At 42.4% G+C, this 71,481-nt stretch overlaps 2 protein-coding genes and 2 long non-coding RNA genes across 5 annotated transcripts; 2 read left to right on the top strand and 2 right to left on the bottom strand.

The window, feature by feature from the left end:
- Positions 1–25,099: 25,099 nt before the first annotated feature.
- SNAPC1 (small nuclear RNA activating complex polypeptide 1) lies at positions 25,100–32,709 on the bottom strand. The gene is made up of 10 exons (XM_088539605.1): positions 32,570–32,709; positions 32,213–32,372; positions 31,211–31,351; positions 30,666–30,770; positions 30,161–30,319; positions 29,613–29,687; positions 28,926–28,988; positions 28,115–28,256; positions 26,787–26,867; positions 25,100–25,176 (listed from the first exon to the last, which is right to left on the bottom strand). Exons 1-10 carry the CDS (start codon positions 32,695–32,697, stop codon positions 25,145–25,147), a joined length of 1,086 nt encoding a protein of 361 aa, XP_088395731.1. The 5' UTR covers positions 32,698–32,709; the 3' UTR covers positions 25,100–25,144.
- Positions 32,710–33,181: 472 nt separating this feature from the next.
- LOC148595911 (uncharacterized) lies at positions 33,182–45,850 on the top strand. The gene is made up of 2 exons (XR_015914387.1): positions 33,182–33,323; positions 44,938–45,850. It is a non-coding gene; the product is annotated as an uncharacterized LOC148595911 (long non-coding RNA).
- HIF1A (hypoxia inducible factor 1 subunit alpha) lies at positions 39,360–67,724 on the bottom strand. Of its 2 annotated transcripts, XM_088539504.1 has the most exons (15): positions 67,558–67,724; positions 53,575–53,765; positions 52,551–52,696; positions 52,368–52,452; positions 50,020–50,132; positions 49,121–49,323; positions 47,806–47,912; positions 47,475–47,622; positions 46,466–46,686; positions 46,009–46,289; positions 45,355–45,477; positions 44,706–45,100; positions 43,736–43,844; positions 40,910–41,036; positions 39,360–40,743 (listed from the first exon to the last, which is right to left on the bottom strand). In XM_088539504.1, the coding sequence occupies exons 1-15, from the start codon at positions 67,590–67,592 to the stop codon at positions 40,592–40,594; spliced, it is 2,436 nt and encodes an 811-aa protein (XP_088395630.1). In that variant the 5' UTR covers positions 67,593–67,724; the 3' UTR covers positions 39,360–40,591. The 2 variants fall into 2 exon arrangements, 1 of the variants encoding a protein (XP_088395630.1); XR_015914370.1 differs by lacking the exon at positions 43,736–43,844 and having other exon boundaries at positions 40,629–40,743; positions 67,558–67,722.
- Positions 55,395–63,366, top strand: LOC148595910 (uncharacterized). Its single transcript, XR_015914388.1, has 2 exons — positions 55,395–55,571; positions 63,202–63,366. It is a non-coding gene; the product is annotated as an uncharacterized LOC148595910 (long non-coding RNA).
- Positions 67,725–71,481: the final 3,757 nt, after the last annotated feature.

Genomic DNA, 71,481 nt, shown 5'->3' with positions numbered 1-71,481 from the left:
CTCACGCTCTTCCCTTCCTTTCCTATCCTCTCCTTTATTAATATCGGGCTTCTCTCTGGTGCCTCTTTAGTTTAATGCTCCGTTTGCTGGCTGGATGACAGGTCTCCAGAAAGCCTGTCCTCCTGCTGCCAGCGCAATTCCGCTTAATCTTACATGGAGACAGGGCATCACGTACAGAACTTTTTCTCCTTGTCCCTTACAGAGGGGAAAAAAAAAAAAAGAGAGAGAGAGAGTTTGAAATAATTTAACCTGAAACTATTTGCATGTAAATCAGTTTTTTCAGGTGCTATGAAGGGTGTGGGGACCCTGTCAGACATCAGGGTAGAATCAAAAGGGGGCAAGCGCAAACACCTCCCGTGAAGCAACGAACCCTCAGCCCATGTTTCTTTCCTGGGATGAAGCGTCCTGGAGAGAGTCTCTGCTGTACGAGCTACCCATTTATTTCCATTCTCAGTAACACTATCATGTGTAAGGTAGAAGAAGAACCTGTTGCTTCTTTTACTCAAACTCTTTCTCAAAATCCCATGTATGCAAGCCCTGCAAATAAAATCAACACCTGAGTAGATGCGGCTGGGTGTAAATCCAACTGGGAAGTGGTTTCCCTACTGAATTTGATGTGAGAATGAGTTACAGAATCAAAGCAGCACCAGGCAAGGTAGAGAGCCATAAGACTAAAAAGCACCCAAATGTTATCATCAATATAACTTCGGGGATACAGTGATATCAGAGGCACAACCGAGGGTTAAAAGCTGCTGAGAACAGAGGAGCATCTCAAGCTAAGCAGAAACCTGTCCAAAACATTTTAGTTCAACCAGCCCTTCCCATCAGGTTTTCTCCCAACAAATAGCACTGGCTTCACACAGAAAAAAGATCTTTTGGCTCCAGAGCTGATACTCCTTGTTACAAATAGGTTATTTGCACTTCTCTGAAAAAGTCTTCAGACCATGATGTTCTTTTGATCACAGTGAAGAGGTTTTCCAGGGAAGCTGAAGGCACAGGATGCTGGGGCAGGAGATCCCACAGCTCTCCAGGTGAGCTGCAACATCAAGTTGACAGATCTATCTCATACTTGAGAACAGAGAGAGCAATTAGAATGCAAACCTGGCATTTCCCTTCCCCTGCACTCCGTAAAACGGACTGCTAAATTAGAAAAGAGGCTTCAGCTTCGAGATTAGCAAATAAACTACAGCTGCCGTTTACTAACACAGACATGCAACTGGTCTTGGAACATCTGCAGCAAGCACAAGTTTTGCAAGAATTTCCTTTTCTACTTTCTGCTTCGACATTCCCAGTGCGCTAGTATAACTCACCGCGACTGTTCTTACAGAAGTGTTACACCCTTTCTAAAATAAAACCGGGCTCTGCGACAGATCCAGAACAGCAAAATGCATCAAAGCAATTAGCAGCTCTGCTGCTTTTATGGTTCGGGTTGGAATTCTGATCTAACAAGGAAAGCGGGTTGTGCGGCGAGGAAACGCGGTGGCTCTGCATAAGGGCTCCATCTGCCGGTACCAGATCTCTGTGCTCTGCTCAATATATAGTAAACTGAAACAAAACCTATACAGCCATCAATTACATTTTTTCTTCTTGCAGTCTATGAATTTCAATAAATCCACCATCTGTTCATCTTCTGTGTGGGAGTTCAGTCATCTTCTTGGCAGCAATATTATTCTAGAGCAATTACCTGTGTCTTTATCACCTATCATTGTGCTTCATCATCTTTTCATCATGTGTAAAAACCAACCACTTTATTACTACAATTTCTGTAGGCAGCCCGGGCCTGCTCGTTACCATGGAGATGATCTGTCAAAAGAAGTCTACATTTAAAGAAGTAAAAGCTGGGAAAAGGAGGAGGAGAGAAGCACAAAAAGCCTGAAGTGAACTTGTTTCTCTAAGTTAGAATTTGAACACAAAAGACACATCTTGGGCAGCAACACCAAGATGCCACTAACTACCTAGTTGGAAATCCATCAGCCTGCCAATACGGAGGATGAGTCGATGCCTCATAAGCACTACGGCGTGCTCAGAGGTCACGGACCCACCTTTAGTGCCTCAGCTGAGGCTCACGATCTGCTCTTGGGAAGGACGATTCCTTGTTACTATAAATCAAAAGAAAAAAAAAATAGGAGGAGGGAGGAGAGACTGCAAAGACAGGCGGGCAGCAGCAGTTTCCCACTCCCTGGTGCTCACTAGGGAATGTTAAGTCAACTGCACTGTAGTTTATGCCCACTCCAGAAGGCCTCTTCAGATTCATCTCTTCCCCAGCTGCATTCTGCTTAACTTCCTTTCCTTTCACCCCTCCTGTGGATTCCCGTCTAGCTCTGCTCCTTTGCTCCTTTCTTCACAGTCCGCATGCAGTTCCCCTTCCCCATCCATGAAACACATACACCCTTGCAGGCATTTTATGCGTATCCTTCCAAATTCCCATGTATTTTCAAGGCAGCTGCTAGTTCCAGCCATTTATAGCCACTTGCTTCCCCACCACCCACGTACATCCCTCCTTCCACAAACTCCCATTCTCCTCTTAAAAATTGTTTCACCTCCTCCACCTTCCAGCTCCCATCCTTCCAGGCCGTAATTGCTCTCGTGTTACTGCAGGAAAAACGTTAGCAAGGTACAAAGGACTTGCTGATGCTCTGCATTTCTAGGGTGCGTCATTAGCAGCCTTGAGCTGAAACCTGCCGAGCTGCAAACTGCTTCGGTTCAATTCGCCCTGGTATCTCTGGAAGAAATAAGTAATCTCAGAGCTATCCAATTTGTTTAATATCAAGCACACATACACGGAGTTTTAATGATGTGGGCTGACATGCTGACTTGCAAGAGTGCAGAAAACTGGCCACTTATGGATAGTAAAACTGATTTATCGTCTTCACAACAGATCATATAACCATATTTGGGGAGGTAGGGTACATTTCCTAAAAGTTCTCTAGACTTTTAAGCACCTTATTCTCTGTCAGTCTACCTGGAGACACAAGTAGTCAATTTTCAGACATGCTGAGTGCTCATATGTTCCACAGATCCCTGCCTGCAAAGTACCTTAGGAAACCAGGTCCAAAGGACATCAATATTAGACACCACAATTAAGACAGGAGTCTGGGAATCTGGGGCTAAGCAACTAGGCCAGGGTATTCAAAAAGAAGGTAACAGCAGCAGAAATTATAAATAGGTTCAGCATGGAGAAATTCCAGTGCTTAACTTCCAGAGTAGAAAAGGAAGGGACATAAAAAGCAGAACTAGAAAAATGATCACGTTCTCATGTCAAACCTAATGCTCCACAAAGTTCATTATGGAGCAACAGTTTTTCCCAACTGTCCCCTTGGTAGAACAGCCATTGAGGACAGTGTGAGGTGGATCAGACAACGCAACAGCTTCAGATGCTGAGGAAATGGCACCCATATCTCCTCCTTTATCTGAAAAAACGTGGGCCCCAGTTCCCTGCCTCTTCGGTGGCCTGCACAGTCAGGCTGTGCCTTAAGCTTCCACACAGTGCTCTGCCTTCTGCAAGACACCGAGCTGGAGACAGCCCGGGGAAAGACACCTCTGTGCTCTTGGGATGCTGCACAGACTGCATGCAGATGGCTACGTGCCCAGGCTGAAAAATATCCTCCCCTGTCCTGGGCCGACTCCAGCCACTGCTTGGTAGACGCATGGTGGAAACTTCTGCTTCCTGCATCCCGGCGGAGCCGGCGCCGGCTCCGTGCCCAGGAGGCTCCCGGAGCAGCTGGCCCCGCAGGAGGGTCGCGTGTTGCTGAGGCTGCTCTGCCTGGGGCAGCAACGCAGCGGGACATCTCCAGCACCGACACAGGGACAAGGAGGTTCTCCTCCATCGCCCCCGTTCTCCCGACCCCTCAGCTTTTCCCAGCTTGCTCTTTCTGCTTTGCTTCGCTTTGAGCAGACGTTGCCTGTCCCTGATGCTTGCTTGCACAGCACTGCTCCCTGTCTAGGGCTCTTCCAAGGCTTGCAGGAGAGGGAGAAGGAAAAGCACTGTGGGGCTTGAGGTTTGCCTGGCCTGTCTGCCCACGGCTTGCTAAAGACAGGAGGAGAGAGCAGAAGGGGACAGGCAAGCAAGAAGAAAAACGCAGCACACACTAGAGGATTTCTTCCAAATGCACACAAGCCAAATCCACATATACACTCCATAAAACAGCCAAGCATCCTCAGGGAAGGGGGACCGCTAAGTCACCTGCCAGGAGGCAGCGTCTGCTCAGCCCTTGGCAGCATCCCCTGTCTGTCGCTTTCCTAAGTGCCAACATAACCTTCCAGCTTCCATCACCTTCAGATCCCCACGTGGGACGGGAGCGCAGACGAGCTGGAGCTGCTGCTTTCGGGTGACACCTGCAAGGCCGTGTCCTCCACAGACCTGCGTTCCCACCCCTGGCGAGGACGAGCCGGGACCGGCAGGGATGGCACATGGCGAGCCGCGGCTGGACACAGAAAGAGCCAAGGCTCATGCACAGTGTCACTACTGCCCAATTTCAATCCACCAGGGGCAACTGCTCAGGGTCTGGCTATCTAAGCTGCACTTCAGGGTGTGCAAATTACTCCAAGGCGCAACCCAGCGTCACTGACCGCAGCCTGAGGAGGGCAATGGGAACGGCTCAGAAAGAGGAGCATCACCAAGGAGGGAGAAAGGCATATTTAATTACTTCAAGGCATCATCAGCTCTTTGTTCAGAAATGCTTTTTGAGAAATAACCGAGCAAAAAGTGATCTTGCATCTCTCATGGTTTTGCGTGTGTAAACAAGTGAGCACAGCTAATCCAGTCATAACGGAGAGACCCAGAGGATGCACAAGAGCACACAGACCGTCGTGAGCAGCCTGTAGCCACAACGCCACAGCTCCTTGCAGGCTCTGCATTTCTTTGGAGGTCTGCGATGGCTGGATGTGCACACTGAACACACACAACTTGGCAAGTTGATGCTTGCAGTACAGGGGCACTTTAAAGCTGTCGACCAAGACGGTGCCACCACGGGACTATAGAGACGCTCTATAAAACAGCCCGTGTCCTGCCGAGCTCACGGGGAAGAGAGAAACACATGTACAGGCAGGAGAAGCAACTGGCTCCAGGTCATATATCGGGTTAGTGGCAGGGATAGAAGCAGGACCTAATCCCCCAAATGCCCATCTAGGGGATTAGGTTAATGAAGAAGCATCATTAACACTTTTCACTCTCCCCTGTAAACCTTGAAAGCCTTATATTGCCATACATAAAGCAATGCATGTTTCTGTGATCAAAGCGGTGTTAATTACTTCAGTTCACAGCATGTTTCTCTCCTCAGTTTAGCAGTAGCCTTGGCTTATTCTATAAGAGCTTAACAATAAAAATATTCCTGGATTCACCCTAGGGCAGCGGTTTCCTGGCCGTGCTGGTGTTCAGTCAGCACCACCCACACCAGCCTGCCTGGACCCCATCCAAAGGCAGCTCGTGGCTCTAGAAAGAGCCAAACAGACACCAGCAGCTCTGACATCGGGCACGGGAAAGTATGGGAGCTTCCCCAGAGCTCTTTGGGGGAAAAAAATGGAAGATTTTAGCAGAACGTATCCTCGCTGCTGTGACATCATTTTAGGAATGCGCATTTCCCCCCCTCCATATGTATTATTGACTTACTGGTTGTCCCACAGGCTTTTTATGTTTTTTTCATTAAATAGCAATTAAAGCAAGCAGCCAAACTGGAATCAGAGCTGTGTGGCGATAAGACAGAAAGCCTTGAGGAAACCGCCTTCCCTGCCTCGGCGTAGGTACAAGGAAGGAGGAAAGAGGCACTAGATCTACATGATGGTATTTTACCTTGTGTCTGCAGGTAGCAGTATGCAGGTATGATGCAAATCCCTGAATATCATCGACAATTCCCTTCAGGTGCTTTCCTGGCCTTGCTGCTTTCAAATATTCCAAGGACAGAGTAAAACCTCATGCTGCCGTTTCCTGGTATCCCTACACGAAGCCACAGATTATGCCAGGGACCTGCTCCAGCCCCCTCACATAAAGATAAGTGCAAAACCTCCAGCTTTCAGCCCCCTGCAGCCTTCATTTGCTTTACAGGCCTAGGGGCTCCTGTCCCTCTGCCACTCAGCTCCCGCATCCTTGATCTCTTAAATGGTCCTTTTTACTTCTGCTTTAAAATACAAAAGTCAAGTTGAGTTTGTCAGATTGCAGGTTGCAAGTCCTGAGGAAATACAGAGTATTTATCCTCCCCAGGGAGCTGTAGATCTAGCAATGAAAGGCAGCTAACATTTTCTTGAGTAATAGAATAATAATAATATAAAAATACTTTTAGCACAAAGTATTGCAGTTGTTTCTCATCTTCCAGCCCTGGAGGAACTAAATTCCTTCATATGAAAAGAAAGCAGGAAGTGAAAGGATTGCACAAGAACTAATGAGCTCCAAAGTGACTGCACTTGCAAAAAGTTTGGGAAACTTGTGTAAAGTGAACACAATGCTCTGGGGACAGGAATGGGGCAAAACGCCCTTCTTAGCAGAAGGTTTCTGCTGCAGCACTGCTCTAACAAGGCATCCCCAAGCATCCATCTGTGCTGGGTAACTCCCCAAAACCCAAGGGTCAAGAAACCCTTATGCTGGTAAGCACACCAAGCAAGTAAAAACAGAATTTGGCTCCCACTTCATTTCCATGTACACACAAAAGAATAAAATCTCCATTTAGTCTCAGGTCCTAGACATCAGTACAAAAAAAAAGATGGTAAAAAGTAAACAAACAATGAAAATAATTCTACAAATGAAAGTCATTATTAAATTCCATTACGCAGAAGAACATGGACTCTATTAAATTTATTGCCTTGTTTCAGGACTTGGGAAGGGTCTCCTCATTTCCTGAGCCTCTTGAGTATTTAGCCTGTCCCCTGTGAGCTAAGCTTTCCAGAGTCTTTTTAATGTTATGTTCTAAGCGATTCTGCAATGTAAATCATCGATTTTTTATCTCCTCCTTCCAATCAATGCAAAGATATTTATGCTGAACACATAAAAGCCCTTGAAGCTTTTCCTTTATCTTTATAAAAGCTATAGGAAAACCAATTACCCCCTGCGTGGCGTTGGCTTTTGGTAGTTGACATCATGGCATTATCCGTTACCCTTTGCATGTGCCGTTTACAGGAAAGGAGCACGACCTTGCTTCCTTGAAGTCCACATACATGCAACTTTGTGGAGCAGCATCTCTCCCCACTCTCCAGCGATGGTCCTCATACGCACTCCTGGCCCACGGACCAGCACGGTCCTTCCATCTCTTCCTGCCCATACGCCGTGGGCTAGAAGAGCCTGTATTTAAACTCCAGGGCAGGCCCAAACCATACAAGCTCCTTTCCTTTAATCACCTAGAGCACACGGTGAAGCCTTCTGCCTTGGCCGCCCAAGTTTCCTTCCCTTGGATCATGTTTGGACCCAAGTGCAATCAGGATTCAAAGGAGAAAAGCAGGGAGCACACACGGATGGGCCCCGTGCAGTGCAGGTAGAGGGGCTGCGCCAGCACCCCGGCCTCCTGCCTGGGCAGGATCTCCACACACTCATCGCGTCTCCACGCGCTGCCCATTGCCACTCGCCCACCAGCCCCGTCTTGCGCTTTCCTCTGCTGGCAGCAGCACCTCACACGCTCCCGACAAAGCACCCAGCCTTGTTTCCCACTCCAGCACCCAAAAAACACGCAGGGCGGCGGGTCTGGGAGGAGGCCGAGCTCCCTGGAGAGGCCTTGCGCACGACGCGGCCTCCTCAGCCTCGGCATCACGCTCTGCTCTCCGTCCCCGCCTCAGCAGGACTCGACGCATTTTTGCACGAACGAGGTACAAAAATGTTTCATTCAGCGTTAAACAGGCAGCACCATTCAAGGAAGAACATACTGAACAAGAACCTGATGGGCTTATCCTTTCGTTTGCTGGAGATTGCTCAGATTACATCTGTCATAAACATACTTCAACAGAGGGAGAATAAGAAAAATAAAAATCAAATCAAATGAAATCACTGTCTCTGCTGGTTGCAAGACAGAAAACCATAAAAAACAGTAACATTCGTGTAAGCATCAGAGTCCAGCTTCATCCTACTTGATTCTCCAAGGTCCCAGATGAGTGAGGTGGAATAATCTGTCACTAGCAGAACAACTCATTTTGGGGGGTATCCAGTAGCTATAAGCTCCAAGCACTGCAGCACAGATTTATTCATTCACAGGCAAAGTATTCAAATTGAAATGATTTTTAATTTCCTGAGCCTTTTAGAGGTAGTTTTTGGTTTGGGTCATAAAGAACCCAGCCAAGGTCACTGTGTGGGAGCAGATCTGCCCCCGTTAATGGGAGATCAAATCACTTGGGGGGAAAAATAATCACCCCCAGCTCAATGGGTTTAAAAACTGATAAATTGATCTTTGACTCTCAGACTGTAGGAAAAAACAACTTTTTTCCCCCTCTGGTATTCATTGGTTTCTGAGCACCTGGAACATAAAGCAGCCTGGGAATAATGTGAGAATGCCAAGCAGATACTAAGGGTAGCAGTGGGAGGAGAGGTTTGCTGCACACGCAGGAGAAAAGCTGAACACAAAATCTTGCAGCAGAGCAGCTCAGTAGCATTATGCACTTTTGTTATCTTTCTTCCTCAAAAAATCAAAGCAGACTTAAAAAATAAGAGCATTAAATTAAGCTGATTTCATACCCTGTAATCTAAATCAAATAAAATAGCACATGTGGCTTAATTTTAAACCATAGAGAAATAACAATCTCCATTCATAAGGGGAATGCACAGAATGATGCCAAATCCTTGTGGGTTCATTGCTTTGAAGTCACACCTTGATTAATTAGAAAATGTAGAGGGAAATTAATTGGTACAAACAAATTGGGATCTCTATGCAATAGCTACACAGTATTCATCACACAGATTCAAAAAGACTCTTTCTGAGCTGTCTCACACTTGATCACACCACATTTCAGCACAAGAACAGGGCAGCCTGACAGCCAGGCTGATAACTCATCTGACCTAGCGAACAAACCCATGGCAACTGCCAGCCCTGATAAGTGCTCCACACTTTTTAGGGCAGGAATCAGACAGATACAGATCTGTTTTAACGCAGCAGGTGCCCTCGACTTCAGCCTCAGGAAGGCTTAGAATCCAAAGGAGGTAAATCTAATAGGAAAGGGCCACTGGGCTGGGAGCAGGCAACAGACATCATCTCAGGAGAATAAAATAGAAGACAGCAGTGTAGACACTCCTAGAGAAGGCTTGCACACATAAAAGCAACCAAGCTCCTGAGCCAGGCGTGCGACAAGAACCTAGTTTTGTCAAGCACAACTATCTGGGGTCACTTTTGCCCCTACAGAGCTCCATGCTGCTGTGAGGCTGCTTCCAGTGTCCAGATCAGGTTATTCAAGGATTTGCTCTGGAAATATAAGCAAAGGTACCTTCAGAGTGGCCTGTGCAGCACCAAGGATGCCTTGGTGCCGCCGTGCAGCTCCGCTGGCAGCCTGCGGGACGCATCCTGCAGTGCTCCTCTGCCATCCACAGCTCTCCTCCCTCCATCTCCTCCTGCCCTTTGCACGGACAGGCTACGCTGTACTTAGAAAACAAACACACACTTATCTCAAAAGTATCAGAGAGCATTAAACCACTTTGCGCAGAGACATATGCTGTGCAATTTGCATAACGTATATAAGGTAGTAGCTGTATTTCATGGTATTAATTGAAGTCCTTAAGACAGACAAAAAAACGTATCGTCACGGGCTATCCGCTGTTTAAAGCTGAGTTCATACACAAGGATTTTTGCATGGGCCCAACTACTTGGGATGATTTCTTTTTCCTTGCTGTGAAAAGAAGTTGATTTGAATTCAAAAGAAGCACTGCTACTGTGAAAATTAATAGGAATCCGTCATCCGCTGCCTTCCCCGAGCACCCGCAGCTTGGAGTTCAGTACTGAGACTTCAGCACCTACCGGGACTGTGCCGGGAATGTGCAGGAAGCCCTAAGCCCATGCAGGAGGGCAACACTGCCTTCACACACTGACCCATCCCATTTGGATGCAGCCTTTGGATGCAGCAGCATTAGCTGCAGCTGTGTGTGCATGGCCCACCTGACATTAATTCCAAACCTTCCAGCGCAGGGAAGTTGCACTCTCAGCTGTGCTTTGTTGACAGTGTGATTTAGCAGTAGATCTCCACACATGGAACACACACAGCTCCTCCAGGCAGAGGATATGCAGAGAGCAGGAGAAAAGCAGGGTGGAAACCAACAGATCACACAAGAATCCTACAAGTGTTTTTTAAGAAATTAAGTCTTCTTTAAAACTAGAAGAGCGAGTTACAGTTTAATGTTCCAAGCACCCCAAAAAAATAAAAAATAAAATAAAAAATAAAAAATCCTTTTGGTACAGAGATTTTAATTAATCAAAATTTCCTGCAAAACAACAAAATACTATGTCATTCTGAATTATTTGGGCCTATTTTTTAAAAAGCCCAGAGCCCCTCACACGGCGAGGATGCCGCACTGCCCTCTCTGCCAGTTTAGTCTTTCCATACAGGGAAAGGGACCCTTGCAAAGCCAAGGGGAGGACTGTCCATGGCCATGGACCAGAGCAGATAATTAACCTGATGGCTCAAAACTCAGACTCCTCAAGCAATTCTCAGTATTATTTTGGGCAATGTCTCCCACCCTGCCCTATTTAAGAGAGTCCCCCTAAAATAGGATGTGATATAGGTATGATATAATAGGGTTGTTAAAACAAAGGAGTTTCAACATCATTCTTTATTTTAGAAATAAAAAGGCAAACTAGGTAAAATCGTATTTATTTTTCTCATTTGCTCCCTTCCCAAAATGAGCCTGGGAGGAAAGCAGAGACCGAGACATGAAATGGTTTCTGTACCCCAGAGCAAAGCCTCAGAACCTCAAACCACCACAGTCTTTTTCCAAACAGAATCCAGTGCCAGGAGGCCAAAACATCCCCTTAACCCCACGAAACCTCTTCCACTGACAGCACATCCTAGTGGCCACGAGGCCACTTCCAGCTGGGCAGTCACCAGGTGCCTTCAGCTCTAAAGGTAGCGGAATCGTCCTGCCGGCTCCATGGGCCCTACAGGATAAATCTCCATGAGCTGCAACGGGAGCTCAGGTGCTTTAATCTCGCCCTGAATCTCACCTTGATTCTCAGATCCATCCCCAAAACATACACGTTCTCTAGGGAGCTAAGCTGCACCTTGCTTAAAACGGTACATATGCTAAAATAGCGTAAACCAGAGTGAGTTCTACATCTGGACATGGCAAACATATATATTTTACCATTAAAAAAACACCTATCTCCAATATATATTCCTTTTGCTAATTCTGTACTGTCCTCTCAAGGCTTTATTACTGCTTATGGAATGTTTTTAGGAACTACTGAGCACTGCTGGGAACGCTGAGATACTGTTACCTCAGTCCAAGACAAAGCTGGAAAGCTTTTAAGTTGCCCAAATGTACATCACACTGAATCACACCCAATTAGCCTAATCAAGTATTTCTCTAATGAAAACATACTTCTCTGTGCTGGCAGTTTCTGACTCAACCACTACTCATTCAATGTTAAGGGAAAACCATTAGAAAAACCATCTGTTCTCTTTAAATAGAGAAGCTATTTTTACCTTCCTGATGAGCCCAAGTAATTATGAAACAAGCAGAGTGGGTTTCAACACCAAGAGAAGAAAGGCAGAGGGTGGCACAGTGGCTGCCTTGTGATCACCACGTTACAGACATGTTCCCAGGCTTGCGTGTTCCAGGGCTTGCCCCGAGCCCGCTCGGCATCGCACCACGCGGGCTCCAGCGCCACAGGTTCCACTAAACGCATCGGCACGTATTGGCAGCGAGTGCCAAGAGCATCCCAAAGCTAAGGCATCGAAAGGATCGATTCCTAAAGGGAACCGGAGGCAAAACCCTGCTCATTTCCCACGTCAGGTGCAAAATTCCACACGTTAAACCCCCAAACTCATCCGTGGGTTGGCACCTAACCCTAGGGGCTCCGGCACTCTCTGCATTAACGCTTGCTCCCAGCAGCATTAATGCACCAGCCGCACACCTCAGAGCGACCCTTCCTGCAACCCGCCATGCAGAGACATTTCCCTGTGTTTCCTGACGAGCTTTTCTGTTACCAAAGAGATGGACAAGACAAGCAAGCGCAAAGCACCTTCTGCCCAGCAGTTTAGTGGCTAAAGCTACGAGACAGGAGAGCCCTGAGCAGAAGTCCTTGGTTTGCATGGAAGGAGCCGAACGCCCAGCACCATATTCCTGCATCCCGAAGGGTTTTCCTGGAGAAGAGCAGCTCTCTGGAGCTGTCTCTGGAGTAAAGGGCTGCTGCAAAATGCTGTGAGCATTTTGTGCCTCTCATCTAACTAAAGAGAAACCTTAACCAACATTTATGTTGAAGCACAACAGAACGCCCAGCCTCATTTCATAGCATGGTTCCCTGCACAGTTTATTACTCACAGGATGAGGGACAACTACAATCAGAGGGTCAAAAGTATAGAACTTTTAAAGACGTTTTGAAAACAGAAAAACTAATTAACTTGTAACTACACTGAGCTTCATGGAGCATATACATTTGTTTAAAAGATTGTTAAATGCAGTTGTCAACTTCAACTAAAATGTCTTCATTGAACAACAATAGGTATTTTACCTAAACATGTCAACCTGAAGCAAAAGATGAGGTGAGAAACTCAGCTGTTACAACAAATAACTTTATAGTCTTAGTGCCTATGAAATATATATATGTGTATATATATATATATCTCCATCCTCTTGCCTTTTATCTCCTCCTCTGAGAAGCAACTCGCAAGACTTCAACTGCTGCAAAACAAGAAAGAGGACAAAAATCTGCCACACATTAAACATTTTGTGCATGCAGAACAAGACAGACAACAAAACCCTCCCACACATTAAACATTTTGTATGTGATTTTTATGGTGATTGCATTACTCTTTGGTATCGACTCGAGGTTTTTGAGCGCAAGGCAAAACCACAACATGTTATGCAAAATGGACTTCAAAAAGCAAAGCTTCTCCGGGATTTTTTCAACAGAAGTTTTTGATAGAAAATGATGACTCCAAAGATCCACAAGGAAACAAGAAGGGTGTAGGAAGATCAACTGTAAAGTGTTTCAATGCCCCCTGTTTGATAAAATGTTTTAGTCTCATTTTAGACAGTACAAAGGAGTCCAGAACTCCAACCTCAGTGCATGCACTGCACACTCATCTGAGCACGTAACGCGCACTCATCGATTCACAGCAAGGGCCATGAGCAGCTGCACGGGGTTAGTTCACTGCCAACTCTAGAGTGGAGAGACACGACACGAACCAAGCGACCTGAGGGGAACCCACCACGGATCCACTAAAGCCAGCGGGTCTCCAAGACACAGGTGCTAAGGAAGGAGTCGCATCACACCCACAGCCAACACTCAGGCACCACAGCACAAGAGATGTCATCTTAATTATGCTCATGATTCAGAGCAATGAAGATGATTAAGGGACTGCAGCATCTATTGTATGAGGAAAGACTAAGCAAACAGGCCTGTTTAGCCTGGAGAAGACTGAGAGGGGATCTGATCAGTATGTACAAATACCTGAGAGGAGAATGTAAAGAGGATGAGGCCAAACTCTTCCCCATGGTGGCCAGTGACAGGACAAGGGGTAATGGGTACAAGTTGAAACCCAGGCAGTTCCACCTCCACATGAGGAAGAACTTCTTCCCTGTGAGGGTGCCAGAGCCCTGGCACAGGCTGCCCAGAGAGGCTGTGGAGGCCCCTTCTCTGGAGATCTTCCAACCCACCTGGATGCCACCCTGTGCCCCGTGCTCTGGGTGTCCCTGCTGGAGCAGGGGTTGGACTAGATGATCTCTAGAGGTCCCTTCCAACCTCAACCACTCTGGGATTCTTAACTAGACCATTAAAACGCAGGTCCCCGTTTCTTAGGAAAACACAGGCCTGGGAAGCTCCAGAAGACTCTGCATGAGGAGCTGCACTCCCACCCATCCTGCACAACACAAAGAGCACATGGTGCAAAACCCCCCTGGATGCAGCAAGCTCCTCTCTCAGTCCGCTGTGTGACAGCAGGACACGGCCCCATTCCTGCTTCCCAGGAGAGGACACGGAGCCGCTGCCTTCCCCTGCTCCCAGCGGGACCAGCCAGCCCGGCCGGGCCAAGGCACCTCTGTGTGGGGCACAACAGCCCGAGGAGGATGTGTGCCCACCCGGGAACCAGGGCTGCGCGTGAATTCTGCCCCTTTGGCAGCTCAAAGAGCCAGGGAGCTGCCCCTCCTCCTAGGGCTGCACTTGTCCGCGGGGCTGGTGGCCTCCAACAGCTCCTGGGATTCACTCCCTGCCTTGGCTCTCACAGAACAAAAATAAATACGGAGAGAGAGAAAAACCTATTACAAGTTGTTTGCTGCAGATGACAATCACAAGCTCCTTTGAAGCTTTTCAAAGAGTGGCTCGATTGCTTCTCTCGTGATCGCTTACCAGCGGGAATTAGCAGTGTGCAGATGCCCTCTACCTGCAGAAGCCCCTGGCTGGAAGTGACTTGAAGAGTGATTCTATGGGAGCTAACGACTACAAAAAGTGTCACATTAAAGAGCAATAAATTCTCTCCTCTTTCAATTAAAGCCAGACACTATAAAAGGCTGAGGAGATCCACATGAAAATTACTCTGTTTTGGTTCAGTCACCAAACATAATACATTTCTGTATTCATTGCATAAGCATTTGGTTTTCAGGAGAAGGTGATGCAAGACATTTGAATTTTTTCTTTTTTAATTTGTGTATTAAATTATCTGGATATGAATGTGTATTATATTATCTGGATATGAAAGTTTACTTTCTGGTAGAAGGCTACTTCTACCCCATTGTCTTAAACATTTGGGCCCCAAAAGCTGTCCAATAATATCTGGCTTAAATATAATGCATTTCATGACAGAGTACTACAGAATCAGCATTACAGAGGGAAAGAACTGCAGGGAGGGGAAACAAGATGCCCACATCTCCGAACAGGTCAACAGGAGAACAAGGCCTATTGCCCTGACACGCTCTGCATGGAACCAAGAGAAGTCAAAAAGCATTTGCAAAATACAGTGGTCAGAGCGGTGAAAGCCACTCTGGGGAATTCTGCATGTGTTGACTCAGGTGCCATAGAAAACAGACAGACACGGCCCTGTTCCACCGTCATCCTCCTCCAGCGCAGCCTGGACCCCTGCACTCCCCTTACATGGAGTTTTCACAAAGGAGTGCCAAGCAATTTATTCCTATCAGAAATGGGAAGAATGAAGAGACTGAAGAAATGAAGGTTAATGAAGAGATGCCTCCAGCTGTTGCATGCAGTGCAGCTGATCCCCATAAGGAGTGAGTCTGAGCTTCCTGTGTGGAGAGGGGCTCTGCGATACTCTCCCCACACCCCTTCCTCAGCCAACACTCCATCCTTCTTGAACTGCCTATTGACTGACACTAATCAACCACTTTCTTCTTGGAAATCTTGTCCTCTCTTGGCTTATGCAAAGCTCCTTTCAGTTTGACACAACCCTCCCCATTTCCCTGAGTTTCTGTGGGGACCAACTCCATCTTTATTTTTGCTTTTTCACCTGATTTAAAATCTCAGTCTCTGTTTTTCATTCATGACTCGTAACTCTGCCTTCAGTCTGGGCTTAGCCTTTCTGTCCACAGTAGGGCTTGTCTTCCCAATATTCTTGCTGTACATCGTGTCACTGAGCTCAAACTCCAAAATGTCTAAAAACACAGCTCAATCTTGAGCCTCTCTCACACCAGCACAATGCTACATACCACTTGGGCCAAAATCTGATCATATCCTTGCCTTAAAAGTTACTCTCACACCCAGAAAGCATCAAGCTCTGGTACAACATCTCTTTGTACGTCTGTGCTCTTTATAATTCACCCATATTCCACTCAAGATAGTTTAAATGCTCCTCTCAGTCTTCTGTTTTGGTTACCAGAAGCTGCTCTTCTCTGGACTTTGCAGAAGTTGCCTTGCCCTCCTCATGGCCATGCAGACAGCTGCTAGGAAGCTTTCAAACCATTGGGTCAACTACATTCTGCAATCAGCCACACTGTGCTCAGGTGGCATTAAACCTGGTGGGATGAACCTCAGCAAAAAAGAACACTGCAAAGCAACTGGGGGTTTTCGGGTCAATATTTTGTCTAGAAGTTCTGATGAAGAGCTTGCTTGGCAAATTGTGTCAAACGTCAAAAGAAATCATTAGCTTCAGACCTAAGAATGTGAGAACAGCCAGTCAGGAGCAACCTGCTTTGCCTTGCACTCACGGACGTTGCAATCTGTGCATGTTTTCCTTGGGTACATGGTCGCGTGCCTGCAATTCCAGGGAGCTGTCAGCTCTGCCAGGCTCTGGAGAAACAGCCCAGGGTCAGAGATCTCATGAGGTTCACAACGCTTCATCTTTGTGAACAATCTTTTAACACCCTGTCTGTGAAAGATAAAACATGGGCAGGCACTTGCCAGAGAAAGAAGGGGGAGTAAAATCTCCACTCTCGGGACCTATGAAAGGACTCTCTGAGCTTTCATGTGACAGCACCAGATATTATCTTTGGAGATGTAGGTGGCCATGGCAAAGGGACAAATGCCACAGAAACCCGAAGGACTCCAAGGCCATGTGCCCACAGTGCCCTGAGCCTCTCCGTTCCTGCGCCAGGGCTGGGGGCAGAGGTCCCAGCCCAAGTGAAGATGAAGGGGCAGCCAAGAGAGCAAGGGCAAGAAAGCCACAGAGCCTTGGGCCACATCCCTTCCCCTCCAGCGACACAGAAGTCACCTTTGAGCACTGCCCACGGAGGGAGCAGGTGAGTGAGCAGCCGGCATCACCAACAAACTGGCCCCGAGGTGCTGCAAGTGCAGAGGCTGTTACCCAAGTCAAGGCAGATTTACTGGACAATTGGTAACCGCAGTGATTTCCAAAGGAAAATAATGATTACGCAGATGCTTTCAGCTTCATCATCTTTGTTGTTCCCAGGCATCTCCTGCGTAAATACGAGACACCCGCAATTGTAACCAACTGTCTATCCATCATTTAACCCTTCTCTACTCTTACCCTGAAAAAGGCCTAAAATAGCACACCTAACAATATCCACAGCTGATTAAAACAAGTCTAACTGGGTTTGTTTACAGCCAGTGCAAGCACAAACACATCAGATAAATACTTTATAACTATATCCTTCTCCAAGTGGGAACTCATCTCCTGAAAGCAACCATGTGGAACAGCCAGTGCAAAGTCTGTGTGCCTGAGCAGCCAACCACAGCAAAGCAGTTTGTAGGGTTTTTCCACCCCCGACAGATTAGCCTCAAGGCCTTGCTGAATCATTAATTGATGAAGCCCCCTCAGTGCACTAGAGCCATCCGCATCGATCACACAAATGCAAAACGACCACGAGGTCTCCTAAACCACCACTTCAGCTCACGGATCATGGCACCAGCCTGTCTGGGGCACAGAAAGGGCTGCTCTTGAGAACAACGCTGCCTTAGGTACCTTAGGTGCTCTTAGGTACCCTCCCCTGCTGGCTGTGACAACCCCTGTTCACACAGGAGGCATCTCCACAGGCTTCGCAGCATCGTGGGAGGACTTCACAGGCCAGACGGTCCCCGCTTGTTCTCCACGTGCGCCAGAGCCAGAGGAGCCTTCCTGAAAGTTGCACACGTTAAACGTTACAGATGGGTCCCCAGGGCCAGATTCTATCTCTTGTGCCCAAGGATTCCGCTTGGGATCCTCACAGCCCTGCAAGGGCACCCCCGTCCATCAGCCAAGTCGCTCCCTACCCCCTCCTAGGACACATAAAATTCGCATCTCAGTGAAAAATAACGCTCAAAACACACTCTCGTCAGAGGCAGCCTCCTTGGAGCATGCCCTGCACTTCAGCGATTACCATAACAGGAAGGAAATACATGTTAAATGTTCGCTGATTTATTTTGCAAGCCATTCTTAAGTCTAAGTAATTTTCCTTGAATGTTTTCTCAAGGGGACATGGTGTACGCACAGATACAAGCTCTTTATAACATTAACCGCGTTTTGAGTAGTTAGAAAAGGACACACAATTGCAATCAATATTTTCCACAGGGCAGGCATTTTGCAAGATCCACTTTCCGCGCAGCTGGATGCGGTGCAGGTCCGTTATTAGCACGAACATAAACAGCACTATGTCAAAACAAAGCAAAAGCCGTAACACAATAAAAACCAAAGTGTCTAACAGCTCTGGTTAGATACTCCAAATTGCTGTTGTCAGTTTATTCACTTATTTTTTGAAGAAGCATCTACCAGTTTTGTCTCTATTTTCTAAGCATATTAACAAAGATCTTAATAGCCAAGAGAAGGAGATCATCTTGCTCCAGGGCACTAAACCAGACAGACATCCCCTTCCCAGGATCTTCCCTAAAAGCAACAGTTCACTCAGGATTTAGTTACCCTATTCGGAATCTTATTACTGCAGTAACTACTGCCACTTTACTGCACCACAATACTCATGCACATGAAGCGATACCAAAACATAGGTATAGACTGCTTAATTAAAAGCAGCAGCCTTTTTATATAGTAGTATTTAAAGACTACTCTGAAGAGTCCCATAAGTTCCCCTCTGACTACTCTTTTCCACATATCCTCTTGGAAAAAATTCATTTTAAAAAGGTGCAGAGCATATTTAATACCATGAGGATCATTAGGAGTGCATGCAAATGATCCACAGACTTCTGTTCTCATTAGCACTGATCTGAGCTCTGTCCAAGCTGCTCTCATTTCAAATTGGGTTGAGGCCAAAGCTACCGGAGACCAATTTTCCCTCACTTCTGATCCGTGAGCCAGCAGGAACAATGAATTATTTAACAATCAAAATCAGAGCAGACAGCTCTAACACGCACCTCCAGTCACCTCGGATCATCACCACCAACTGTTCTGGCAGGCCAGAACCGCAGAGGAATGAAGTCAACCTGGCAAATCCTTCCCTGCTCTGGGAACAGCTCTGATGTGAGACAGAGGCGATGCCACCTGAGCTACCGGGGCGACCCTGCTCATCCCCAAGGTCCCCAGGGCAGCCAGTTCTGCCTTTGCTGCTCCTGCTCCACGCAAGTACAAGCAGGGCTGGCATCTGCTAAGGTGCCTGTTGGATACAAAGCTAAGCAGAACAAATCAGATTTGCCACTGGAACTAACACGACAGCCTAAAACTGAACAGAATTCAATATACATGCATCACCTTAACAACTGCAAGGAGCGCCAGCTTATTTATTCTAGTATTAGGCTTTGCAGATCCTTTTTTACTTCAAATCTTACTTCTCAATCCAAACCTGTTGTCATTTTCAGCCAATTGAGAATAGATGTGCTTATCAAAATTAGCCACAAAGCACTGAAGAACATCAGAAACACAAAGCAGGAACACGAAGGAACATAATGCAGCGTAGCACAAACGTTTCCAACATTCTGGAGCCAGGCTCAGCTCAAAGCAGGTCGGGAAACACGGCTCACCGCGGAGCTCGGGCAGCAGGGCTGTCTCAGGGTGAGCCTCACCCCTGGTGTAGGTTATGCTCCCGAGGAACCAATTCACAGCACCATAAGTTACTGCAGTAACTTGCTGTTTGCTGCTATCGATCTCCTTGCACTAATAAAAAGAGTGGGGGAAAAAAAAATAACAACATGAGTATGTTAAAATACTAGAAGAATGAAAAATGCCAAATGAGCACTAGGACACACACCACGCACACACACCGCACAAGAAAAACACTGAAAGAGAATTTAAGTTTCCTTTATAACTGGTATTATTTTAGTGGCTGTCCTGTGTTGTCTCCACAATCTTTCACTACATCTTCTCTTCGGACTACAAGCAGGAAAAGCCCTACCTCTCTCTACATGGAAGATAACAGAACTCTCAAGCTAAACATAATTCTTAAATTCAAGGTGAAAAAAATAATAGGCTTCTCTAGAATAATCAACGTTTGACCTATAGAGCCTTCATCTTCCTCCAGATCACACAAGAAGGTTTAAGTAATCGGGTGGTTTCTCAAACTTGACCCCCACACACAGGACAAAACGGTTCACCTCAGCGTTTGTTTTGTGAGACAAGAAGTCACACTGGGCTACATAAAGGAGAAGAAAAACCTCCCTTCATTTATAAATTACAAGATACTCTTCTTCCACTGACTAACTCAGCCTAAAGCCTGAGTCTAAAGAGCCTGATCTTATCGCCAGGGAAAAAGCTGCAATAAACAACTGAGCGCTCCTGGAAGAATTTGGAGGGAAAGGTGGCAGTTAAGGAACAAAGCTGTAACTTTTGGGTCAGAAGGAGGTCTATTTTAATATTTTAGAATTACCTATTACATATTTGTGCAGCACAAAGTGTAGCAGCCAACTTACTTTTGTACATTTTTGAATTAAACTGCAAAATGTTATTAAAAAATGATAATTATGTATTTGGCACCATCGCTGCCTTTGGATCTCAGCTCTGAGGATCCAGTGAAAGGACCTGAAAGGACAGGTAAAGTTGTACAAATAGTATAAATGAATCAAGGCAATTTCTAGTTCTCCAAACCATGCAGAAAAGTAGGGTGACTTTGTGGGCCATTTCAATACAGATCTTGCCCAGGATCATCCTTCCTTAGGGACAGACTCTTGAAAGCAAACAAGGAAAAAAGCAAACACAAGTGAACATCACTAAGTGACAAAAGGGACAAATTAGATTCTTCATTGAATTCAAACTTTTTGAAGATCCTAAATTTTTGCTCCGGACCACTTTGAAGTTGTTATATGTTATTAAGGGCTCGCATGATGATTTTTGCCCAGACAGGCGCAAGGGTATGGAAAAGCCTACTGAGAAATCCTCACCAAGTATTGACACCTGTGCAAGAAGAGAGGAGGAAAACCCTGGGATCCTGAGCACAGCAGGATCAGCTCAGGTTTTAACTCACTGGTGCTGGGACCTGAATCAAAAAAGAGAAACACCTGCCCTCCATACACCTGTACCACGGCTGCGGCCAAGCCTTGAATCAGGGCACTATGTGTCACCCGGCAGCAACGTCACCAAAACGACCAGAACAGCAACGATGACCGTTGGCATCACAGTGTGCTCAGCCCTTCCGACAGCTTGAGTGTCACGGAGTCAAAAGTTTGCGGACGCACAGTGAGAAGCAGGATTCGTCCCTCGCAATGCCATAATTACCTGTTCTTTGTTTGCATCTTGAAAACAAGCTCCATTATTGTTATTCTCCCTAAAATCAGTATTAGCGTGTACACCAATGCCCATCTCTTCCATCGCAGCAGGATGCACAAGGCACACCGAGCAAGCGCGTTTTATAACACCCGGGCGACGCTGAGCGGGATCAGGAGAGGGGCACCTGGGGATCAGAGCGGGATCAGGAGAGGGGCACCTGGGGATGAGGAAGGGGCACCTCGGAATCAGAGCAGGATCAGGAGAAGGTGCACCTGGGGATCAGGGTGGGATCAGGAAGGGGCACCTGGGGATCAGAGCGGGATCAGGACAGGGGCACCTGGGGATCAGGAAGGGGCACCTGGGGATCAGAGCAGGATCAGGAAGGGGCACCTCGGGACCGCGCGCACTACCTGCCCGCAGAGGCAGTCCCAGCCCCGGGCCTGCCCCGCGGTTCCGAAGCGGAACCTCGCACGCAGGGGAGCGCTGCCCCACACACACCTGCGCGGCGCGGCCCCACGCGGCTCCGCTCCCGCCGCGGCCCACAGCGACCACCCCGGCCCAGCGGCCGCCCGCGATGGCGGGGCCGGCCCGGGCGCAGGTGCCGCCGCCCGCCCGCACTCACCGCCCGTGCCCGTGGCGGCGCCGGCCGCGCTGCCCGGCCCGATGGCGGCGGGAAGGAGCGGAGCGGCGCGCGGCCTCTCATGGCGCCTCCCCGCGCCCGGCCCCCGTCCCCCCGGCCCTCCCCGGCCACCCGCCGCGTCGCCCACCGCACCTGAGCCGCCCAGATGCTCCTGAAACGCGGCCGGCAGCGCCAGCGCCTCCATCCCGCCTTCACCAGAGGCCTCCCACTCCGCGGTGCCGCTTCCACGTCCCACGGGACTTTCTCCGCCTGGAAGCTGTCACCAGCACGCCGGGATGGGGGCTCTTGCATCCCTGTTGGACATGGAGCGGGGTCGTGCAGGCGGAGGAGGCTGCGCACAGCCTGCAGTCCCGCCCGGAATTAAAGGCCACGTCGGTCTGTAGCACAGCACAAAGCTCCTTGAGGAGGAACCTTGAGCCCCCCCTATCCTGCCTGACCTTCCGGGGCCAGGAGCACATTTCCATGACTAAAGGAGAGGGAGGCTGGGGTCACATAGAGGTATTTTCTCTTTGTGTACATTTCTGCTGCAGGACCCCAGACAAGCTGGCCAAGAAGAGGATGGAGTTTTAGCACCTTCCCCTACACCTGCGGCTGTGAAACTGTTGAAGCCTCAGATGGAAGGCCCAGAGGTTTTGTACAGATGCAGGAGGGAAGGGCTCAGCCAACAGGCCTCACCCACTGCCGAAATGCAAGAGTTAGCTGAAGGAGTGAGGAGGCCACAGCCATACAGGGACCCTTCATAGCACAGATTCATCCACACTAGCATGGAATTTACCTACAACTAACACCTAGAGCAAGGGCGATAACAAAATGCTCCCCCCAGCGCTGAGTGGAGTGATGATTTTCCTCTCGAGACAACAATATATAGTGTGGGATTCAGCTTCTGGCTTAGCAGTAGCTCACCTGCTAACACACATTGTGTGAGATGGAAAAAAGGTGATGGCAGCAGCCTCATCACTTGGCCCCAGCTATGACCATTCATAAAATAGCGCTTAACAGACAAGTTGGAGGAGGAGAGGGTGTAGAGCAGCAAGTGCCCAAGAGCCTGTGGCTGCCCTGGCTTAGGAGCAGCACTGCCCACAAGCGCTAAACCATCAATCTCCTCCCCATTGCAATGGGGACCACAACTTATTACCTGTAACAAGCATAGAAACTGTCACTCCTTTTCTTCTTCCACCCTCCTTGCTCCAGAAGCTGCTGTCCATTTGCTCATAGCCTCAAAGTTCAGGCAAACAGCCAATTTAGATCAGACAGAAATAACAGTAAAAAGCTGATTTGCTTGCTTACCTTTTTTCCTCCCCTCAGACTACATCGTTCTTGTAACCCAAAGTTTCAGTGCAGGGTTTCAGGACCTGTTAATCACCCCTATCACTTGTAGGCCACAAAAGAAGTAAACATTTAATTTGGCCTTTTTTTTTTCCCCCCCCTCCTTCAATGACCATTGATGCTCCACCTATGCTGGCAGTCCCTAGGAATTCCACAAAACTCTGGAGAGCTGAGCTGCCCACGGCTGCAGCAAGCTTTGTACGACACAAATGGACAATGCCAGAAGTAGCATTAAGGAGCTGCATCATCTGGACAACATTATTACTACTGCATGCGTAATAAGATACAAATTGTTTGTACAGGGCACTGTTATGTGAAGCATTTAAATATAGGACTAGAAGGAACTTCCAGGTGTGCTCTAGTCCATGTCCTTTTTCCAAGGCAGAACCACGTTTACCACAGAAAACTGTGACTATTTTTAAGCCTTTCCTTGAACTCATACAGTAATTCTTGTGTTAATTATTTGTCCTATCTCCATAGCAGTTAATCACCATTTGTATAAATTCAAAAGCAATAGAACATTACGGCAGGAAAAAAAAAAAAGATAAGGAAAAAATCATACAGACACTTGATAGTTAACCACATTATTAATACTATCCAGATTTTCTTCTGTATAGAGGTAGTATTTCTTTTTTCTGGGGTAATTACATCTGGTCTATTAATGACTCTTGGATTAGATTGTTGAGACTCCCATTATATAAACAATAAATTTCTGGCTTTATAGTAAGGTGCATTTCCTCTTTGGCCATGAAGAAGATTGATTGTAACACTAGGGCTTAACAACTAGGGTTTTCCCAATGTTTAATCTAATTTGGTTTGTCATTTAAGCATACTCTTCCTTACCTTATGCAAGGAATTTCACTCCATCCAGATCTTTCATATTCACAGCCTTTTTTAAGTTTTCACTTGGCATTTCTTCCTCTAGATAACAGCAATTCAATTTTTAGTCTTTCTTGTCAGCCATACTACAAAACTAATTCACTCAATCTAGTCCCCTTTTATATTCAAAGCCTCTCATATTTCTATTTTACACCTCTAGATGAGGACACCTCAGTTGCTTTGGCCTTTCTTGAAAGGTCCTACTTCTTACCATTCTGATCAACTAGAAAAGATACCAATGAGAATATTTTATCAACATTCTTCCTGAATTATGAAGGTTCCAAGAAGCTATTTAAGTCTGACTATATCTGAGAAGCTAATAAAGACTGACAAGGAGGAATTAGAATGTCTAATTCCAATGCTTGCTAACAATGCATGCTAAAATACGCCAGCTTATGATTCCCAGTCCATTTGCTTCTTCTGACACTGTTGCCTAGCAATCCTGCATCTGTGAAATGTTCCATATTGATCTTCATGTTTATTTACACGCCCAGGTCTCCCCCATCACCTTTTGCAATCTGTAAAGATTGGGGTCATCTGCAGAATAAATACATGTTATACTTCTTCATTCAAATATACAGTGATATCAGACCAAAAAAAGCAGTATACAGTAAAAAGACTCATCACAGAGTCAATCTTCATTTCCCATGCCTGTGAGATTAACAGTGATAAATATTGCTAAATATATGCACACCATGAAAGGGAGCAAGTAAATTATGAAAAAAATTTATTGCACTAGTCTTAAGACAGTTACCACAATTTTATGGTTAAATTCCAACTTGTTTTATATCAGTAAGTATTTTGTGAGCAGTTATTCTACCAGAGCTTTGCTTACAAAAACCATTGCAAGTCAAGCCAAGTTCTAAATGATTACTCATATTGTACAAGCTCCATAAAAGGAATAACCATCTTCTGTTCTTTTCCATCTCAAACAGGGGCAGAGCAACTTTGTGTCCCACAAGAAGCACAGCTTGTCCTCAAAATAGTGTGCGCTTTTACCGCTAGACAGCTAAAATACAGCAGTCATTATCAGTATTCCAGTGTCACCTGTAGTCCTGGTCCCAGACATATCTTTTGCACACAATCATAGGCATCCAAAACAAGTACTGTGTCATTTCATCTCTAAAATTCACATTAGTGCTTCTCCAACTGGATCCTCTAACGCCTTTTTTTGCTCTTGGGAAGTACTTCTGAAAGGAAATAAAAAGATTTTTCTGACAAGGCTTTCAATCCATTTTGCCTCATTGGAATGATTAAAATAGAACAACCTCTATTCAGTATAGAAAATGAACTAGATGAGCTCTTGAGAGCCCCTCCTAACCCCTCTCCACATAACTTTTAATATAAAAAATATTTCCAGATTCTATAGCATATAGTTTCATTCAAAATAGCAATAAAATTCCATGAATATAAAATACTACACTTCAAAGCTTATTTAAATAAGCATCTTTCTGCTTCCCATGAACTCCTTTAAGATTTTACTGTGAATTTCACAATGCAATACTCACAAACACTTGACACCCACAGAGATGGACTATGAGTACTCTAATTGCTTCAGAACTTGCTGGGGTAGTTATTCAGGGAAATAGAGAATATCCTTGATTTAAAGAGGAACTGGTTTTGTCCACAGTAACTTAAAGGAAGTGTAAGCAATTCAAGTACAATATTAAATGCACCATTATGCTTTCAATCTGAGCATCTAAAACTCAAAAACATTCTGTCTATACTGTCTATAGTGACTAGGGTGTTCTCTTTTTAATCCTATAAGATGCTCTTGCGCTTTTGAAAAGAGCAAAGAAACATGCCATCTCACTACAAAGCTATTTTAATATTTCTATCTAAATATATGAAGCATCTTCTTTTACATGCAATTTGGGATAGTTTTAAAAGATGTATTTCTCGGATTTTATAGCATTAAAGCTATAAAGCTATACTTAAACTTTTGGTCTCTTTCAAGTAACCTAATAAAATACTACTCTTTCAAGCTAAGAACCAGTCTCTGGTCTATCAAAGCAGCTTTCTACTACACAAGCCAGCTACATCAGCCAGACTAGCTAGAAACTGGCAGTGGAAGCCATGCCTTTATCTGGCCAGCTCCTGTTCAGGGAGTACCAGGGCAGAAGGTGGCACGGCTGCAAAACAGAGCCCCCCCGGAACACTGCTGAAGGAGGTATCTCGAGATGGAAGAGGTACAGTGTTCCAGGGTGTTCTGTTCTCAGTGTATGTTCTCCTCAAATAACATGGAAACATCTCTAGCTTGGGAGCTGCAGATCAATTCAAGCTCATCTGACATCTCGCTTTTTACTAAACGCATTGTTGGCCTTCACAGAGTAACTCCATCAGCAGCTCTAAGAAGCCTAATTGCAGCTACTTACAAATAATGACTATAGTATTTGGAATCACTTATGTTACTGAATAGCATCTTCAGTAAGTGGGAGATGAACTGAAAGCAACTTTCCCTCATGTTGTATACTGGAACTCTTCAAAATAGATGTACATTACACAAGATTAAGTCTCACTTGAAGTGGATCAGTTTCATTGTGGACATACTACAGTGAAGTCTGTGTGGAAAAAGTCCATGACTTGCAGTACAGTGTCATCACATGCGTGCTCAAAAAAAAGCATGAGGGTAAAGCTTCCTTTTTCCATGTGATTCTATATGGAGAACAATGCACAGGCTAAACACAAACCTCATCTTTGCAAATCATGGTCTAAACTATCAATGTTCATTGCAGAAACATGCAGAAGAATAGTGAGTTATTAAAAACAGCTCTCCAGTTGGTTAGAATTTCAGCTGTACCTTCATCTGAGGTGTCTTCTTCTGTGATTACTGGCATCCCAACATGCCTAGTAACAGTTTCCTTCACTGTCTGCATGTCACCTGCAGATAGATTTATAGGGAGAAAATAAACAAACACCCCCCACAAAAAGCAAAACAAAACACTAACATCAACTTTTGCTTCTACATGAAAAATTTCCATGTTACAATTCTGCAGTCTTTTTCTGACTGCATTAAACAAGGAACTTCATTGAGCACATACAGAGCCATCCTGGTGCTTTTTCTATATTGATACATACATATATATCTACCAATCTGTTCTCTTATATCCAGATAACCTGGAACTGTATAGAGCACAAGCAGTTAATAGTGTTTTCTTCCAGGGTATATTTTCAAAAAGGGAAAAAAAAAAAAACAAACAAACAAACAAAAAAAAAAACCACAAAAGGCACAAATAGTGGAATTAGAACCCCATATCTGTTTTAAAATTTTTGCTTCTTAAAATTGCCTTTATTTTATTCCTAGCTAAAATGATAGAGTATTTCTCAGGAGAAAGAGTAAAATTACAGAACAAAGACAGAAACAGTGAGCCACAGAACTATGAAAACTTTTGCCAAGAAGGACAAAGGTAAGTCTAGCTTCAAACTAATTAAAAGTTTGAACAATTAGAATATAATAATTGCAGGATTAAAAAAACAATTAGAAGAGAATTTTAAAGCTGCATCAATTGTCAGCACCAGACAGGTTTCAATTCACTCGGAAGTGAAGGTTTCAATAACAAAACAAATAATGAGTGTCAGATGTAAAGAGAACGACTGAAGCAATAGCATAGCTCCCCATCCTGTAAAGCATTAAGACACATGTTATTTGCTCTTCAAAAATATTAACGGGTATTCCTTCAAGGGCCCAGTAGGAAGGGGGCACAAGACAGAGGTTTTAATGTACCTTGGTGGAATGCAAAGTAACTACAAAATTGCCAACCTGCTTCTATTTTTATGAAGATCAACCAGAAGAAACAGATGCATATCTTAATCACCACTAAGTGTTTTGTATGGCAACATGCACAATTCAAACACTGCCAGCAAAGTAGCTAACAGTTCCTTTTCCAAGGAAAAAAATGAAAAATTATGTATGAGATTTCAGATTTACTATAAACTGCATGCACTCTCTCAAAGTGTGAACAACAGTCAGGCAAGTTCAGTTGTGACAGGGGCATCAGAATTTATTTTTATTATTATTATTTTTTTTTTTTTAAATTTTCTACCTCCAAAGACAAACACCAAAATTCAACCAAGCAGCAGACAAACTTTTGGAGTATCTTCAGATTCACCAAAGTAATAAAAACATACCTTGGCTTCCTGCAGAATTTTTACTCCTTGCCATCTGTGGTCTTTTACTACTTTTTTTACTTCTGCTTTGAGATTTCCCATAATCTGATCCTGAGTCAGAAGATTCTAGTTTCACTTGACGGTGTCTTCTGGATTTGGAGGCCTAAAATCCACGGAAATTTATATGTGATAAAGAAAAGCTAAACTGCTACAGTCATGTATTACCCCCATTTTCCAGGCTGGACTGCTCTACATCTCAAAGCTGTTTCACTTACATTTCACTTATATATCCAAATGAGACTTTAACAACTAAAAAAAAAAAATGTAACATTTACCATAGGTTCGACAATTCATTACTAGTATTTCCAAACTAGCAGTTATTGAAACAATGTTCTCAAGATCTGCCAAGGGACTTTAAGCCTCTGAAGTGTCTTCAGAGCTTTCAATATCTGAGCTCCAAGGTCAATGGGATGTAATAGATCAAACACTTCAAGTTTTTTTCTGATTTTTTTTTTTTATTCCATCTACTTAGAAAAAGCGTGCATTGACATAAAAAATAACTTGTGAACAAAAACTCCTCAAGCAGGGACAATTTCAGACTTAAAACAAAAAATCTGCTTATTCATACTTAATTGCATTGTTTCCATAAACCTAACAAAAATACAAAAGCTTTTTGTTTTCCCAGTGTGTTCAGCAGGATAACTAGGGCATTTAAAAGTTGAATTAGAGTGCAGTTTAGCTCCTTTTTTTGATCAATTGTTTATGTTAAGCTGGTACTTACAGCTCATTTTAAAAATAAACCACATCCCTATAATCTAACCTCATACCTTACCTCAACAACTGCAGAATAGGATCTGTACTTGATTTTAGCCAATGCATTTGCTCTTTCAGAACCCTATAAAGAAGCGAAGAAATCTGTAAGGAATAATAATAACTACATTCTGTAACAATACTAAAGGACAATATCATATTAGGAAAATAGTTGAACAACATCTCACTAGAGTTGTAATTTTGTAAGAAGTGCTGCAGAATTCATGCTTAGTTTAAAGAAAAGTAGTAGTCTAAAGTTGATAAAGGCAAAAATTTTGATGGCCTTTATCAGTAAAGAAAGAAACTGAAATCTGAAATTTCACTCCCTGCTTAAATTCAAGGCCGAAATAAGCAGGTATTTAAACAGCAGGCAGAACCTTAGACAGTTTTATGGCGTAACTAGTGAATATTGCACTTAGTTGAAACTGCAGGAGAAACCATAAAGTTTGGCCAAGATGACACAGCTACATCCCCTCCTTACCTTAAAGAACCATGGTTTAGTATAAGCATCTAAAAGCTTCACTAAGCTCACTACTAAAAGTAATGAATATTAACATGAGAACAGCCCAATTAAAAAAATAGAAATAGAAACAAAACCCCAACCCAACTCCACTATTACTATAATTTGCTTTGATAATTTCTCAACTTCAGGACTTGATAATAACAAATTTGGTCTGTAAAGTGTGGTCAACTGCACAATTTTTCTTACTTCTGATGCTAGAGAGGTCCCTTCTTCCACTCTGTTTAGTATTTCATCAGCCTCTTTAGCATCTAAGAATAATTTCTAGGGAAAAAGAAAAAAAAAATCAATTTAAAAATATCTACCATACACAAAGCAAGAGAAAGCCAAGAACTATGCAGAGAAAAAACCAAATAAGTTAACCACATACCTCTGTCTTCCTCACACCCCTTATGTTACAATAACATTGGCTTTATTGACCGCAAAATTAGTGCAACAGAGGTTGCACTAATGCTTAATGCACTCATTTTATTACCCTTAAGCCACTTCTACCAGGCTTACATTTGACTATATATTTAGCTTATTAGAGAGACAGCATCACATCCCAATCCCCAGAAGTCCAGTGTTTTACTTATTCCATGTCTTAGTCATTGCCAGGGTTTTTTTGTTTGTTTGTTTTTACACTTAGGTCTAAGATCTACAAAGCACACTTGGATGTCATGAAGCTAAATCAGCTAGCTCTTAAATGTTAATTTAAAGCATTACATTGCCACAGCATAATGGTCAGTATAACCTACCATTCTTTTTTGCTGCCATTCCTGATGTTCCAAAGTTATATCTTTAAGATTAACTACAAATTCATCCTTTATCAAGCTCAGGGCCTTGTCTGGCTGAGATTTGTCAGCTGAAATGACACACTTTATTTTCTGATAATGCTCATGAATATTCATCAGTTCCTAAAAGAAAAACAACAATGATAAAATAAATGGTGGGAGAAGTGCGGGGGTGGGGGGAGGGTGGAAAATCAACAAATCAGAATTAGTTCTCAGTGAAGAAAACCAGGGTTAAACAAATCACTAAATAAGAATGAGTATTATGAATGTTTTCACTTGTCCCCTTCCCTTTTAGGCCATATTACAGGTGCTTGCAAAACACTAGAGCACATTTTACAGCTGAAAAATTACCCCAGGTCTTCCAAAATGAATGCCATGTTTCTGGATGCTAAGTAAAGTTCCTGGCACAGACTATCATGCTGATATACATACTATATAGTATTGATGAATATCTTCAAAGTTACTGTACCTCCAGTACATCATTAGTGATGAGGCTGTTTACTCGGTTACTTGGGTCCTTAAACTCTTCTTTAAATTCATTTTCCTGGATCTTCTTCTTAGTTCTGTAGTTTAACTAAAGCAAGAGAGACAACGCTTCATAACTTGACTAGTAAACTTAAAGCTGCATCTCTTCTTCAAACTTCTCACTGTATATCCAGCGGTCAAAAAGTGCTGATAGGCATATTCCACAGATAATACATAACTTTATTATCAAGTGCTCAGAGCCAGCACTTTTTAAATTTAGCATTTCCTACTCCCTAGCCAAGAATTTAATTAAGCACTCAGACTCATGTGTTTGAAATTCCCACAGATTAAAAGGAACTTCAACCTTAAAAATATTTTTCAACAGCAAATATTTTTATTGAGAGTAGTATACCTAGTTACATAAAGCCAGACAAAGTGGGTTTTAACAGCATCAAAGATGAACTAAATACATCAGTGTTGCTGAACTCAGTCAGCAACAGAAAACTGAAGATCTCTTAAAGAACAGCAAGTCATTAATGTGTCACTCACTAGCTTTGGCATGGCTGTGAAGTGGAAAGCTCTGGCAACTCGCAGTTTCCTAAAGACATAGGCTGCATCATAATGCTGGGACTCTATCAGGTCCTGTTGAAACCTCTGGATTTCAGGCCAATCCCTGAGCGCAATTCTGATCTGCAACAGAGGCGTATGTTGTTATATGAAAGTGCATTTCAAATCTACTTTGGAATTCAACTTCTCTTTTGATCTCTCCGAGGCACAAAAAAAGACCAAAAGCTTCCCTCTCCAGGGAATATATTATTACACAGCCTTCCAGTTTTCTTAGTCTGCTCTACTAAGCACACAAAATAAGCTCCTGAAATGTATCCTTTCCGTACTAAGAAATAAGCATGCACTAACAACAGTTCTCTTCAGACACAATTCTTAAGTCATATTATTTAACATAAATCCATGGAATCTTCCTCTGCTAAGACAGCTTCCACAGGTAGCTAGAGCTAAAAAATGTAGCTTCACTGCAAGATGTGGTTCCAATGGATAAGAACTGTCACTAATTTAGTCAGTTTTCTTTCTATCGAAACTCTAAGGAGCAAATGGAGCTGTAGGGAAGGTTTCTCCACAGTTGATAAACATGCTCCAGTTCCCCATTCCTTTTGAAAGGGAAGAAAGCCTTAGCTTGGAAAGCTTTGGAATCAGCAAGACTTCTGCCAATATCACAGAGAAGTTTTAGGACATATAAACAATACTTTAGTCTATAAACTAAAAACTATACTTGATATAAACATATAAGATATAAGCAACATATATAAACAATATATAAGCAATACTTTAGCAAACTCTCAGGCCCTAAAGGTATTTGAAAGATAGCTTTCCTAAATAGATTTCTTTGTTCAAAACAGTCTTATTTTAAACAAGGAGAGGGCAAATACAGCACCAATTTGCGATGACAGCACAAATTAAAGGTATACTAGCACATCTTGCATATGGCATTTCCTGAGGAACAAAAACAAATTAAAAAAAACCCTTGAGAGCAATTACCTTCTGCTTGGGCTGACAGAGCTGCGTAGAATAGAGGCCATAGAGGAGATACAGGGCACCCACACGGATCTGGAAGGCATAGGGTGGCAGGAGATACTGCTGGGCCAGCTCCAGCACCTTCTTGGTGAACTTGTTCCTCTCTAGAGCCCTTATCCTGCCGCTGAAGGAAGCACATGGGACGCACGTGAGAGCCAGCGACTATAAAACGCGTTAGGAAGCCCGTAATACAGAAATACTGCAGACATTGGATATGTCAGAAGATACTAAGGAGCTCGGGTAAGCCGGGGGGGGGGGGGGGGGTGAACGCCGTTACTCGGCGGTAACGGCGGCCGGGGCGCAGCGCGGCCGCTCACTCACTAGAAGATGGCGTGGAAGCGGCGCTGCCGCCACAGCTCGGCGAAGCGCTCGTAGCGCACCGTGTCGGCCTCCTGGAAGGCGCCGAGCAGCGCCTCGCAGTCCGCCCGCAGCGCGGCCGCCGAGCACATCCCGCCGCCATCACCAGCCTCGCGCAGGCGCCGCGCGCGCCCCTAAAGAGCCGCCCGTGCGCATGCGCAGCGCTGCTCGGACCGTTAACGGCTGCAGGGTGGGGGCGGGGGGGGAACACGGCATCTGAGGCGCCTCCGTGAGGCGGCGGCGCCCCCTGAGCGCCCCCGTCGCGACGGGCACGTCCAGCCCTGCGCGGGCACCATGTCACGGTAACGACTTGTTGTGTCCGTCAGGGCTGCCAGCTTCGTCCCCAGCAGCGCCGCGCGCCGCTCGGCGCCGGGGGAGCAGCCCGGGGTAGACGGCGGCGTGGCGGAGCCCCGGAGGCGGCGGGCCCCGGTGGGGCGGGGAGCGCGGCCGCCCGCGCCCCGCATGCAGGGCCACACGTAGGCGGCCGCGGGCGGGGGGAGCCGCGCTGCGGCGCCGCACGTAGCGCGCGTGGGCGCGGCCTGCCCGCCCGCCGCTTCCCCTCGGCGAGACCGCGCGGCGGAGCAGGTGCCCGCGGCCCGGGTGTCCCGAGGGGAGGAAAGACGCATGGAGGGCCCTTCGGAGGGAGCCGTGCGGCTCGCGGGGACGCCAGGTAGATGCTCGGAGCGGCAGGGCGTTCTCCGGCGATCGCACAACGCACGTGAGTTGCTTTTCTAAATAACTCGTTGCTGCATCGTAATTTTTTACGTATTGCGGGATCTGGCGCTGCGACAGCCTCCAAATGGGTTCCTCATTAGCAGCAATTAATCCCTGAGGAGGTCAGAGCTTTAAATTACAACTCAAACCTATGAGCTCCTACAAGGATACTAACTTCCACAGTGTGACAGGCACAAAAATACCTTGCAATATTTAATTTATTTCCAGAAAGGTTGCTAAAATCAGAACCTTCAGTTACTTTTATAGAGAGGGAGGAAAGGAAGGGCCGCATCAGCTGAGCAGCTGCTGCCTTCAAGCACTGCTGTTGTCCCTTCCATCGATTTTAGGAATAGGAGCATTAGTGGAGCTGCCGCATACAAATTGCACAGGGCTTAGCTGCAGAGAGCTGCACCTGCTGAGATGGTGATTTTTATTTTTATTTTCTGAAAAGGCATTCTTGTCTGTCATTTGGGTTAGAGACATGGGAGTGTCCAGTATGTGACCGTGTCTTCAATAGATTGGACTAATTTTGAACCGGAATGGCAGCGCTGTTGGGAAAACAGTTTGTACTTTTCCCTCTCTCTGTCATCCCAAATGGGCTTAAGGATTCAAAGCATAAGTTAGTTAATAATTGACATGCATGGAACGTGTTCGTCTTTGCCGAAGACTAAGCCTACCTCTACTTAGCCATAGGAGTTACCCAAAATTTTAAAAGAATCTTTTCATGCTTGAGCATTGCAAAATTTGGAAAGGTTGATCATACTATGTTTTGTATTTTAAGTGTGCACTGAGTATGGTGATTCTCAGAGAGGCTGTTTCAAGAAAAGCTAGATGGGAATTCTGTTTTTTCCTTTATTTAGATAGATGGAGTTGAATGTCATAAAACTTCCACTGTGCATGATGAACCTTTGTAGCGTGGATGGGGCTGTTGTGCCTATATATTAATGTGTGATAGTCTTTCCTTGCAGAAAGTTTGGGTAGAGTGTAGAGAACGAAGATACAAAAGGAGAAAAAAAAAAAAAACACAAGGCCCTTTTGCAGCATTACCCTTCCATTGCATATAATATGAAATAGAGTGTTCATTTTTGGGCTAACAAAGATTTTGCTTTCTTTTAATTGATTAAATTGTGTTTTCATCCCATACTCTGTCAGATTTTTCATTAGTAAAAGACTGTCTTCCAAACAAGAACAAAATAGCAGCCACTCCATTCTTTCTCATGTTGTCTAACTTACTTGTATTCTTATTTATCTCCTGTACAAGGGGATGACTTCCTGTTTGTCTCGTTAACTCCTACTGTGTAAGCTGCAACTCATTCATCCTGTGTAAATGCAAGTAGCCATAAATAATGAGGATTTATCCAGTTGCATGTGGTACAAGACAGCTCTGTTTTGTTCTGCAATATCTGATTAGGGAACCTTTTCAAAATGAAAACATGATGAAAATTGCAGTAGAACTTGAAAATAATAGCAGCATTGAGTTGTCTCTGAAAATGTAAACTCAGAAAATATTTTATTAAGTACCATATTCAAACTTCCATTAGTACAAACCTATCACTAATACTAAGCAATGGCATGATTTAACAAGATAGAGCTCCAAGTTCTAGTCGATCGATTTGCATGTACTGAGAGTATCTGAAATCAACTGGAAGAGTCACCTTGGACTTGAAATACTTTTTGTTCCTAAAGGTGTTGTTCACTTGATTACTCTAGGCAATTCTATAAAACTTTTTTCCCTCTGGCTCCATCCTTGTTGATCTCCTCACACTAGAGCTGTTTTGTTTGATTTGTGGAAAGCTAGTGTTTGACTTGGGCAGAAGAGGTTTGGCACTACAACTTATCATGGATGCAGTCTACTAAATGGGGGTAGTAAAACCACTGCAACTAAGGTGAACAGGATTTGGCTCAATATGTGCTTAGTGTCAAAATTTCTGTTGACTTTGATGGTAGGTAAGTCAGGCCTTAGCTGTGCAAGGAGTTTCAGTTATGGAGCACAGGATTTGTTTAGTTCATTATAAAACTGGTTTTGTCATTTACCGTCTCCATCTAGTAGGTAATTGCTGAACAGAAACATCAGAGATGTCCCAAATTAGAAACAAACCCTCTCTTTATTGAATTTTATACTGTTACACAATCAAAAAGAAATACAATCACAAATATGTCAAAATGTTTCAATAGAAGTATCAATTGCAATAGGTTGTACTTGGTTCCAAAAAGAATTCCATTAAAATATACCACTTCTTCTTGAGAGAATACTGCTATTATTCACAAAATCTACCATACTGTATAAAACCAGTAGCAAACTAACTTTTTGGTATCTTGGCAAGCCTTGCTCAAGGTAAACAGGGAAGCAGAAGGAAAATAATCAATTTCTAGAATTTAGATTAAAATCACAGTTCTTCTCCAGAATGGAGCTTTCCAGGGAGCCAAGTGCCTGGTAGCCAAAGCTACTTTTAATGAAAGCTGGATACCCAACTCAGTAAATTCCTATGAAAATATTGGCCTTCCTACAAAGCACTGTTAGGTTGCAAGATCCTAATTTTCACACGGGGCTACTGAAATTCAAAACTCAATTATGAAGCGACATCTGATGAACTCTGTGTTCTGATCAGCAGCAGCTAATCAAAGATCCCACAGGAACAAATGGTGGACTTCAGGCATACTCACTTATAGACTGATTCATATTGGCAGGATACTCATGAGTCCAAAATTCATGAGCACTGTTTGAAGGAAATGATTCATTTGGCAATTTAGCAATAGAAAAACCCTGCCAACAGATACTAGTGAAACAGCCCAATGTTTCTGTCTTGTTTACCTACCATTCTTCAGCTGCTTAATTGAACAACTTCTTAAAGTAATAAAAAAAGACTATATTAAATATGCAATAGTTTAACCTGTAATAATCATAATTTTTGACTCCTACCACTTTATCTCAATACAAGCCTAATTAATAAATTCATCCAAAGCAAGTTTTTAGTATTAAAATGATCACCAGTGCTATGAGTAAGGTTTTAAGTGTTCTCTCTCTGGCCTCAATCTGTGATTCCTTGAAGTAAATCATTACTAATGGGGGAAGGTTTGGTACGTGCACACAGAGCCAGCTGTCAGGGAAACTGATTTTGTTTTACCTAAAAGCTTGTTAACATCATCATACAGTGTGAACCTGCCTTCCTACCCTGGGAGAATGGTGGGGTTGCAAATGTGATAGATTCCAAGCCACCTTAATTTGCACTGTGTTATACCTAAAATCAAGTTATTAGTGGACTTTGACTTCATGGGATCTACTCATCTATTTAACTGTGACCTTTTCAGCTCAAGCAATATCCTTTACACAGGCTTCAAAATATATGAATTCCTTTAGTTTTAACAAAACCCTCTAATCGGTGTTGGTGAAAAAGACATAAGCAACTAGTCTTTTTTCCTTCAAAGTCAAGGTTATAAAACAATTACCTCTGTGGGGGGAAAAGGCAGAGGCAGTAACAACTGTACTACGTGCTAGGAAAACGTGTAATGGCTTGTTCATTTGCATGCAAATGTATTAGCAAAATGCAGTTTCTAAACAAGATAATCCTAGTAATTTGACAGTAATCAGGTCAGTAAATCTGTACACAGCAGACAGGGAATAAGTGAGGGCCTGCAGAATAATAGAAATTTTGAACAATCTGGCCTGAAATAGTGGGAAAAACTTAGTTCTTGAACAATGGTGAAAAGGAACTAGAAGTACAATCATTTAGAAGGCACAAGGGAAAAAATGTAAAAAGCTCTGAAGACAGAGTCTGACTACTGCTGGAGCTGTAATAGCTTTCAGGTTAATTTTGTTATTCTCTTCAGTTTATGTGGCAATGATAGTTAATACGCAAAAGATACACCATATCCAGCTGCAGTTTTCTCTACTACTGGCATTAATTCAATACTCTGTCACATAGCACCTTAATGCTTTAAGAGGTAGCAAGTGAGTAAAGAGATTATTTAGAAATCATTAAGAAAGTCTTCAAAAATGAATGTATTCTAAATGCCTGTCCTCCAAAGTAGGTTTACCATCTATTCCCAGATTATAAAAGGGGAAAAAAAAAATTAAAACATGTATTTCATAAGGCCACACTTGGCAGGTCCTAATAATTATTGTAAGAATTACCTGGGCAGGGAGAACAGAAATCCATCAAAGACCTAGGAGGTCTTTTAGAAAGTTTTAAGTTCTTTCCCCAGAGATTAAACTCCATCATCTCCCGTAGCTCACTGCAAGAATTATTTATTTCAGCCACTTGTACCAGGACAGTAGTCAGACTGGTATGCCTGATAATATAATAAAGATGTATAGGGTTTGGGAAGATCCTTAGATGAAACAGTGCTTATTTAGATTCACAGCTACTCTCACCAAAACCACAGGAGATTCCAGCTAGATGGTAACTGTAAAGCACAGGTTGGTCACTTAAATCTTCCTGCTTCTTGCAACGTGAATTTCTTTACAGGTAACTTGCTGCCTACAGAACTTAGAGCATGTTACAGAGGAATTTATGGTCCCAAGTAGTTTTTAGAGGTCAGGGCATCTAAAATAAAATCCACAGAGTAACAGATACACTATCAAAGCACAGGACGTAAATATTCTGTTGAGCTGACCTCTTGGGTTACCCTTTCATTTTAAGAGTTTGCTGCAGGAATAAGAAAAAACAAACCCACTTCTCCCTTTCATATGGCTGTAGGGCTCTCCTCTCCTCACAGAAATATCACCTTAAACCAACACAGAGTTAAGTAGAGAAAGGCCCACTGCTTGTTGTCCTCAAGCCTTTAGGAACATCACTGCTAAAAGTTCCACTACTGGAGATGACAAGAGTGTGGAAGAGGGAGAGAGGGAAAGGCATGCCATCCAAAGGTCCTCACATAGCACTGATGCAGTAGTTCTGTTGCTTTCATCCAGACAGATGGGTAAGCTTTGCACGCTTAAAAGTGTGTGCATTACAAGTCTTTAACACTCAGCAGCAGCAGGGTGTATTCAAAACATGTTCTTTGCACAAAGATTGAGCTTCAGCTTGTGGCCCCTGCATGTCTTCCCCTTGCTGTAAGAGGTGCTCAACCCTATTCTGCCATCCACATCTTACCTCCATTGAATAAAGCGTTTTAGGAGGCAGCTAATGCTCTCTATTTAATTTCATTACTTGCCTCACTTTAAGAGGAATGTTTTTCAGTGAACAGTAAAGATTATTATTTAAAAATGAGTTAAACTTACCTAACATTATATTGGTTTCAAAAGTCTAAGGAGTCTAATAAAACAATTTTCCATTTTTGGAAATGTTTGTCAATGCTTAAATTTTAGAAAAATTAAGCAATGTCTTAAATTGTTACAGCACCTGAATTTTGGGAAGGAATTTAACCATGGCCAAAACAAATCCTGCAGTAAAACACTGCACGTTTGGTTTTTCTTGTATTGAACTATTTCTTAAGATAGTTTGAGGAGGGCACAATATATTAACTGTATTTATACCTTACAAGGCTGTATGAGTAGCATAACATTTTAAGACAACCAAATGAGAAAATCTAGTCTATGTCACGGAGGCAACAGCACAAAGATGTCGAGAACACGTTTCCTTTATCATTGAGTACCAGCTTCATTTTTCATCACACCATTTTTGTGACTTAAAAAAAAAAAAACTATCTTTAATTGATCAGTCTTGGGGATTTTTACTTTTCCTGCTTTCCAGTGTTACTTTGATAGGCTTCCAGAGACATGCCTTTAAGCTGGTTGTAAGGAAGAATCTTTCCCCTCTAAAAAAGCACAAATATGCTGTCCTGTCACATGGAAATATGCTCACTGGTGTCATAACTGGTTTAAAAATTAAACATCTTTGGCCAGCTATAGTACAACACTGTCTAGGAGGCTTCAGTACTAAATAGGCTTGAATAACTAACTTGGAGATATTAAGGTCAAAGTAAGGAAGAGTTGATTGGAAATCATTGCTAAGTTAAAAAGGGAACACTGATGAACAATAACCACTAACAAAAATATAAATTATCTCATTTCTCTTAGATAACACACTCCCCAAGGGGGCCTGGTCCACATATAGTTTATTGATGTAAGAAAACAATACAGTTAGTGTTAGATCCAACCACAAAGAGCAAAAGAAGAGTGAATGAAGGTTTTGTACAGTACATATAGGAAAATAAGATGTTTGTGCCAACTATATATTTCTAAATAAAAAGGCTAAGTATATTCAAGTTATTGAAATCTACATGAAAACATGGATGTTAATAGCAACAAGGTGCATAAAACCAAAACATCAAAATATCGAGCAACTCAATGATGTACTAGATAAAACTCTGCTAACAATGCATGATGTTTTACAATCTGCTTGAAATATCACCTATACCACACAGGGTAAGCTGAACATTTAGATTTAAGATCATATACAATATTAGCATTAACTTCAACAACTACAGGCAGGGATTTTTTTCTGTTTTATAAGCTGGCAAAGTGACTACTTTAAGAACATCAAACTCTCTCTCTAAATTGAGAATGTACCCAAATAAAATGCTGCTAGCCCTTTCCAGATAAAGCCTTTCCCTTTGACTAATCACACTCAAGTCAAAAGTGTAAGACGGCATTTAAGAACATTTTATATTACAACATGACTAAAATAATGACATAATCCAGGTTTAAACATGATTTCCTAGGCAAACAAGAAAAAAAGAAAGGATTCTTCTTAAAAACTAGTTTTTATAAATGCAGAATATATTGCATGAGGAACTGCTGGTATTTTTTTTACGAAAATATATTGTGCGATTGTGGCTACAATGCACTGCTGAAAAGCGTTGTTGTTTCTTATAAAAATTATTAAAATAAAAACTTACTTGAACATAAAGAGTAAGAGAGCACAAGTCTTCCAACTACTTATGAAGAGCAGGATGGAAGTATTGCCAGTTTTTCCTGTGTTGACATTTTACTAATAATAAGCTTTGGTGACCAACTCCCCAGCCAAAAAATAAATATCTTTTAGAATCAGGTGCATATTTCAAAGCTACTATTGCAAGTGTGTTTTAAATGTAATGGACTTAAAGTGTATGTACCAAAGAATTATAAAAATGCACTATAGGTTGAGTTATTGTTACATAAAGAACATATTAAAAAGACTGTCAAAATAAGTAGGAAGGGGATCAAAACTGAACTAACTGAATTAGTGCAGTACTGTAGCCAGGCTTCTAAAATCAGATATAGAAAATATAAATAGACTGCTTTAGGTGATGCTTCACCAGTGTCCAAAAAAGAACAAGTATTGTGAAAGCTCAGTTAACTTGATCCAGGGCTCTGAGCAGTTCTTCACCTTGTAGCAGGTTTCTGTTGCCTTGTATGGGAGCATTGACTTCACAGTCGTAACTCGTGAGTTGGGGCAGTCCACTCTCATCCATCGACTGCCCTAGAAGTTTACTTGCTATGTCTACAGAGGGAGGAGGGGGGGAAAAAGTGCACTTTATTTACCATGCTTCAGCCTTCTCCCAAGCTTGTTCAGAAAGGAGGCAAGTTGGGATACTTTAAAGGCACACAGTTTTCTTTCAGGCACACAACCCCTACATATTTAATTAAACAACAACAACAATACTAACCAGTTGATAGTAGAATGATTGTCTTTTGCTCCACTCCATTAGGACCATTTGTTTTACATCCCTTCACACGCTTCCAAGCAAGTGATGTATTTGCTCCACGATCACCTGTCTGCTGCAATAAAGACCCCTAGAAAGAAGTAAAACACTTCTTTATTGAATGCTATATCTTTCTACCCTTCTACATCCCTATTTCAAGCTAGCAGTACCTGTCATTGATTACTAATGTAGGCATGGCTACAATTTAAAGTGGACTTCTTCAGAGCTTGGGGAAAGTTTACTTCTAAAATTAAGACTATTGTATATAAAGTGAAATCATATTTCAAGACATTGCCTTGCTTACACAATACAACTTCTAAGTCCTGGTTCTCCTCAGCTACCATGCTCAAGATTAGCATGTACATGTATACATACACACCCATTTAATCACCACTGCTTTTGCCTCAGTAAGCATCAGGTTTTCCCTGGAGTCTCTAATGGTTTTCCACATTGGAATTATTAGCATGCACAGGAGATTCAGGAATCTGGATTGATCTAGATAGAATCAGCCTAAGTAGTGAAATTCTACTTGCATTTCCATTATCGCAACCCAACTATGACTTGAATCCTGTGGGGAACGTAGCCCTGATCCATTATATTATGGATACAGCTCCTTAAAATCTTGTTTTGAAAGTAGAGTAACAAGATATGTAGATCCAGAGGCTTTTAGAAGAAGCTCCATTTAACTTAGCTAAGTTAGAAAAACAATTGCCACTGAATCAGAAGGATGGAAGGAAAAACAACCAGTATAATAGCAATTTTTGTAACAGTGGTAGAACTTTCAAAGTTTTGTCTTATTAGTAATACAGTTGGAAGAAGTAACTGAGGGTGGTGCTATTACCCTAGACACTTGAAACAGACAAGAATTTTTTTGGGGGGGTTATGAAATATCCATACAAGTCAAAGAAAATTGTATAATAGAACGTACAGAGTTAAACAGCTCAGAAGCTGCATTTCATAGTAAGGTCAGTCACCTACATTGTTGCTGGATTTTTGTTTTCCATTGCAAATGCAATACAGTGCTTCATATTGAGAAAGTAGCAGTATGTATTTTACTCTGTGATGATTTAGATCATTATTTCATAAGCTTACTGTGACACAGGATGCCCTTGCCTTATTCTCCTGTTCCTATAGAAAACTAAGATAGTGTTTTACTTTGTCTTCATTTAATTTCAGTGTATTTGCTAAGTTCCTCCTTTGATACAGTTAGGAAGTCATGAAAGATATTTGCACAAGCCTAGAATACCATGTAATAACACCTGCATTTAATATCATTTCTCGTGTGCATGTGCAATGCCTAGTTCACCACACTCAGAAATCCATTCTAGAGAAAGAAGCTAAATGATACAGAAGTTTGCTGGAAACAATGCTGATAAATCCCAGCCTCATGAAAAATTCAGCCACTGACTGTGGAGAAACAGTCACAATATTTTTGTCAGATACAGAAGAAGAGAAAAAGGTTTAACAAAGGATGAAATATGGACCTTTAAGCATTAAAAAGGCACCAACTACAGAGGTCTGAACATTTCTTATAGTAGTTAATACAGAAGTGCTTACGTTCTGTCACCTAGGCTATTCTGTATAGGTCATCAGCAACACTGCAGTAGCAGTTACAGCAGTAGCACTGTTGCATAAAGAAAGAGACAACAAATGGGCATAAAACTTGTAGAACTGTCAATTCTTACAAAGCTACTAGGAGGTACAGAACATACGTGGAAGCACAAAGTATCAGGGACGTTAGGGAATGAAAACACAGAAATATTATGAGGTGTTTAGATCTTTGTTTTTTAAGAGTAAAATCTGCTGGCTGCATAAAAATAAAGAATAGCCTTCAGATATAAGTGCTTTTCGCAGCTCTCCTAGGGAAAGTAAGGCAACATAGAGTGATCACTGTTACCCTGAGAAGCCGAATGCTAATTCAGGCTTAGTTCATAGCTCAGAAGAAAACACCCTCGTACTGGTAAGACATACTGGATGACTGTACCTAGCAAATGGTCTGTATTGCAGTAGAAGAAGAACTAAGAATTAACTGTAAAAACTTTTAAGAGAAGCAGAAATCTGTAACGAAGGCAAGAAGAGTGATTGTACCAGCAAAGCCCAAGACTCAGAAATACTCATGGTGAAAGACAAATGCTCAGGGGGACAAGATACCCTCTCAGGAGGCAACTAGCTCTGTCCCCAGTGATGTGTGTGTGGGGGGACACGCACACACACGCACGCAAAGAACACAGGAAGGTTGCTCTTGAAGAGCTAGGATAAATGACCATATGCTACTTGCATGCACCAGTACTGGAGAAAGAGTGCATGTAATCAAAGTAGTAATAAAATTTGCTGGCCTCTGTGAATTCTTCTCACTTATGTTCAAGTATTTGTTATCCATCTCAACAAAAACCTGGAGCAATAGAAAAAGCATGAACAACATTGCCAGTATTGACACATATGGAAATAAAGTTTTAAACAAAAGTGAGATAAATGTCAGTTTTAAATTTAAATGTGATTTCTTACATTTCTTAACATTCTGCTAAAGGAGAATGCATGCATGTTTGCAGAAGAATGTCCATTACCTAATCCAGACATTCGCTTCGGTATAGACAGTAATTTTGAAACACCTGACAGTAAAAGAGAACTAAAGTCAGTATCTGAATTTAGGGGGGAATTTTACTACCAAATAATCACCTTTAATACCAAGATTCCACTGCATACTGATAGCTAAACTCGGGATTCTGCACTGATGCCTACTTTCAGAAATTGCAAGGTTAAAAGTGAATATTTTAAAATGGTAAAACTCACAATTCCAACTGCCTGAAAAAGTGAACCATCATGTTCCATTTTTCGTTTTCTCTGAGCATTATGCAAAGCTAGCATCTTTGGATTTAGTTCTTCATCCATTGCAGTAGATCTAAGAAAAATTGATTCAGTCTGTTAAGAAGTTTCTACTATCCTCCAGCCATTCTTTCTTCTTTTGTGGATACTTTATATATAATATGACAGAGCTGAATTTATGTATTATACTAATTTTCTTTGGCAAGTGATTTATTTCAACAGTTACTGACTACGAGCATAGCAAACGTTACCATTAAGTCTTGCTGTAAGGCTTAGAATGACATAACAATTTTTAAAGGCTTTCTAGAAAAAAAAATACAAGCATAAACGTTCAGCAATTCACTGTCTACAGAAAAAAACGGAGGGAAAGTTGAAGAAAAGGAAGCTGTTTCTATTTAGAATATTGCATGTACAGATAAAGCTGTGTATCAAAGATTTGGTGTTCTGATTTTGTAGAATTTTTTATAATGATAAATATCTGCTACATATGCAGATATTGCTATATCTGTTATTATGAAATATGGCTTGTTTTAAAGCATCACATGTAGCTTAGACTGTAGCTGTCACTTGCATCGCAAGGAATTGGACAAGAAAAGCATCAGAAATATTGTGGCATTATAACTACTTATATTCTTTTAAAAAGGCTGCAATTCAGGCACAAGAGCACAACAAAATTGTGAACATAGGTGTCTTATATAAGGAGGTGGCTATTACAAGCAAACTATGTAAAAACTATGCAAAAAAAGCTACTGAGAAGTTAGCTTTAGGGAAAAATTCGTATATCAGAAAATACCTTGTTTAATGTGTCTAGATTTAAATGTATCAATTCCTACTTGAAGTAGAAGGCTAAGACAGCAATATAGTTGTCCTATTTCAGGGTGTGTTACATCTAATTTTTTGAAAGGATACTAGGGCTTAAGCTTATCTTTTAAAATACCTTTTATTCAGAGTGACTGTTAGCAAACTGGGTCCTCCTGGACACGATTTCTCCGTCTGCTCCAACGTTCCTTTCCCTGCTCTGATTGGAGATGCAGTTCGACTCCTGTTCCCACCATACGGCGATGCTGGGGCACTACTCGTTTCACTGATTACGTGAACGGGAGATGAAGGAACAATTAGTGTCTTCACGTCCTCCACACGCTCTGTCACTGGTTTTATTTCCTCAGCAGTAGCTGATGGCGTCTGAGTCTGCTGAAATATGGTAATGGTGGCTGCATTCTGAGAGCTGGACGAACTGCTTTCCAGTGGAGAAAGCTGATCAAAGGAGCGTAACTGGAAGTCATCATCCATTGGAATATAAGGAGCCAACATCTCCAAATCTAAATCAGTTTCCTGGAAAACATATGAGGTAAAACTTATAATACATCAGAATATCTCAGCTATGACTTCATGGCTCCATTACGGCTCTTCCTCTTACCAAATGTTTAGAATTATTTTCTGCAATCTCTTCCTTTATTTTAATAAAAGCCTGATTACGTAAGAGGAGGGAGGTTCCTGGAAACATTCAACGGAAGAGAAACAAAAAGAGAAGCACACTGTGAATTAAAAGTTAAGATGAATCAGCAGCTTAAATGAGTGTACATTACCTGAGTAGAGAATGGATTTTTTGCTTCTGTATCTATCGCAAAGAGTTTCTCCACTAATTCCAGTTTGAATTCATTAGCCATATCATTATCCACATCAAAGCAATAGTCATTGGGACTACTGGGCTGTAAAAATATTTCAAGTGCAGTTTTTAAGTTTCTATCATTATATTATTTTGCATTGTTTCTATGGAATCTGAAAAAGTACTAATGTAAAAAAAAAAAAAAAATCCAAGCTGTAGCTGCACAAAACTAGAATAGGAGAGGAAAACACTTCCACCTTTTCTGTATCCATTCAAGGTTACCTTTTTTGGAAAGCACATAAAAAGCTGCAACTTTGAGGGAGTATCTGCAGTAATTTATTGCAGCTATTTTGCTACTTACAGTAGTTGTCTCTGAAACGTCCCTTTCTGTAAAGGCCAATCCCAAACCATTCCTATTTCTATCACACATACTATTAGATGCACCTCTTGACTGAAAAGAATTTTCAGTATGAAAATATCCTTTTTTTCCCTCTTGTATCATGGTATAAGCTTAAGTAAGCCACAACTTGCAAATAACTTGAAATCCCCATCTTAGCTGTATCTTTAATCTTGCCCCATAAGCCCCACAAGAACATGCACTTTAATAACAGTGTATCCAAATTGCGTAACTAACCTCAGGTGAACTTTGGCTGGTGCTTGCATCTGAAGGACTGGTTGGTTGCTCTTGCACCTGAGGCATGGTAAAAGAAAGTTCTAGTGGCTCTGTGTTTGGCTCCAGCTTTAATACGACTTCTCTATTGAGTGCAGGATCAGCATTGCTACGAAGTGGCTTTGTAGTTTCAGAAGCAGGCAGTGGGGACAGTGCCATATTTATAGTCTGCAATTTCTCACTGGATGAGGGGAGCATTACATCGTTATACAAAGGAACTTCATCACATTGTTGTTCATCAGACTCTATAAAAATTAAAAGAAACCATCAACCTAAGTAAAGGTGCTGAGTGGGTCTACGGACCTCATTAAATTTAAACTGAAATATCATTAGGCAAGTGACAGTGGAGGTTATTTTCCAAAGTGCACTGTAAAACACTAACTTAACTAATAAGCATTCTCTGCAATTTAAACACACCCACCATTGCTGCTGAAATCTAGAGAGATAATTGTGTCCCCGGCGGCTGGGGCCAGCACGGTTAAAGCATCTGGTTCCTGTTTAAGTTTTTCAAAGAGGCTGTTGGTATCATCCAGTTCAGCTTTATTGAATATTTTGGTCATTTTCATATCAGGAGAATCCACTGGTTTCAGCATACACTCGGTTTGTCCCAAGGAAAATATCAAGTCTTTCTGAACAATTCCACTGTCACAGAGAAAGGAATTTTGTTATTCAGAACTCTTAAAAGGAATAATTTCAGCATTAATAGTTGTATGAGTTGAAGTCACAAAAAGAAAATTACCAGGACAGAAGTTAAGAATTCTCTTCTTACTCATTCCTTCCTCAAAGTGCCAGTTGTGGTGCCATAAGGTAACCAAAAAGCTAACAAATAACTAGACATGCTTTCTTCAGAGCCTTAAGGAATGGCAGGGAGAAGGGCGGAGGAATTAAGGATTTGCCTAAATGGTCTTTTTCTTCGAAGTGAACTTACTATATCAGTAGGTTGGTATTGTTACAGTCAGTACAATTTTAAAACCTAAAAATTTTGGATTATTGGGTAGTTGAAGCCTTCAATCAAAAAAAGAATTCTGATGAAGGAAGGGTTAGGAAAGACATCAATGCTGATTCATGGCTCAGCGACTAAAAGTTACCATAAAATTTATGGCTTCTACTGTATTGGTCGAGAAGAGCCTGGCCTACTCATTTGCTTGCAGAGATCTCCCTACTGCTATCACTAGATTTTTTGTTTGTTTGTTTTCTGTAAGAGAGTGGATACGTGTTTTTTGTTTTGTTTTGAACAAACAAGTAAAGTAAAAGAAGTAAAAAGATTATTGATAAGAAAAATAGGAACATCACAACATATTCAACAGGGGACAAGATACTCAGCAAGTTGAAAGTTGAAGAAAGTATAGTATGAGAATCTGACTCCACTTTCAAAAAGACTTATTAGAAAAAACAAAACAAGACAAAAAAAACAACAACACTCAACTTACCTCAACACATAGTTTACACATACGATGCACTGTGGCTGAGAGTTCTTAGTGTTGTATATAACAGTCGCTTGTGTTTCAACCCAGACGTAGCCACCTTGTTTAGCAAGCATTCTGTACTGTCCTGTTGTCACCTGCCCTTTTGTGAACACTGCAAGCAGAAAGGACATCAGCTTTAATTACAGGCAGGAAAAACAAACAGGATTTTCAAAAAAAGCATTCACTGCAGATTAATATCTGCAATTAAACAAAAGCCTTCTTTATTCTGTTGCTTTCCCAGTGGTGAATCTCATCTCTGCAAGTTGGAGAGTTTTAAATACATCTTCATACTTACTGTCATGGTGCGTTTTGGTCAGATGATCAGAATCCAGCGCATGATAATACTCATAAATTGAACGACCCAGGAGTTCCTCTGGCTCATACCCCATCAGCTCTGTAATTCTTTAAAAAGACAGGGAAAATTGCTAAGTAAAAGCAGACATGGAGTAGCACTGATATTCATTTTGGTTGCTTGCAAATCTGAGTCATTTCCATACACATTAGCAGCAATGTTGATTCACTGCGAGTCTTCATTTTGAAGTAAATTCCCTTTTTTCTCCTCCTCTTCTTCAAATGGCTTCAGCAGGCATGAGATTTTACTTTTCATTAAAATATTTATATCCACCACACCCATCTACCACAGGACAAAATTTAACTAAATCTCTATTTCTAGACTTTTTTTTTGGTTAAAGTTAAGACCAGCTTCTTGTTTAAAAAAAAAAGAAATAAGGATTTTTCTACGATCCACAATTGTCAGCTTTAAAAAAGAATGAAAAAGAAAAAAAAAGAAAAAAAAACACACACAGTATTTTCCTCAGCCCCTAGAGGGCAGTGCTAACTAGGGCAAAGCATTTATTTGCCATTTGTCCTGTTCCACATACAGAATTTGACCAAATATGTATGCTTTATGCAAAAGGATAAACCCTTTAAAGGTAAAATTATAGTAGAGGGTAGAAAATAACCTGCACCTTCTGCAACAGCTAGTAAAAGAAATACTTTTTATCATAAAGAAAAAGAAACTTGTAACAGTAACAAATAATATCCACTTAAAGAAAAAAAACTCAGTTTTTCAAACTTGTCAGGCGCAAGTTCCCAGAGCATAGAAAGAGGATCCTTATGTATTCCAATGCATCCAAAATTTGCAATGGTTTACAAGAATCTCATTTTAAACAGCAAATGTTACACATCAAAAATACAACTGAGCTTTTCTGATTACAGAACAAAAACTCCTGAAAAAAGAAAAAGGGCGGTGGGGGGGGAGTGGAGAGGGAGGGAAAGCAATAAAATGTCCCACAAGTTTCCTAAATCTGAGCATCCTTCTCAGTCACTGAAAGGCTTCACTATCTATCTCACAAGCCTAAAAATCCTTCCTGTTCTTGCAAATAAGTTATTTAGTGATAGCAACCTTCCACCCTACTTAGATTTAGAAATTCGGCTTTTGTGTAAGACATCCTGACCAACTCATACAAGCCCAAGCATCGCACTGAAAATTCTATTCAAATCAAGCTGAGGACTGTGACTTTAAAGATATAATGCAGCATTAGCAAGCACGTACAAACCTTGCACGTGCTCCAAATGAACTAATCTGCTGAGCACAAAACATATCTTACCTTTCATCACAATAGGAAAATTTCATATCAAGACTGTGACGACTGAGGAACGTTTTACTGTCCAAGGGGACCTCGATGTTTGATGGATGAGGAATGGGTTCACAGATTAACACCAAACAAGTCATGGGAGGCTTTTTGTAACCGCAATGAGTCTGATTGCTGCAAGTGTCATACACACGAATATGGCCAGTGCAGTGGAGGACCTATAGGAGAATGAGATTTCTTTTCAAGACCATCTTCTTTTCTGTCCAACAGCACAGATCTTATTTCTATCAGTACACTTCCAAAGTAAAAATAGTTCTTATACAGCAGGAAAGAAAAAAGAAATTGTATGATCAAGAAGTCAGGACTTCAAAAAAGGTTCTGAAAGAATTGTGAGTAGGATTAGCACTTGGTATTATAAAAACCTGTATTTTGTCTAAAGAAAAAATGCATTTCAAAACATTATCAAACTACGCTCTTTTTATTCTAATTATTAAAAATGGGATAGCCAGCAACCTCAGAAAGACCAATAATCAAGTCCTTCAGAGACATCTCCACTGTCATATTTATAATCAAATTAAACAGTTGTCAGCATAAGCTACTATCATGTAATTTTTCTCAAAGAAGACTTTACACAAACATATTTAGGCATTGTAGTTTCTAAGAAGTAAATATCCTTTGATTTAAAAAGGCGAATTCATTAAAAGACTTTTAAAAAAATCATTTTAAAGCATTGTTTCAGTTACCTCCCAGGTGAATTCAACATTAAAATTCCGCATATTTAAACACAGTCATTAATTAAGTACTCAGCAAAACAACAAGCTCAAGTGACATAAACTAAAAATGTTGAAATGAAGTAAGTTAAGACATTAAGAGCTGACTGCCAAGCTGCATAAATATTTCTTTGCAGTAATTACCTTCCATGTAGCAGACTTAATATTCACTGTTCTTCCCCTGCTAGTCAGTGTACACTTCATTCTGAGAAAAAAGCTGCGCTCCGTGTTCTGCTCTTTGCCCTTTTTCACAGGACCTAACAAAAGCAAATAGTAAAGCACTTCTTAAGCTCTTGCATCATCTTCCCTGGCTGTAAAAAGACATGTTACAGAACTGTGTCTCACAATGAGGGAGGACAAAATAAATGTTAGCTTTCCTGAAAGAAGTTAAGAAATCCTAATGGAAAATTATACTAATGGTACTCATTTTTTAGTTTTACTTGCTAACAGTAGGGCTTAAGTGTTTGCCTTTATAGAGAAGAACCTTTCCAAGTCAGTTATAAGCTAGACTATTAAAAAAGAAATCCTAATTTCAGCAGAGAAAATGTGAACCAATTTACCAGGTGATCTACAAGCAGCTCACTGAATTGAAAAGGAAATAAAGCACCAAGGAAAATGAGAGATAGGAAAGAGTGAATTTGCAGAGGGGTGCTAATGAGCTAGAACTTAGTCATGGCATAGCATGGAAATTTAGAACACATGAGCTTACTTATGATATGAATTCATCTCATGTTTTGCTCATCTTATAAAATTCTTCACAGTAGCTTGAAGTGTAGCTACCAGCTTGACAGAATTCCTTAGAGAACTACACTGCCCTGTCTACTGTAGCTATGCTGATAGCAGAGACCTCTGTGGACAAATCTACTCTGTGCTGCAAGAGAATAAACTCAATAGAAGAGAAAAACATGCAAAGTTCGGAAAAATAACCATAACCTATTTAATTCAGCTTTTAAAACTGTACTTTTTTAAAGAGTTAGGCCAATTCAGAAATTCATCGCTCCGTGTTACTAACTTCTGATGCTTAAGGGTGTGCTCTAAGCAGCAGCTATAAGAGATGGAGCAGCTTTTAGAGGTCTAAATCAGCCATTATTTTAAAAATTGCCAGTTTTCCAAGTTTCAAAAGCAACCTTGTAAAAACAGAATTGCCGTTCAGAGTTTCTGCCACTCACATTTATACTAATTTGCACCTGTACAATCCCAAGGAGCAATATTTAATCCTCAAAAAAGTAATTTGATGCAAGAGCTGCAGTGGAATGGGACTGTTACCTGGGAATCCAAATATAGTAATGCTCTAATTTAGTGTTTTGTCTGCCAAGTTCATTTGTGAAAGATTTATTAATAATGCTTTTCAGACATCTTATTGCAGTCTAGTTAATTTTAAAAGGCTAGAGTTACTTTTCATGACACTCATTCATACCATGATTTTTAAAGAGAAAATTTATAATATATTAAGAATATATTTTTCATAACAAAATAGGTGTTTACCCTGCTTTGGCAAAGATTTCTTTTGCAGGTGCAATATTGTATTCCAATTGCAGGGGGGAGGGAGGAAAAGGTCTAATCTAGTCCTGGACACCTACTACAATAAGTGCAGAGAAGCGTAGAAAGAGCACATCTTCACCCCCAAGCCCTCCCAGGAAAAGGTCAGGTCTTAATTCTGCACCCTGCCTGGTCTCCGCCTTGGATTTAGTGATACAAAAAATGCAGAAGTGGTTCTTAAGCGTCTTAAGCGATTTTGTGAAATGTGGCGATCTATTATCATCATCTAGATTGAGAGTCCAGACAACCCTCTTCAATGAGCCAGGAATTAGAGACATCAGATTTTACATTTATAGCATAGTAACATAGGTCCATTTGGAGGCATGCATATTACCTCGTCCTTAATAACTACCTAACTTTGGAAGCCAAAAAAAAAAAAGAGAAATCACCAATTCATGGACACATTATTTAAAGGTATACAGAACATGTGATCATGATGCTCTATGATACTACTCTAAAGAGAAAAAAAAAATTAGGAAAAAAATCCCTATTTCATGCACTGATTCAGAGGTGCCATGAAGCATCCATTCCAAAGCCCAGAATTAACAGCAACTCTAGGAGCCTGTGTGGTTGGGAGGGTGTTGTTCTTTATTCACACCAAAGCAAAGAGCAATGATATCCGTAAGACTACTAGCCGATACATTTTTTTTTCCTCCTTTTAGTCTTTTATGTCTTAGACATAACACTACAGATTTCTCTAAGAAATCATTCTCATTCTCTTTCAAACATCAATAATTCTGCCCTAGTCATTAATGAATTCTCATCTCCTACAATAAGGATATTTCCAAACTATTTTGGCTATTTCTGTAGTTAGTACTTCTAAACAAGATGAGAACAAAACATTCTATTTTATTTTCTAGATTTCACAAGTCCTTTATCTGGCAGATAACCACACAGGCTAATAAGAACAGGAGCTGTCCTTAACTAAATTCAATAGATTGCTTTCTTCTCACCATTTCTGTGTGTAAGCATTTCTCTCAGCTCTTCGTGGTCACATGGATGAGTGAAATCAAACACACTGTGTCCCGTCAACTCAAACTGTAAAAATAAGCAGTACAGTGAGTCTAACTTTTTATATTCAAATCTGTAAAAAGTTAATACATTTTTGTAAATCTTAGGAAGTGTCAATATTTCACCTGAGTAAGTCCCATACACTTGTTCACATTTTCAGACATGTAAATCATGTCCCCATCTTCAGAGAGAACCATGACAAATCCATCAAGAGCTTTTAAGTAAAAACAGTTCAGCTCCTTCTCCATTTTGGCTTCTGTCTCCAGCTCACCTATAAGAACCCACACACTTTTGTGAGTAAACATCAGTCATTCTTCACTTACCATGAGGAATGATGTCTGGCACCAGTCTATAAGGAGGCAATCTAGCAGGACTGTTCAAACACACTCTTATTCACATATCTAAGCGACCAATTAAAATCTTCAAGGTCTGGTAACGATACCATGAATTACAAAGTTAGAGCGAGGTTAAACCCTCTACTTTCTACATACGCCAATAAACCCTTAACCTTGAGGAAAGGCATAAATACAACCGTCTATCTCAAAAAGACATTGCAAACTTTTCTCAAGGTCTGCCTTTTAAGAATATGTCTACAATACTTCAGATAATTTCTGATGTAGGCAGGCGCACTTTAGTGCGGCATCCATGACGAGCGTAACAGCTAGCTCAGACAAACCCATCCACACAACTGCAGGAACGACTGCAACAAGGGAGACGCTGCCATGGTTAACATCACCCTCAGTGGAGAACAGAGTGTTCATCAATGAAGAACATCCACAGGTAGCTAGGCCAGCTTTGCACCTGCCATCTACGGTTTAGTAAAGCACATTCTAACCTATTTTTCTAAAAGCAAGTTTTCATGAAAGAAACCTCATTTCAGGAAGAGGCTTGCAAAGCTGAGACTCTTAGAATGGCAGTGCAGCTCAGCTTGCTTAGGCAGCTAATATCCTAAGAACAGAAAGGGAAAAACAAAGGTCATTAAACTGTGTCCAGGTTTTTTCTGTGCCTTCACTAATAGCCTCTTTCTAGTGGAAGGTCTCCAACCAACTATTAATTTCAGTGTTTCTTACATTGCTCATAGGCTTTAAAACCAGTGTCAGTATACATGCAGCCCCTTCTCCAGATGCTGGTGACAAGTTATCCACTTACCAGCATCTAGCAGCTTCCTCATGCGCAAGTAGCTGATGGTCAGTCTCATAATAGAGGCCTTGTCGAGGTGAGCACTCACTGTGTGCGGCAGAGGCAGCTGATGGGCAAGTTCATAGAACACTTCAGATTCCTTGCTCCTTCGGCAGCGCGCTGCATCTCTTGATTTCTCCTTTCTGCGTTCTGAACTAATCCTATACCAACAAAATTGGGGGTTAATATAAAAAAACAAGGGTAGGAATCTCTAGTGTAAGTCAAAGTTGAAACTATATAGGCTGCCCAGTAGCCAATAATTTGCTATTAAGGTAATTTAAAACTTTAATTTCTAAAATTAATTCTGCAGCTATCAGGCTCTACCACAGTTAGACTCCAAAACACAGAGTTCTTCAACAAAAATCAGTTCTTAAAACAAACAAAACCAGAAAAAAAAAAAAACAACTCACAGATATCTAGATACACTGAATGCTCTTTAAGTCCGTATCATCTCATACTTGACTGCTGCTCTGCAGCCTCCAAATCCTGTTTACTTCCCTTTTTTTCCTGCCAACCTCTAAAGTCCATTCAAAATACTACAGCTTAGGGTTATTTCTAGTATGATGCTTCAGTAATATCACGTTCACCCTCCAAATTCCTCCATTAGCCATTTCAGTCCTCACATGCTAAACTTGTGATCCTTACAAAGCCCATTAACAAGTCAGGTACATATAGATATTGACTTAACATAAGGTATCTGCAGCTTTTCAGGCATCCCCAGAAATACTTCACCTATTTCTTTTTCCCATATAGCCCCTCCCATAACTTCTCGTATGTTGGAGAAGTCCCCATGAGAAAGAAGTTACCTCATTCTCCCTCTACTGCCTCTATTAAACTCATCTCCCGCAAAAGGCATGAAGTAAACTGCAGCTTGCTAACAGCAAGCATGGAATCAACTTAATGCAAGACAAATATAAGCCTACAAACACTTCATTTCTAATTCAAAGTTGTATGACTTTATGCTAAAGAGATTAAGTATCATCAACTAAAGAAGAAAAAAAAATTCATGCTGCAGTATAGTTACTACCAGCAAACAGTTTAAGATATAATATTCTTCAGTCAGATTAGGAAGAGGCTAGGCATTATCACCACCAAATTTTCTTTGCTAAGTCTGGTAAGCAACGAAAAAAATATATTTTATATATATTTTTATATATATATATAAATAATATATATAAAATATATATATAAATATATATTTTTTTATATATGTAAAACTTTTTTTTTTTTTTTTTTTATTTAGCACATATGCTGCAACTGTACCAGAAATGACACAGGAACATGACTCTAGCTGATTTTACCTGGGAAACAAGTAATTCTGACTCCCTGGAAGCAGTGAATTACTTGCACAAAGCAGCACATTTTTAGTCCTTTGCCTACTGTGGTATTCACTACCAAAAAAATGCGTAGCTCCTGCAACAGTATGTCAGTAACAGTACTATTAAGACTGATGGTAGAAGCAAGAATGTCTTAAAACATTAAAGTAGTTTAAGAATCTGTTAAAAGGACAAAGTAAACTGACAGTATTTCTTCCAAAAGTAGCTTATTTTCTCCTAACTTCATGAAATTTTAAGGCATCTCATCCATTCTTTCTATCCCTCTGTCACTGCTGACACAAGTAAGCTTTAAGCTGATAGCAAGTTCTTAAGAAATAAAAACAAAAACAAACAAACAAACAGACTACTATATTTCTATGTAATAAGATTATATCAACATAACACGTAACAGTAAAGGAGGTGACTGGAAAACTAACAGGTATTTATTTATTTATTTTAAAAAAGACCTAAAATAGTTCTACCAGTTTATCCAAATGCAACTTGTATTTCTTAAAAGGAAAGTATAAAATAACTGCTGATATTTTCCCATCTTGCAGCTTTCCACACGTTCAGTCTCAGCTTGAGGATAGAGGTTCCTGCTCTAGCAGTGGCGATCGTGGGCTGAGAAGCTTGAGGCTTCCCTATATACAGGTACATCCTGAAGCCGTCATTACTAGTCTGACATATGAAAACATTGAAAAAATATTTTAGCTATGTAGCCTGATGGATTTAACATGGCTGAAAACAGGCCTCAAATATCTTTTCCCTCAGTGGAAAACTCCGGGTGCAGGTGAACATATTCTTGATTCTCTTAGTGGACTCATATTATCTCTCACAATATGGGTAAAATGAGTAATTACACTTCCATAGATTCACCTTTACATCCCTCATTCAAGATCCCTTCTAAGTAAATGTCCTCACAGTATAGAAATTCGGGAGATTAACACTTGAAATAGTTTTTTTCCATCTGACTAAATGCCTATAGTTTTATTATAGCTTCCTTTTCAACAACAACAAAAGCCAACAGGTTTTGGCAATAATACAGTGCATTTCAAGACTACAAGTTTAAAAATAAGAAATGCATGTGGAGAAGGACAGTGCAAGACATAGAAATAGATACTAGCCTCACTAGTTGGAATTTCAGCCCTCTCTCACACTTTATTTATGAAGGATTTATATTCTCAGAAATATCTCAGATATTCTCTAGATTTACTTTCAGCAGACAGGAATGTCAAAATTCCCCACAATCACTGAATTATTATGCAATTCAATTATATAAGAAAATCAAGTGCTGCCTACAGGATTTTTTTTTTCTGATTTTAGAACAGGCAAAACTCAAGTAACAACCGAAATGTTAGTACCAAAAGCTGATGTTCAAGTGACAGATTAATCTCTCTATTACTTATTACATATTTCCTTTCTAGAAAGGCTTCCTACTATATAAGATAAATATTTATACATTTTAAATATTTAAATAAATAGCAGCCCAGCAGTTTGCTACGTTTTTGTTTAAAATTAAGCTGTAACCAATCTGAGTAAGAACTAACAATTTAACTAGGAAGATCAACTACCGGTTTCAAAGAGTTTTTCTTTAATGGATTAAATTAATGGGGAACAGGTCTTTCACAAGTGAGGTGTGTTCACTGACTATGGAAAGTCAGGGTTGGCTCATCGTGGGATGTCACCAGAGGGGGGGAAAAAAAAGAATATAAATATATATATATTCAAGTTGCAAGTACTCTAACCTTTGCTACTCCTACTTAAAACAAAGTAAATTAAAAAGCTTTGTCTTCACTGGTTGGGGGAACACTTAAGGAAGAGGACTGAGCAGCACAAGATGTGAAAACGAGCACTGGCATCAGGATGGTGTAAGTCATCTAGTTCAGAGATATTTTCTTAAACTGTACCTATGTTGAAAAAAAAATAAAGTCTTTACTACAGAAATATCATTCTGTAAGTAGAGCAAGAACATGAGCTCCATTTGAAGTAAATCCCAAGCTTCTGCTTTTTCACATGAAATCAAACAACCTAAATATTCTAAAGACAATCTCAGCTGATGAGTGGATTATATGCTCAATGACAATATCATCAATGCCCATGCTAGGCAGGAAATTGCATGCAGCTTCAGGTATGATGTTTCCTGCGCAATGGCAGTGCCAGACATTCGTTTCCATTTTTTTTTTTTTTTTTTTTTTTTTAAATCACAAGAATACAGAAGCAGAGAAGCAATCTCAAGCAGGATATGCAACTACAGCTCACAGAAAGCAATGATTCAGTAAAAATTTTAAATCCAGTATCTGGCACATTCTTATATACGTAAGATATGTTCATGTAAAATAGCTGAATAAACATCTGCGTTCCAAAAGAGATCAGAGTTAGAGACCTAAAGCAAAAACATATTTAACCACCAGGATCCACTACAGCTGGACTGAACTAGACTGAAGGATATTACCCCGGCTCACTGCCCAAACTGAAAAAGGTTTTAAAATATGGTGAGATTAATATAAATAAAGCTTTACAGCAGGTTTTTGCAGCCAGTAAAAATTGGCCCAGCAGCCGTGAGGACAAAGACAGCCAACAGCAGCCATCCCTATACCAGTTACCGATGTAACACAGCCTTCGTACCGCGTGTGTAATTCCTGTAACTGGGATCATGTGAGCCATCCTGGCCAGAGCTTCACACTTAAACCTGGTCACCACATCATCCCCGAGCACCCAAACAGCACACATTTCTAGAAGCCAGTCCCCAAAATTTTGGATATAGCCTGACATGTTCCTTTTCTCACATGCAAAACTATTCAGGGACCATATTTAGAGCTAACTTGTTTCTCCTTACTCACCACTATTAACTTAAACAAAAATCGAACTCTGGAAAGTATTGTTAGTAACCAATAAATTTCAACTTTAAATTGCTAACTAGAATGAGTCAGAGGACAGATCTTAAAACATGCAGCACGTTGACTTTGCCTTCTAGTTTCTTCAACCACTGCACACTAAGTCAAATTTTACAGATGTGCACACAATATTACCTTGCCACAATAACTGATCTCTATGCCATTTTACTACTGCTTAATTTTCTGTTCTTCTAGTTGCACATTTTTCCATAGTAACTTACTGTCTCCCCTAATCCATTTTTCCCATTACGTATTTTCAACTTCCCATGTAGAACAGCTACTGAATGTGTATTAATCCAGCCTCCTACAACTTCCAGTAGTCATTCACATTTCTGTCTCTAGAAGCCTTTAAAAAAATAAAAAATAAGAACAATTGAGAGGCCCTGATATCAACACATCTGTTCTTAAACAGTTTCTTAGAAGTACTTTTTAAGACAGAAACAGAATGTAGTCAAAATCAGTGCATCGCAAGGCAAGTAACAACATTTCAGCATTGACCTTTACCTAATTTTCAGTTACAAAATTAATTTTCATTTGCCAATACAAGATTTCATAAGGAATACTTTCATGTTAAGTACACCCTATTCTGAGATAGTAAAACTAATACTGGAAAAGTCAAACTGAGTCACAAGAACTGTACCTTCTCTGTAACAACACAGCTTTAATATTTCTTCTTTAATGCCAAGCAGCTATTATAGTAAGATAGCATATTAACAGTTTATGTCATTATTGCTGGTATTTGATATTACAAAGTAAATCTATAAGCGGCTTTGCATTTAACTTGTAAGGTTAAATTAATTCCTGCTGCTGGTATAAGACGCAGTTGTATTTTTATGCCTACTCTAAAAAAAGATGCCTCTGCCAGCAGAGCTGCATGGGTCGGAGGTGCAATTCCCGATTCACCAGAGCGTTTGCACAGGTACCTCAACACAGGTACTTACTTCTGCACAGGGACAGCCCCAGCTCGGCACATCTGTGCCGACAGCTCTTAACCTGCTTTAGTACAATAATACACCCTTGCCAATAAAACACAGCCTAGGTACAATCTTACTTAAAGCACAGACTCCCCAAAGTATATTACAACAGTACAGAATATGCAGTCAATCGGGGACAGTTTTCATTACCCTTAATTTTTTTTTTGTCCAGAATTCTGGAAAAACAATTGGTCCAGATAAGCCCAGCTCTGATCACAGAGAAACTAAACCAGTGTAATTCCACTTCCTTAAATATTTCACATTATAAAGGAAGCTGTAATGCAAGCAGAGTGCACTACCCAAATCCAGATACATAGGTGTACAAGGACATATTCCTATTAAAAATAATAATAATCTAATGTTCCACAAGGCTTGGGGGCTCCCCTCTTCATGTCCCCGCTCAACAGTCTGTTTGGCCTTACGTGCAGCCCCGATGCAGTGGCCCATCAGCCAGGCGGCCCATACAGGCATCCAGATTCGCCGCGGCACCGACTTTCACGCTCACCCGACAAACTATAACATAGGTTCAGGCTTATGAACAGAGGAAACTGTGCATTTTTGGTTTACGAGGGAGATGCAACTTTTGTGGTTTAAGCATAAGAGGAAAGCGCAAGCAGGGAACAGGGGACCGACTTCATCAGATCTGCTTGCTTACAGGACTACGTGTTTCATGGCAAGTGCCAGAACACTCATTGAAATGGGGGAAGACATTTCAGAGCCTGCTTCTGAGCGCTCATTACAAAATCTGGACCTTCAGTTCAGGAAATCAAGGGACAGACTTTCCAGGATATGTGTAACGTACACATATCCTCCAGAAATAGAGGAAGCTAGTTTTGCTATGCCTTTCCACAAAACATGTTCAGATAAGCTCTTGGAAAACAGAGATTTTAGCTTTCCCCATGTTGCTAAAGAAGGCTGCCTGTTCCCCTCTATAGCTGCATTACAAACTTAGCACAACCTCCCAGCTAACAGCTCATAATGAGCTCCCCATTACAGCTTCATTGTTTCTTGCTCTGACATGATTTTCTTTTGAAATATTATTGTCTTCTCCAATACGACAGATTTTATTTACGAATCCTGCTTACTTTCTAATCTCTGCAGAGAATTCTTTTGAGAGAAAAGGATCCTAATCTTGTGTGTAATGACAAGCATGTGATTTTCTAGATGAAAGCCTTACTCATTATGAATTAATGAGCATTATGGCCCAGTAATCTAACATAGAAAAAACAAAAATCCATTGAATATAGTAACAAAAAATTAAAAGAGCTGCTAAATGCAGAAACGAACAACAGCCGAGTATAAAAACAACATTTCTCTATGTAAACTATTAGTTAAATCTCATTTGTTTGTACATTTCTTTTTAACGATGCAGTTAGAGCTACTTTCTTTACATTACAGCAGTTTTTTTTGTAATTTGAACACGAACAAAAAAAAAAAAATAAATAAAAGCAAGTAGTTCAAACTCTGTGTTGGCTACAGTACCACAAGCTCTCTACATAAACGGTGCCTTTGAAACCTGCAGCTCCTTGCAAAACGAGAGTGGAGAGAGGTTCCACAAGAGCCTCCCCATTACACGTTAAACAAGCCACACAGTAAGAGGCCTTGCTGTCAAGAACATAAAGTCTGTATAAAGAGCCATTTTACAAGTAGGCAAGTCATGGCACAGAGCAGAAAGCCAATGGCAACAGAAGTGCCTGTAGCAAAGCCTGGAACTCCCAAACGTAGTGCCAGGCCATATCCCCAAGATTACCCTCCATCTGTATGAGACTTTGAACAGACTGGAAAGACACAGACTCTTGATAAAGTAATTTTAGTCTAAATCACAACTTATAATAAAACTTCTGTTTTATAAGCCACTGTGTTCAACCTTTGCAGACTGGAGGCCCGATATTTTTTCCTCAGTGCTTCAGCGCATGATGTTGACCTTGTCACTTCACCTTTGCTATTTACTAAATGCCTTTAACAGTATGTTTCAAGATCACCATTTTCAAGAACTAATTGAAAATATATATATATATGTATAAAATTGCAAGTTTATTCTTCTATATGTATAAAGAACATAAACAGATCCACTACACAGGCTGCAAAAAGCTTACATCAATAGCTAGGAAAAAGAGTCTGCAGCCATTTCAGCACAACATCCAAGTACATGCAACAGTGAGAGACAAGGGAAGAATTCTTCCTTTCCGGGAAATCGAGCACTGAATGCTCTAGTCATCAGCTAAATCACTTCCATTTAAGTCTTACTGGTTCTTAGCTTAGGTAGGGACTGAAGCTATACACTTAATATTTCACATGGATTACTTAAAGAGTCTTCTACTGCTTGGAACATATTCTTATTAATTCAAAGGGATATAAATATGAAAAGATGAAGAGGAAAGTCTACAGTAATTCCCTTTCAGCATTCAGGTCCATTTATTATTCTCAGCTGTAAGCAGCATGAAATAATTTCACAAGAAAGGAGTACGGGCATCAAAATTCTTTTGCTTTTTGAAATGTAGAAGTTTTTACTAAAAGAAAACCGGTCTGGTTTTGGTTCAAGCTGAAAGTAAAATTGTATATTCTGGAAAACAAAATATGTCCTCTTTTTCAGATAACACTTCCATGACAAATAAATATCCCTTTTAACTAAATTTTAAGGTAGTAACTTACTTAATAAAAAAAGTTTCACTGCTGTAAATAGACCTGTTTGACACACACAAGCACAGTGAGTCAGTTTCCTCAACTCTTCGTTTTAACTGCAGGCTCCATTTTAATTTGATGCAAGTCACAAGTTCTGATGTAACATTTTTCCTCAAAATCCTTGACAAGTGTTCATTTTGTACAGTGCCGCATTGAACAAATTTCACAATCTCTCTCAGTCTACAGTATACACAACTATTGTAGTAGGCATTTTTAAGGAACTGCTACTATTGAATCTTCCTGAAACATCAGTTCTTCAATATCAGCAGAGCCATTTTGAATGTTTGGGATTTCTATAGCTCAGCATTTTACAACACTGCATTTCTGTACAAGTCTCAGTATTATCAGGCTTCAGCAGAAGGAAACAACAGATTATGCATACAATGAAACCCATCTTTATCAAGGCATTTGTTCTGAGCAAATATCTTGGACCAGATCCTCAGGCTGGTATGAACAGGCACAGCTTCAATGAACCTCTGCTAATTTACATCAACTGAGGCTCTGGCTCCACATCAAAGAACCCTGAAGTGTTCATCACCTACACAAGCTGCATTAAAAAAAAAAATCACATGAATTCATTGGATTTCATGTTCATGCTAATCATTTCAGAACTTACCTTTCTAAGCTAAATAATAGATCTCAGCAGAGGAAAGGTTTAATGACCTTCATATCACAACATTTTGAGGTATTTCATGCACCTTTCCTGAATTTTCAGTCAGTACAGAGCACAGAGGTGCCCCTTCTCTCCTGAGTCATTCTTTCTCTGGTGCCCTATGTTGTAAAATCCCCAGATGTTTGCCATTTGAGGGCCATATGCAGCGAGCTGCTCACTGGATGCTCCTGCACACTCTTCTATCAGCTCTACCAACCCTTGAGCGAGACCCTAAGACTGCTCGAACTTTCTGGGATTCAAAAGGAAAAAGCCTGTTAGATCTTCAGCATTTTCTCATGTCCAAATTTATTTCCATATATTACCTAGGTTTGAGACATGTTGACACCTGCACATAGATCTTGGTATGGCAAGATATAAATAGTGTTTTAGCTGATGACTTGTAATCGAGAACATTCCTTTCTTTTGGACCTTAGCTGGCAACACGAGATGTGGCAAAATGACTGCTGTGCCTTCTTGCTATGGTTCTTGCAAGATTTGTTTTTGAAGAGGTTTTTTGTTTGTTTGTTTTTTAAGAAAATGTATCGTAATTTGATCTTTATTTGCATCTCGTTAGAACAGCAGTATGATCAGGAAAACCTAGATGCTCTAACACTCCACTGCAGAACCACGCGGTGCCTCCTACCTGGCTTTAAATATGCATGTTCCACAATCACATAATCACACTTTGTCGGCCTTTCATATCACCAAGCCCTTACAAATAAATGGGGATAAGATGCTCAAAAGATTTTTTGAAATCCACAAAACTGCATAAATTCACAAAATCAGGGGGTTCTGCGATTCAGTGCCCCCTTTAATGTTGAAAATGTCATGTGATCTTATTTGAAATAAATTAGCATATAATTAGCCTCATACAACATGAGCACATTCAAGACTTTAATCCATTTTCCTATGTTCGCAAATAGAAGGAGTCTCAAAAGGAGATCAAAACACCCCAAACTGAACTCACACATTCTTGAGAGCCTCTGGAAGGTTTGGGCTCAAATGGCAACACAGCTATTGGTTATTAATATTTATTTTTATGGATTTTGTTGTTGTTATTTTTGCCACTTCATCAGCAGAGTGCTGGAAACAGTCTTCTGAACTCCACACCACAGGTCAAGGATTTGGAGGAGCAAAGGTCTAAGGCAGCCTCACAACATGCGGAGGAGGAAGCAAGCACCTATATGTAAAACTGCAAGCTGATACTTTCCTGACTAAAGTTTTCCACGTGATAACAGAAAGGATTTCTCATTCTCCTCCTTTAACGGAGTGTGCAGTCATGCTTTGCAGGTGGCCGTGTAGCTTCAAGGCTTACCAGGGTTTTAACATCACCTTCACCTAACCTAAACAACCCTTTGCCAGCCATTTCTCAGAAAATGAGGAACGCAACTCCAAGAGGGAATAGGACACATTATGCACTTGTAGAGACATCATATAAACCAACAGCTGACTAATTACCCAGACAGACGTTGCTGAGATCAGTATGTAACCACGTCTCCCTCCCCCCCAAGGTCCAGGGTGTTTCTCCTAACAAGACAGCAAAGCAGCATTTACGCAGAAGGCAGTTTTAATCCAGCACTTTGAAATACTTGAAGTAAAAGCCCCTTCCTGTTCTGAACCACTTACAAGTTGGACCACCTGATCTCATCTACAGTAGACCTTGCTGCACTTAAAGAAAAGCAAATAAAATGGAAATTCATCCTGCTGCTTCCATGAATCTATACCAGTTATAAATGCCCCAACTTTCTTCTCTGATAAAAGCCAACCGAAGCACCAACAATACAACATTTTAAGAAAAATATCTACAGGAGACAAGTTTTCCACAGCTTTTCTTTTCCTTGTTTTGTACATCTTGAGGTCATGAAGCCAAGCCGAACCATCCAGAAAAATCCAGAAGCCGGTCGAGACAAAGTTCTGCAAGCCATAAACCACCCTGCCCTCCCTCGACCAGCAGATAGGTAGATCCTCCCGCAGAGCTAGAAAGGTTTCTCCTCTCCTTACAGCGCCTAGGAGGAGGCCCAGCTACAGGACATACTGAGGGTTTTGTACTAGCTTTCAGCTCTGTTAATGGTGGCTCAGTTCCACCAGTGTTGAAAGGAACTGGCAAACAAAAAGCAAAGGGGCATATTCAATTCTAGAGATCTCACAAAGGTTTAAGGAGCAGCGTTAGCACATCGCCTCTTTCACAACCTGCCTCTCAGGACCTAGGAGTCGCAGTCAGATTTTGCTGTTCCACCTCAGTAGCAGAAGTCAGCAGCAAAATCCTGGTCTTTCAAGTCACCCTCTTGGGTACTCGATATTAAGTCCCAACTACTCCTCTTGGGTACTCGATATTAAGTCCCAACTACTAGAATCGGAAGAGCTCAAGACACTAAGGTCAGAACATTAAGTTATTCAACTTAATGTCTCCAATGCAACCCAGCCCAAGCACTCAGGAAATTACTTTTTAAATCTCGTTTACCATTTCTCTTTAGCACTCAGATGATAAGGTATAAGCAATTATATATATTATTCCACAAGTGATGAATTAAAACAAGCCCAACATTTATTTTGCTAGTGCATCTACTAACCAGCTACCAAAGTAACTTAAATGGCTCCTTTACTTAAAACAGCACAAGAATCACTCCACTAACAGCCAATAGTCCTACTACCTGAGGAGGAGAAAAATTTTCATAGCACAAGCCATTTCTGCACTAAAATTTATTAAAAGAATGAGGAAAATCATCACATTTCTAATCAAAAGCCTTAACTTTGAATGAAAAGAGATTTAGTAAGCAAATCTCTAAACAAGGTTGCTTTATCCACTATACACACCAAGATGAACTCACTGCTGGCAACACATGGAGCAAAAAAGCCACAAGCCAGGAGCACATGAAAATGATGCAACTACCAAAGCAGAATGGATAAAACCCAAATAGCCATCGCTACCTAATCACGTTGCAAAAGTATATGGTGCTTAAGATTCCATAATAAATCAGGTGAGATCTACACAACTTTGAGACTACATAAAAGAATGGTTTCAACAAATCAATCAATACTTCCAGGTGCTATATTTTGCTTATTAATTATATAATAGACAGATTTGGTCAAATTCCACATTTTCTGTATCTCACAGCACATAACTAGCAAGCAAAAGCCTTTCACTTGACCCAGCTGTCGATAGCTGAACATTACCCAACTACAGACACAGAGAGGGGAAAGGGAATTCGGTGATCCTAACAGCGCCGAAAGTTAAGGTGCACACAGGTACCATCAGCCAATTTTTTACTATCAGAAAATCAGGACTGGAAGTTTCTCGGGGTACCCTAGTCTCTAAAGGTATTCTTCACAGACACAGTCAAACAAACCTAGGCCCTTCTAAAACAATTCAGGCTCACTGAGTCTCAAGCACCGCTCAGAAGTTCTCTGACGAACTCACATCCTTCCTTTCTGGCTTAGCCATCCTTGCTCTACTGCACATTCACAGCCCCAAGATGAGCACAGCAAAGACACAACACTGCATTTTAATTAAAGCACACTCTACAACAGGTAGAGTCAAAATACTCCTTACTACCTCGTAAGAAACATTTCCAACCTTTAACTCTGTCTTCAGGATGCACAAGAAAATGAATTCTCTTTCTTAAGCTTTGCCTTTAGGGAGGAAGGGATAAGCTAGGCATACAGATTCTTGCATTCTCAAGAAAGCAGATTACATCCAGGGTAAGGAAATTGGAAAAAAAAAAAAAAAAAAAAAAAAAAAAGGGACAGAACAGTAAGTGAAAATAAATAAATAAATAACAAATGTCCAAGGACAACAAAAAACAGGAACAGAAAAAAATGTCTCAAAATCCCTTTCTAGACCTGCCACTAAAATAGGCCAGCAGAGCAAAGAACAGAGCAATCATTTCTCTTGCAACATTTTCTCTAAGGCTTCTCAACAGTTACCAGTTTTCAGTCAAAAAAAAAAAAAAAAAAAAAAAAAAAAAAAAAGGCTACAGCACTGGCACCACCCCAGGTGCCCCACAATATATATTTAATTAGACTAGCAGCTTCTTCTCCACCCCCTACATCATTGTAATAACTTGAAATTATCACTGGGATGACACAGTCCTAGAGGTAAAGCACTCGCTTGGTGCTCCCCGTTCCAGCTCAGCACAAAGCTCAACATCCATTTTAGAAGCCAGTTACTCGGGCTCCCACTCTACCCACTGTATATACTATTTTAACCTCCTCTGGTGACCCCTGGATGCAAGGGCAGACATAACCAATCTCTGAGAAAAAAAAAAAAAAAGAAGAAGAAGGTATCGATATCAACATAAACAAACGCTGTCTCCTGCGGATGGAGATTACAGCAATTAATCCCTCCACAAAGCTCATTGGGGGAACATCCAATCTAAAAATCTGATCACCTAAATACTCCAACTCCATAACTTTGCTATGTAACAAAAGCTTTTAAGGCTTTTATTTCCCCCTCTTTCTAATTCGAGCTAACAATCCTTGGTGAATTATTCATACTTCTCAACTTACATTGTTCAGCAGCCCTCCTCCCCCCCACCCTTTTATTTTTAAAAAAGCTTAGGCTTTCAAGACTCTTAAAAAAAAATCTCCCCCTCCTCAATAAAACCAGAACATAATATAAATTCAAAAATTCATTGGCCACCTTAAAAAAATAAAAATCGTAGCAGTTTATTTTTAGGAAGAAACACAGCAGCCCACGGCTGTTTTCGGCACATAACGACCATTTGGAAACGCGCTCGGAGTTCTCACGGCATTAGATCCAAACGGATGAATCTTCCTCCTGCCAATCTGGCATTAACCAACGCTACAGCGTTACCCCCCCCCCCTCCTTTTTTTTTTTTAAGGGATCCTCACAATAAGGCCATAGTCTCACACACGCTTTAGCCACCGTGCGCGGTAACAAGCGCCATTGGGAGCCAGGCCCCGCCGAGGGGCCCCGGGGCTCCGCTCCGAGCCGCGGGCTCGGGGCCGGGGCGAGGCGGCCCGCGGAGGTCGCGCCACACGCGCGCCGCGGCCGCGACCCGGCGGAGGCCCCGCGGGGCGAAGTCACCTCACGAAGGAGCCCCCCTTCCCTCCCGCTCCCCGCCACGAGCCGCCCCGGGGCCGGCGCCCGCCGCTCCCCCGGCTCCCCCCGCCGACAAAATGGCGACGTGGACAGCGAGGAGGAGGAGGAATGAAAGGGCGAAGCGCTGCGCGGGCCGGAGAATGGGGAGCGCGGGGAGCGGGAAGAGCGGGGAAGCGCTGGGAGAAGCGGGGCGGCAGGGGCGCCCGGGGGGGCAGAAGGAGGGGACGGCGCCGCCGCCCGCGGGGAGGATGGAGAGCGGGAGGGGAGGCGGCCCCGCGCCGGGGATGGCGAGAGGGGGACGGGCAGCCCCGCGGCCCGGCGCGCACGGCGGGAGGGAGGGAGGGACGCGGGGGAGGGAAGCGGCGGCCGGTACCTTTTCTTGTCGCTGACACCGCCGGGGCTCTCCATGGCGGCCGCGGGCTCCTGCTGCTTCCCGCTCGCCTTCTCGCTCGCAGCCGGAGGCGGGCGGCTCCAATGGCCGCCGAGCGGCGCGGAGATGGCGGCGCAGCCGGGAAGGGGCCGGCTCTGGGGCCGCGCGGGCTTCAGAGCATCGGGGCGGGCGGGGACGGAGGGAGGTGCGGGCGGCGCGGGGCGCAGCGGCGGCTGTGGGAGGCGGGCGGCGGCGCGGCGCTGGCGGGGGCCGGGGGCGGGCCGGGCCCGGCGCTGCGCCACTGAGGAGCCGCCGCGGAGCCCGGCCCCTCGCGCTCAGCTGAGCCGGGAGGAGGCGGCCCCAGCGAGGGGACGGCAGCGGCGCCGCGCCCGGCCGCAGGGGGCGCCGCAGTGCGGGGGGCGCCGCCGCCCCGGGCCAGGGCGCGCGGCGGGGCTCGGCCCTGAGGGGAGTTCGTCCCGCGGCGCCTCCTCGCGGGCCGGGGCAGCTGCGGGGCGTGAGGGAGCGCAGCCCGGCGTGAGCGGGCGGGACTGGGGAGGCCGCTCCTGCCCCTCTGCTCCCCCCGGGCTCGCTCGGAGCGCAGCCCTAGGGCCATTCCCACCCGGAGGCCGCTTACCGGCTGCTGCACCCGTGTTGCTGCTTGTGCTCGGCCTCTGTGCCGCACCGGGTCGCGAAGGCACGGTGGGAACGCGGCGTTTGGCCCGTTTCCTCAATACTGTGCAGTCACCAGGTTCGTGTTTGGTCTCAAAATCCCACATACCTCGGCCCGAAGCTGCAAGAGCACACGCCACTTCACCAGGCACCAGAAGAATGCCTTTTTGTTTCTCTCTTTTCTTTCTTCCTTTTTTCTTTTTCTTTTTTTTTTTTTTTTTACAAGGAGCGACAAACACTGAAGCTCCATCCCGAATACACGTCACAGCTTTGCTGTCACAGGCATTATCACGGGAAAGGTTCCGTGCAGGAGCCCTGCCTGAGCACGGGACAGGGGCGCTCACAAGTAACCTCCAGGACACGCAGCAGACCCGGCTGCGGAGGGAGGGAACTTACAGCCGGAGTCCACACGTGTGAAATTAAAGGCTCCTCCACAGCAACATTAGCCGTGGTCCCTTAGTCATACACGTTCATATACATTTTGCCTTCTGTGAAGCAGGTACGGTTGCAATTCAAAGCGAAGGGACTCCTGAGCTTAGACGTTGCTCCATGTCTCGCAGGCTTCCTCCAACGCGAAGTTAAGTGATCATAAAGAGCTGAACCATACGACACTGCTCAGTTCATAGCACAAAGGTAATGATACCTTTTAAAAATAAGCTTTGACAGGCGTATGTAACATCCGTGCACTGCTGTGTGCAGTTGTAATGTTGTAAGGAACACCTGCAGGGCAGCAACCATGCCATGTCAGTCCTGCATCCTGCTCACATCTCTACAGCGGGGGTCTGAACTTTCTCGTAACACGCAGTCCTTTTTGCATACAACGGTAGGGGCTATTTATAATTTCTTTTGAAGAAAAAGGCAATGACCGTGACATTTAATAGAAATCACAGGGAGTTTCTATATGAAGTGAATTGCTCCTGCCTGCCGCAGCCTGATATGCAGAAGAGACACATGTGCTACAGACTCCTTCTATCCCTTGAAGGTTTCTCATGCAAATGCTGGCAAAGGCCAGCTTTGCTTAGCTTATGAGAAGTGACACCACGATGGCCCGTGGCAGTGTGGCTGTGGACTACGGATATTTCTGTTGTTCCGTTCAGTGGAGCCTCAAGAAGAGAAATAATCAGAGCAAGGCTCAAACTCAGGTCTCCTGCATAAACACCAATAAACCCCGGACAAGCACTCGTGGACACATCATCTTTCCAAATGAGGCGTATATATGTATATATATATATATATATATATACACGCACACACACATACACACATATAGCCCATGCAAACATAGGGACAAACTGCCTCGCACGCAGCCCCCTCGGGTGTTTTTAGTGCAGTCGCAGGGCTGCCCTGACGGCCCCTGAGGAATTTCCCCGGTGACACGGGGAGGATGTCCCGGGAGGTGCCCAGGCGTCATGCCCAGCTCGGTGTCACCTCCCCGGCAGAGCGCCCACCCCGGGGGCGCAGGGGGGATTTCGGCAGCCAGGCGCTGCTAATGCAGGTGCATCCCAGCAGGTTGCACTGAGCAGCCTCCGCAGCGCCCCTAACCCCCGCGTGAGGACGAAGGCGCCGGCACCCACAGTGAGAACCTCCAAGGCGCTTCCACAACAGTCCCTGCACCAATATCTCGTCCCTTGATCTCCTGCAGGGAGCCAAGCCAGACCCCAGGCCAGTGGTAGAGCCCTGAGCTTGTCCTACCCAGGGGGCTCTCATTTTCAATCCTGCAGCACTCATTAACTATTAATTTTATATTAATAACTATTAATTAAGTGACATCTCAAGATTCACTTGCACACCTTCACTACCATCATCCAAACATACCCACTGTGCAATACACTGAAACACTTCCTCATTGAACGGTCTCCAAGTAGCTTCCAATCATTTCCAGCACAAGGGCTCTGGATTGCGATAGCAATCCCAGAATAAAAGACATTACAGAAAAAATCTCAGCATACAAATTACTAAACACCGCTCAAGCTAATTGTTCAAAGACGTCAGGCTTCCCAGCACGGAGCTCTGAGCAAGCCTTGTGGTCTCCTTACTAGGCGCATTTCTCTCATGCCAGACATGGTTACCCCAACCCCGTAATCAAGGATTCTGCATCAAAACTGGTGCTGTTTCAGGAGGATGTTAGTGGCAACTCGTGCAGCAATCAGACATTTGGTACCGCAGCAGCTCTGGAGAGATATTAAGCAAAAGTTCTTCTCACACTCCCCTTACCGAACTTTTGAGTCATCCCCCTAAATATCCTGCACATGTTTTATTTCCCACCTTGTGAGTGCCTGATAAGAGAAATTTATTGCAGTGTATAATGCCTTAGTCACTTGGCTTGACCTTTATTGGTGTGCTAAGTTCACGCTCTAACTTACGTTAGGGCAACTTCCTGAATAAAGCAGTGTTTGCATATGACTAACTGGGACAAATTCGCAGCCGGCAAGGCGATGAGTCAGCAAAAGGCTCTGCAGGGACAGGGGCAGGGATCTGGCAGCCGCTGGATCCACGTGGAGCAGGGAGATACACGGGCTGGACGTCACCAGGATGGACCTGGCAGCGCTGAACTGTCCCGGGACTCGATCGCGGCCCCGTCAAAAGTCAACAGCAAAACTCGTGCTGGTTTGAGTGGGAGTCTGTGTTTTCTCAAGCATCTTCTCCACCAAGAACGCTTCGATTTTCTAAGCGTGGACAGTCCAGATGGAGAATTTCAGCCCCAGTTTAGGATTCCCTCCATGTAAGACGCTTGGTTTGGTAACTGCCATCACACAGGGTGCCTCTGTAACAACCCCCTGCAGCGCTGGCTTCTCCGGGCTTTTATTTGGCATTACAGCTCATGACAATTAGGGAATTAATATTTATTAATTCAGTAAGTAAGCACAGTTCTATGGGGACAGACACAAACCAATCTAGCAATATTTGGCCACAAAACATGCCCTCCCCTCAGCACCCCTGTGGGAACACTTACTCGAAAGATAAGTGCCCTAAAATCTCTATGACTGTGCAGACCCTTGGCACTTTACTAACTGCCATTAACCTAATGGTAGTTACTGTGACTTACTATTTTCAGCAATGCAAGAACCTGAGATCGCTGATCATCTGCTCATTTCTCAACAGAAAGGCGGTTTATTGCTATGCCCACCAGTCTAGTCGGAGGCCTGTGGTTAGTGGTGTCTCTGACCTTAGAGCTTCTCCTCTCCTTCTTGGGCCAGGATCCTGTTTCTTCATCTTTCCCCAGCCAAATAACCCTTTTAAACCAGGAGCACCTCTTGA

The sequence above is a fragment of the Tinamus guttatus genome, unplaced genomic scaffold (genome assembly GCF_059628265.1).
Source record: "Tinamus guttatus ecotype Peru unplaced genomic scaffold, ASM5962826v1 Tinamus_guttatus_pri_ptg000048l, whole genome shotgun sequence".
Classification (NCBI taxonomy): domain Eukaryota; kingdom Metazoa; phylum Chordata; class Aves; order Tinamiformes; family Tinamidae; genus Tinamus; species Tinamus guttatus.
Note: the sequence above shows the minus strand (reverse complement) of the source record. Positions and strands in the feature narration are given on the sequence as shown.

What these genes read in the sequence shown, in the direction of transcription:
- SNAPC1 (XM_088539605.1), bottom strand. Translation starts at nt 32,697, where the DNA reads ATGTGCTCGGCGGCCGCGCTGCGGGCGGACTGCGAGGCGCTGCTCGGC. An exon ending in TCACAGCCATGCCAAAGCTA is followed by an intron (nt 30,771 to 31,210) that starts GTGAGTGACACA and finishes CTCTTGCTTTAG; the next exon opens with TTAAACTACAGAACTAAGAA. An exon ending in CCTATTCTGCAGTTGTTGAG is followed by an intron (nt 28,257 to 28,925) that starts GTAAGGTATGAG and finishes CGTGGATTTTAG; the next exon opens with GCCTCCAAATCCAGAAGACA.
- HIF1A (XM_088539504.1), bottom strand. Translation starts at nt 67,592, where the DNA reads ATGGAGAGCCCCGGCGGTGTCAGCGACAAGAAAAG. An exon ending in AAAATCCATTCTCTACTCAG is followed by an intron (nt 45,101 to 45,354) that starts GTAATGTACACT and finishes TATGTTTTCCAG; the next exon opens with GAAACTGATTTAGATTTGGA. An exon ending in ACAGTCACTCTGAATAAAAG is followed by an intron (nt 43,845 to 44,705) that starts GTATTTTAAAAG and finishes AATTTTTCTTAG; the next exon opens with ATCTACTGCAATGGATGAAG.